This window comes from Prunus mume, linkage group LG1, assembly GCF_029339155.1.
Source record: "Prunus mume cultivar Tortuosa linkage group LG1, ASM2933915v1, whole genome shotgun sequence".
In the NCBI taxonomy this organism is placed as follows: Eukaryota; Viridiplantae; Streptophyta; class Magnoliopsida; order Rosales; family Rosaceae; genus Prunus; species Prunus mume.
Window position 1 is genome coordinate 20,546,269 of NC_142698.1, and position 66,959 is coordinate 20,613,227.

The window sequence follows — 66,959 nt, forward strand, 5'->3', positions numbered from 1 at the left end:
AATAGAAGAAAAAAGAGCATTTATAATAAGAGAACACTTTGAAAAGTGATTACGTACGCAACCCAAAAAGCGTGCTAAAGAGAGAGACTCAGAGAGAGGCAGAGGCAGAAAGCAAAGAACATATAACATGGATCATATAACTAAACAAGAATAAGAGCCATTCCATTCCCACATTCCCATTTTTCCATTCTTTTTTTATGAATTTTCTCTCATTTTTCCGTTTCCATGCATGAAAATGGCAATATGGGTTCGGAGTTGTTGGTTGGTGTGGGTCTCTCTCCTTCTCTCTGTGTGTAGGTGATGTGAGAGAGAGAGTGTGTATGTGAGCGAGTTTGCCAAATGCCATCTCTTTCTTTCTCTCATTGAAAACCTCTCCTTCTTCTTCACGCCGCCTCTCTCTCTCTCTCTCTCTCTCTCTCTCTCTCAACAACAACACTTATTAACACACCCGCACACTGTCACTCCCTTTGCACTCCCCTTTTGTTTTAATTTACCAAAAACACCCTCTTTCTCTTCTCCAATTCTCTCCCAAACACTCTCTCTTTGCTCCTCTCTCTGTATATGTCTCTGTTTTCTCTCTCACTCTGATACCACTGCCCCTCATTGCCTTTTTCTCACTCCCACGTACGTCTCTCTTCTTTCTTTCCTTTGTTTCAATCACTTATTGGGTTCTCTTTCTTCTGCATTGTTCTTTCTATTATGTTTGCTCTTGTTTTTTTTTTCTTTCCATATTTCCGATATATCGTTTTGTGAAGTTTTGATATTTTTGTGATTCTGAATTCTGAATTTGGCACTGGCTTCTTGATGATCAGGATCATCTGGGTTTTCTCACATTTGATCAACCATCGAATTTGGGTATGTTTTTCCTTACTTTTTGTTTAATGGGATTTTTCAAAGCAATCCGATTGATCAACCCTTTCTTTGCTTTGTACGTAAGAATCGAGGAAAATGTGTTTTTATATATTAATTGTTGAATTTCTGTGATGATCCTAATGGTTTTGATGCATTTTGTGGACTCTGTTTTCGGACTGGGGATTGGCATTAATTGATTTTGCGGTCTACAAATTATCTCATGCTTACATAAGTCTTTGCGTTGTCTATGCTGTGTTTTTTTTCCCTTTGCAACATTCACTTATGGGTAGGGAGATTTTGATGGCAAGAGCCTATTTTTCGGTTGCAACATTCATTAAAAATGTTACATTTTTATGATCATTTGCTCTAGTCAAAGTGATTTTTATTAGATTGCGGATTTTTGTATTTCATATTGAAATTCTGGGTGTTTATATTTGTAAACTGTGAGTTGTAATTTGCATAAATATTCTAGGATTATGTTTAGTATTGGATGGCTTTGAGTGACGTTGGTGTTGCATTTGCTGAATTTTGTACTTATGTCATGTGTGGTTCTTTTGAGGTATAAAGAAAATCTTGCTGAATTGAAGGGTTTATCTGTGGAGTTGGCTTGCCTGCTAGTGCTTGCTCTGTTTGCCAGAGGGCATTCTTAAACAGACTGTGAATACGATATGGAAGAAGGAAGAACTGAACTAGAGTTTGATGAATTTGAGAAGCTTCTTGGTGAGATACCAAATGCTACTTCTGTGAACCCACATTCTGAGGAATCTAGAACTAAAAGTGTGTCTCTGAATGGAAGCTTGTCTCCCATCTGTTGAACTCCTACAAACGGCCTTTAAGTGAGAAACTCCATAACAACGGCAGGCGGAATGAGGGAAAGAACTCAGTGAAGAAAATTCTGAAATCACCAGTGGAAAGGGGTCAACCAGAGGTGACAAATCTGCCTGATGACCGATCCTTAACATCTGCATTTGCAGGACTGAGCTTTGATGGTGGGGTCACTATGGAAGCTGGAAGTTACGAGGAAACTTGTAAATCCATGCAGAACTTATCCTTTTCATTGAATGGCCAAATCCCAAACAGCTTAAAGAGACATATTTCCGATTCAGATACTCCAGTCATGGTCGTTCCCTCATTCCAAGCACCAAATAACACACCTTGTGGCTTTTATGAGTTTGATGTGACAAACATAGGCCAAGAAAGTTCAAATATGTCAAAATTCAATTCTGAAGAGCTTAAGAAACCCCAGGTTGTCTATTCACAGCCTATGGAAAATTTATCTTCTGCTGTTCCTCTAGATCACACAGTGCAAGGTTTTCAGTTCCTCTCTAATGTGCCTGGCCCTGGTCTGCAGTTTCCTCTAACATCTGATCCGCAGCAATTCTTTCTGGACGCACAATCTCGTATTCCTTACCTACGTTCACAACAGTTGAACCAGAATCAAGTTAGTTGGAGGAATATGGAAGAGGAACAATATTATAGGATGCAGCAAAGATATGTGTACATGCAGCAGCTTCATGATCAGCGGTTCGAAGCTCAGCATCTGGTTCAAGGAAGTGGGAATATTGCAAGCAGGCTAACATGTCCAAACCCCAGGCATACACATTTTGAGGTGCCAATCTCCCATCGGCTCGAACAATCTAATCAAGAACGAGTTAGGAACAATTATGTGATTCCCAGGGGTCCACACCAATCAAATCCTGCCCTTTCTTACACAGATTTTAATGGGATTCAAGTTTTTGACAAGGTGGGGAAACAGAGTTTTCCTGAGAAGATTCTAACAAGATCACATGGAATGAACACACTTAAGGCTGTGAAGTTTGGTGCTGTTGGAGCAGATGAATCACTTGCTCATGTTCACAATGGCAAAGTTCTCTCAAATGGTCATTTCCGGCATACCTTATCTACTCAAAACACTGGATGTTTTCAGTTGGATAATTTGAGCACATGGGGTATGTTCCCTAGTTTGATGCACCTTAAGAATACAGATATGAAGGCACTGCCTCAGAAATATACCGACATGAAGGCATTGCCTCAGAAATATAACTCCATGGATGAAATTACTGGTAGAATTTATCTCATGGCTAAGGACCAGCATGGTTGTCGCTTCTTACAAAGAAAATTTTCTGAAGGCGCCAAAAGGATGGTTGAGAATATTTTCTTTGAAATAATAGATCACATTGTTGAGCTCATGACAGATCCTTTTGGGAATTACCTCATCCAGAAGCTGCTTGAAGTGTGTGGCGAGGTTCAGAAAATGCAAATTCTTCATTCAATCACTAAAAAGCCGGGGGAACTTGTTAGGATTTCATGTGATATGCATGGGTTTGCTCTCTCTCTCTCTCTCTCTCTCTCTCTCTATATATATATATATATATATACATGTGTGTGTGTGTGTGTGTGTTTTAATTTCTCCAGAGTCAATTTTTTCTTTATTACTATTTGATATGATAAAATTGGGAATTCTTCCCAACCACAGGACTCGGGCTGTTCAAAAGGTTATTGAAACCCTCAAAACTCCGGAGCAGTTTTCCATGGTCGTTTCCTCCCTAAAGCCAGGGATAGTGACTTTGATAAAAAACACAAATGGCAACCATGTTGCACAACGCTGCTTGCAGTATTTAACGCCTGAATATCGTGAGGTAAAAGATATCGATTTGTGCGTTGAATTATTTTTGAAGTTTACAAATACAAGGATGTTGCTGATATGATGATGTTTTCTTTTTCTGCGCAATGATGCAAGCAGGCTAATTTATCTGTACATCGTCTTATCTGGGTACAAGCACATAAAATATTAAGAGAAGGATAAGAAAACTTTTTAAGTACTCTTAGTTATCTTTACATACGATTGAGTTTAATTATATCATTACTCAAGTCAACTGCTTTGTATACTTAGCCATCACCCCGTGATTTTGCTCAAATTTCTTTTTGGTTTTACTTAGTCTCTCATTTAAGATTTTCATCTAGTGGAAGAGGCTTTTTCTCAGGGGTGGGGTGAGGGGATGCTCTTCACAACTTGGAATGGCTTTCATTAGGCTAATGAAGTGTAACAAAGCCAGGACTTCCTTTTACAATAAGATCACTTCTTCGTATCAGTAGTGGTGGTGGTGGTGGTAGTAGTAGTGGTAGTAGCAGCAGCAGCAGCAGCAGTAGCAATAAGATCACTTCTTCTTTGTATCAATAGTAGACCAGCGGTAGGAGTAGCAGCAGCAGCAGTAGTATGGGACTTTTCCTTTTCCTTGTACATAGAGCATTAGATGCTAAACTGATAAGACCAGATCACCGGCTCTTGATTTATCATCTGGAGTGGTCATTCTGCTTGGATGGGTTTTTGTCTCCTTTGCTTATATAATGTAGCAGCACAATGATTTGATGTTCCTATATTCTTGGTTTAAATCTTATTATCCTACAGTATTAGTCAATTTAGAATTTAAAGAAATATTATACCATGGAATGAAAGAATGACATTGGTTTCTTTTGCAGTTTCTTTTTGAAGCTGCAACTACTAATTGTGTAGAGCTTGCAACGGATCGCCATGGCTGTTGCGTGCTACAAAAATGCCTTAGCCATTCTGATGCTGAACAAAGAAACCGATTAATCTGCGAGATCACTTCGAATGCTCTAATCCTTTCCCAAGATCCATTTGGGTACTCTCTTTTTCTCATTTCTCTTCAATATCCTTGATATGATGTGTTCTTAGCATGGCAACAGATCTGTGCCATTATTTACTACACTTCATCAGGGAGATATTTGGATTTACTTCTTTCAATACGCCATCTCAAAGAAGTGTATTGACATGGCGATAAAAAAGCATAGATTAGCTTGTAGAGAGAGATGCATAATAACCAATCTCGGTGGATGCCATGACTAGTGATGAAAAAAAAATGTGTATGTGCTGCTTTTCCTTTTTCCTCTTTTCTGAGGAAAATAATATTGGCAATAACCAAGTAATGTAGATATTAAGTTTTAATGTTTGATTTATAAAGATCGATACTGATTTGGCTTAGCTCTGTGCAATGTAGTGAGTTTTGACCTGCGGCTGGTTTTCCAAACATGTCTTGCGTGTGGTTTTACTCTTGGAAACCAGTGCTCCGTGGAAGCATAGGCTTGTTTAGATTGTCTCTGAAAGATTGAATAGAGTAATAAACCCCACACAAAACAGCTTTTATTACACTAGAGTTCATTCAAATATGTTTAACAAGCATCAATTACTAGTTTTCAAATCCAAGTTTGGATGTACAACTTTGAGCAAAGAATGTCATTGTTTTTTTCATTTTGCAGGAACTATGTTGTGCAATTTGTCTTTGAACTTCAGCTTCCATGGGCAACTGTAGATATTCTTGACCAGTTGGAGGGTAATTATGGGGATTTGTCTGTGCAGAAGTATAGCAGTAATGTGGTTGAAAAAAGCCTGAAATATGCAGGTGAAGAGCGGCGCATACGCATTGTTCAGGAGCTGATAGAAAATCCGCGCTTGGATCAAATCATGCAAGACCCTTATGGCAATTATGTTATCCAAGCAGCACTCAGTCAATCAAAGGTTAGTAAATGCATTGGAGCTAGATTTTCTTGGCGATTATGCTAATCCTGTTTGTTTTTTGTTTTTTTTTTTGGTGGTTGTAGTGACATTTCTTTATAGTTGCCCTTCTGAAATTCTCTTCTATATGATTTATTAGGTGATATGGTTAAAGATTATAATTATTGCTCCTTGTAGAGGAAAATTGTAACAGTTAGTCATATTATTGCTCTTCTACTACAAAAAACTATCTGATGTTAACATGGTGGTTCCAAGTTTATTTTAGTGGAATGCATCTTTGTTGTGTTAAAATGATTAGGTGTTCTGTGCTTTATGAGCAGGGAACTTTTCATTCTAAACTGATGGATGCAATAAAACCTCATGTGCCTGTGCTTCGGACCAGTCCTTACGGGAAGAAAATCCTCTCTAGCAATATTTTGAAGAAATAATCTGTTGGTATTATCACAATATCTTCTCCTTTGACATATCATTCAAGCTTGTTCAATTTTCATTTCTTTGTTGGGTATTCACAACTGAAGCTTTTCTTTCTGCCACTGTAGGTTTTAATTCTTTGAAAGAATTCCTGTAAATCTGTAATAAGCAGGTGATCAAAAGTCTTAAGCTTAGCATTATTGCTTATGGTTTTTTTTAGATATGAAGACCAAAGATCCCTTTAAGTTCTTATGGTTTTTTTTTCTCTTAAGCTTAGCACTATTGCTTATGGTTTTTCTTTCAGCAGGTTTTGACTACGTCAGAGCAATCTCGCATTACACGAGATCCATATGTTTGTAGATAAGCGGCTTCTTTTTGTTCCTTTATTTTTGCATAGAATAAAAGCAGTGTGAAGATGTAGAGTTGTTTGAGCTATGGAGAAGTGTACCATGGTTGAGTGTCTTGGCTGAAGCCGTAGCTAGTTGGATGGTGTCAAGATGGAGCAATTGGAAGTTGTCTGTTTTTTCATGTGAGACATTTTAGCAATGTAAATCTAACATCTATAGATTACCATAATGAGCTTCATCTATAGATTGCCATAATGAGCTTCATCTATGATTGTGTGTGTGTAGATAATTATATATGAGTATTCAGGAACATAATGTTCTAATTTAAATGATAATGACTTAGCATGCAAGTGAAGCTTTGTTCTTTTCTTTTTTTAAAAGAAAAGAAAAGAAAAGAAAATTAAATTAAAAAGCTAACTGCTACAACTTAGCATGCAGTTTCCATTCCATCTGCTGCTGCCAGAACGTAAAAACCTTTCACTTCAGTATTTCGTGTGCTGAAATAAGGCAATTACGGTGGCAGAACGCGCAACACAACACACAACGTTACCATAAAGGGTCCATTTTGTCAGCCACCCATAAATGTGAAACGTGGCCTCACACCCTTGAATTGAAGACAACGGCCTATTAGAGCCACTAGTCATGCACTTGTAATCCAAACCTTTTTCTTTGAGACCAAACAAATGGAATTTTCATTCCAAATTTCAGCAGCTCCGACTCCAAGATCTTCTCCTTCAACATTCAGCTAAAACAAGCAAACTAGCTCCAAGGCAGAACAAAGACCATGTCTTTAGCTTCAACTAGTCACCTCTCTCTCTGTTCTTCACCACCCTTGCCAAGAACGGCTTCAACCAAGCAGAACCCACTTCTGTTTTCTCAAACCAAGCTTCTTTCATCCAAGAATTGGTCATGCCTGAGCACTTCAACCTGTTTTGTAAATACCCAATTGGTAAAGCTGTCAATTTTCGTCGTAAAAGCATCGGAAACTGAGTCTCAAACATCGAAACCAGCAGCAGAAAGTGGAAGTGAAGAAGGAGGAGAGGAAGCATTTGAAGAATATGAGGTAGAAGTGGTGCAGCCTTATGGGCTGAAATTTGCCAAGGGTCGAGATGGTGGAACTTACATTGATGCGATTGCAGCTGGTGGATCTGCTGATAAAACTGGCAAGTTCAGTGTTGGGGATAAAGTACTTGCAACCAGGTTTGCGCTTAGATTCGTCTTCCCCTTCGAATTTGTCCTAGCTTTGCAGCTTGTAGTAAACCATGCTTATTGCTTGACTTGTATGATATGCTTGCTGAATGAATACTTAAGCATGTGGCTTGGTTTGCATAAGGAGGATCCATATTTTTGTAGCGACTTTCTTTTTAAATGTCTAGACCTTTCATTTATCATGGTCTTGTCTTCAATGGTTCACCAATAAATTCATGGAACAAGATGTTGGGTAATCAGAGATATGAAGAGGCGCTCTGCTTCTTCCAATTAAGTTGGAAACAAATACTTCATGGGTTTTGCGATTAGTCTATACTATAGGTAACTCATTTGAAGTCCATATCATTGCTTCCACAGACTGTCAACACATTCCTGTGTATCTCAGTTTCTTGAGGGGTTAGATGTTGCTATACGATTAACTTAGTACTTTGGATTTGCTTAAATTTTTCTTCTTCTTCTGAGAATGTAATTAAGGAGTGGCTGTTTGGAAATGTGATCAAAGAGTTCTAAAATGCATGCAGTGCAGTTTTCGGGGATGAAATATGGGCTGCTGCTGAATATGGGAGGACAATGTACACCATTCGCCAGAGGGTCGGTCCACTTCTAATGAGAATGCAGAAGAGAAACGGTTAGTAGCTCATCCTCTACCACAATCTTACCTTCAAGTAAAATACGCAATTGTACACTCATGTACAACGAAAAACAAGGTTATTAGGGTGTTGAATCACACAAAAACTATAAAAACAATTTGTTCAAGTTCAAGGTTCATTTCCCTTAACTCAATATTTTGTAACATTGTCTGATGTCTTCAACAAATTTATTTATTTCCAGGCAAGATAGATAATTCAGGTGAATTAACAGAAAAGGAGATTATCAGAGCTGAAAGGAATTCTGGTGTAATTAGCAACAAAGTGAGGGAAATCCAAGTGAGTGAATCATTGTTCCAGTTGCCAATATAAACAATGCCGAATTGTTTCTTCCTTATACAAGAGAGATATAGAGATATTTCTAGAAATGACCTTTAATGTAGTCTCTATATGTTTGTAAATGACTTCAGATGCAAAACTACTTGAAGAAAAAGGAACAAAAAGCAAGGAGGGAAAGTGACCTTCGAGAAGGGCTGCAGCTTTACAAGTATGCAGCTTGATCTTATATTTCACTCTCTCCTCGTAGGAAGTCTAACTTTCAGATAAGTTTAATCTCACTGGCAAAAAAATTTCTTTGTTCTTTCATTGGTTGATAAAGGAAAGCCAAATATGAGGAAGCATTGGAGAAATTTGAGTCTGTACTAGGATTAAAACCAGAGTTAGATGAAGCTTCGGTGGCAAGTTACAATGTTGCTTGTTGTTATTCTAAGCTTAATCAGGTATTGCTCTTGTTTGAATGAACAAGGAACTATTATTACCATTGATCGTTTTGCTTCAGCATTTCTCTTGGTTTTGGCATTGGGAGGTTTAATCAACACACCAACTTGCCACTAGTTTTGAGGTCGATAGTCAATGATCAGTAACATCTATTTTACCATTTCTCAGTATGCTTATTTCTACTTGCAGTTAGCTCAACCTTGAAAAATATTTCCACCTGAGTTAACCTATATTTTTATTTATCTGTCTACAGCTAAACATCACAGGTTAAAGATTTAGTGAAGGATGTTCTCACTTTTCCTATTCATTTATGTCTTCAACTAACTGCTTTATTTACATTCCAATTCTTTAAACAGATACAAGCTGGTCTCTCTGCACTTGAGGATGCCCTGAAAGCTGGCTTTGAAGACTTCAAGGTAACATACCAATTTTTGAGAATACCATGGTTTGTTACATAGATCTTCTTATGAAATTATTATTATTGTTGACAGAGAATCCGGACTGATCCTGACCTAGCCAATGTAAGAGCATCTGAGGAATTTGATCCTCTATTGAAAAGATTTGACGAATCATTCATCAATGAGAATGCCATCAATGCCATAAAATCTCTATTTGGAATTTTCAACAAGAAATAGAGTCACGAGTTACTTCGGAAATTAAAGGACTTGAGCTGGTGTGCGTTTGAGCTTACTACAAAGTCAACAAAGGGATTGACTAAGCCATCAGCCATCTGATGCTTCAGACGGATCAGTTTCGCAAGTATCAATTTGTTCATGGCTTTAGTTTTGGATGAGTTTTGAATAGATTTTTGTTTACTGTATGTATTTCCATTTTTTTTAATCTCTGATGAGAGTCTTCTATTTGTAATTTGCAAGAATTGAAGATAGAAGGAAACTTAAGAGGGTTACGAAAAGTTTCGAATCAGCTTCCTCAATACTTGACATTTTGCCACTAACGACATGCATGCACAGAGTCAGACACATGCTAATCCTTGACATTAAACGTTTATTGGAGTTTTAGAACTATAAAAAATAAAATTGAGCCAGCAAATTCATCAGTACATTCCTTGCAATAGCATATCCATGCTTATGTTGTTCTATCACATCATACGTCTAGTTATGCTGTTGGCTGTAGCAACAAAGATGTTTACTGGCAGAAATTAGAATCACAAAAAAAAAATGGCTGTCATTACACCCTCTAGCTGTACATTTCCTCATGTGATATGAGTTTAAAGTTCACAGATTTTATGTGCATCTTGACCATTTTAAAGCATGACTCTGCCGGAACATTAAGCATCTAAATGACAAAACAACAACTTGATAAAGTTTCAGAACATGTGTGAAATTTCATAACCAGAGGAACACAATGTTGTTGTGTAAGATAAAATACACAGCTTAACATTCTTCTAAAGCAAGAGTGAATATCGACTCTATTGAATTCTCATAAAACAGTCTCTTGTGAGAGCTGGTAAGGCGAAATTGACTAAAACTGAATTTCAATCACTGTGGCTCTGTTCAAATTTTAGACTCATTGGGTGGATATATGTTTCTCCTTCTTTCTCTTGTAGTTCATGCAGTTGCTTTAGGAATTTGCAGAGTGGAAGCTGATTAAGAGGGTTATAAAATAACACAAAGGCAGCCTCTTTTGTTGTCTTCATTGTCAGTATCTTCTAGTTCACTGTTGAAGAAACAGAAGTTACATAGTAATTAGATGAGAAACCAAAACCACTCCGGGATATGAATATGTATTAGCAATAAAGATGACAGTGAACTAGAAGATACTGACAAGAAGACGACAACAGAAGTGTATTAGCAATAGAAAAGGCGCAAGCCTATCTCAGCGTGTTTCTTTAGTCCTATGGACAACATCATCTATAATCTGCTTAATTGAACTGCCTCCAATTGAGCCAAAGTAATGATAGGATCAAAGGTGCCTCCTTGTCTCCGGTTGACCCCATGTCTTTTGTCATCATGGAAGATCACTGCAATCTATCTAACCCCCAACATTGAACCATTTACCTATTGTAATCAAAGACTTCTCTCTCAATCTTCACCTTTGTTATTTCTCATGCTAGAAACCTCTTCACACTGATACATATTTCTTCATTTCACTGCCATATTTGTGTTACTCTTTCCAAAAGACAACTTTTTTTTTTATCAATGCAATCGATTTTGATGTGTAAACTGACAACTACCTTCACTCAATCAAAATGAAATTAAAAATGAAGAAGAAGAAGAAAAGCTCTTCTTAGCATGTCTATCAAGTCATAAGTACACCTAGAAATTACTTGTTATCTTTCTGAAATTCTGAAGAGAAAGTTTTTCCTCATAGTTTGCATTAAAACACATATAATGTATGAAATTTCCTCCATTTGTTACAAAAACATAAACTAATAGCAACCAATTTGTTCCTGCAACTCGAACTACAACCACCTAGGCGGCTCTTCCTCCAATTATAATATCTTAGGGATAAAATATGCATATATGTGGTTTCACATGAATGTTATGGTTGGATCAATCCAAACAAACTTAATAAAAGTTTCCTTTTCTCTTTTCAGATCCTGCAGCCGGGCTGTTATCTGATGTAATTCAATCTCTCTACTAAGAGTTCCACCCGAGGAAAAACTAAGCAAGACAACAGAATATGAATACAATAACGAAGTAGCATGAGAGAGAGAGAGAGAGAGAGAGAGAGAGAGAGAGAGTAAACACCTGCATTCAAATTCCCTGATCTCAACAAGTTCTTTCCCGAAAAAGTCCATCCATTGTACTCTCTTCTTGAGCTCCTGTTTTGGAGCACTGGAGTCCGAAATGCGCTTTCTGAGACTACTTTTGAGACAAGGCTCAGCTGGTTTTGGAATCCCATCTAAGTTCTCCTCCTTGATCTCATTGGTGTCATCAGATAACTGATCAGATGTTTCAGGAAATGACACAAGTTTTGAAGGCAAGGGCGGATGTGGGATATCCTCTAATTTCAGTGGTCCAGGAGTGTATATATGAGGGGAAGGTTTACAAAAGCAAATGAAGGGAGGACAATGAATCTTGCAAAACAAAAGCCTCATCAAAAATTGTGCCTGATGGAGATAGACTAACAACTTACCATTTTTGCCCTGCAACTAGCTCATTTCACAGTTCCAATCATACTATGTGTGAAGTATGACTTCAACTATTGGTTTTTTTTTTTTTTTTTAATCCCAAGTACCCACGAAGAGAATTTCAAATCCAAAATGTAAATTTAGTTGACACTCATCTGAAGGAGATAAAAACCATAAAGACAGTACATCTGATGATAAAAAAGGAGCCAGTTTTCAAAATCATACAACAGAATCAAATAAGAAAAATAAGTACTTATTGCATCCCTTCAAAGAATTTAAGCTGAACTATAATATCAATTCTGAGCTTCAAGGTTGATTTTTTCCCCAACAAAACCAAGTGAAACCCAGAAGGAATAATAGTTTTTAAAGCTTATGATGTTGGATTCCAGTTTCCAACCGCAGAAGAAGAAATGGGTTGCCCTCAAACAAACCTTGATTTCCCCTGTTTCAGGCAGCAGGGTTATGATGGTGGAATGGATTTCATTTCCCCTTTTATAATGTAGAGGAACAGGAAGAAAGCAATTTTGTCTATGGAAGGAGGATCCTGAAATTACAATGATGCCCTCTTTCAGGGTTTCACCTCCATTAACAGTGTTGAAACAAGGAAGAAATGTAATGAGAGAATTTAGAAAGAACAAAAAGAAAGAAAAGTAAAGGAGAGCTTAGCTGGAAAGCCAACAGAACAGTCAGCAGAAAGATAGACCAATTTGGAAATTTGGAAGACAGGGCCAACTGTCCAACATTCCATCATGTAACTGTTAATCCCTCCCTCCAAAACGAGCGTTTAGAACAGTAAACTGCCTGCATAAACTGCTTTGAAAGTTTCTTTCCCTACCAACCAACATGAAATACAATTATGCAGTGCAAGTGATGTTTTCTAAATCTACAGTTCAACTTCTTGTACACCCCGCACAACTACCGACCAACAGTCTTTTTGTGTTGTATTAGTTTATATATGCTCAAATCAACTGGCATACCAAATTGTATTTATTATAAGCGATTATTATTTATAGCCATCGAAAAAGCTACAAACCTTCTTTTGGTTTTAATTCCAAGTTGCCTGACATGCAAATTATGTGCATGTTTATTCTTGTTCTAGGATGGGAGGGGGGTTCCCTGCTTGAAGTTCTGAAGGAATTTCCTAAAGGATATCATTCAGCGCAAGCCAGCCAACCATGGATTGCTTTGGGGTCGGGGTGGGGGATAAGGATATTGACCTTTTCAATGCCAACTTTGCCTTTATGAATTTGGGCGCCTTTTTCCAGTTTTGGTCGAAAGAAATGCATATATGTACCGACAGTTGGTATAGGACTTGGAACTGTTGCTTTTCTTTACTCGCTTTTAGAAAGAGCCCAGAAAGAAAGACGCACCTTTTTCTCGATTTAACAATTGGTTAATGTGATCCTCCTTTTGGAAGCTAAGATATGTTATGCTATTCGTATTATATTATATTATATGCCTTAATTATAATTAGTTCCCTTCCCTTCCCTCTGTCTCTGCTTCTTTCTGCTAACTCAATTAATGGTTATGCTTTACTTCTTCTGTTGGACTTGTAAGTTGTAACCCCACTCCCCACGTAAACCCAACCCATGTATCCTCTTATGCCATCTCTATACACAAACAGTATTTTATTCATCGCCTTTGATAAGGTAATATACTTACTATATGCATCCTACCCAAAGGCACGATTAATTCTCATCATGCACGATTTGAGAGCTGATTTTTTGCATAAATAATCATTGAAAGAGAACCTAAAAACTAAACAATTTTGATCAGTGATTTACAGCCTAAATATATATACACGTTAAAGGGGATGTTGTTGCATGTTGGTGAGAAAGGTTAATAATTGAAAGGCATTGTAGAAATTGATATGGTAGCTACGTGGGCCTCCTCATGTTAACGCGGCATGGGTTGGGACTTGGGACCCAGTAGTAGGCCAATAGGCATGCAACATCTGTAAAAGCATATAATTTGAGAAGCCAAAAGAGGCAGGTGATGTGATGATTTGTCTCAGAAGTTCACAACCCAACACCACCCAGCCCAGGTAAAGATTATGAAAGGGGCAGAAGCCTACTGCACTCTACTCTACTCTACTCTACTCTCTAGCTTTTTCATTTCGTGTGTTACAACAACTTACCAGACAAGCGCATGCCCTCATGTATATCATTCTAGGGGCAAAGGCAGGCCCATCCCCTTGAAAGCAAATCTGTCTTGCATTGCATCATCAAAGCTAGCTACCAGATTAATAGTAAAAGAGATGCTACGCTTACCTGCCTGTTACAAGTTCTTACGCCCTCATCATTTCTTTGTCCTGGCGGCACTGTAACGATGGAGCTTCAAGATGCATCAACCACCAAAACTGAAAAAACTGTATGGTAATTGATTTTTGGTGCAGAAACCCAATTTTAATACACCTTTTGGAAAGGTATACAAGTAAATAACAGTCTCTCTCACAGCTTCAGCAAACCCCATATGTTTTTGAAAATCTTGAGATAACCACCTGACCTATAAAATATGTTTCCAAGGCTTCAAGCCTTCAGATACGTTCTAGGCACAAAGAAATACAGCAAGCACCAAAGGAAATACATCACATTGGTAGACAAACTTTCATGCTCTTGATGGTAATTCAGAGCATCAGAAATAGAAATGCATCGCGTTGATGATCTCAACTCTCCTTATATCATTGTAACAACAATGTTCTGTTATCAGTCATTTTTTCAAGAGCTAACATCATGTTGACGAAGCCCACCAAATGGCTCAAGGGGCCTTGGTTGATGAGTTAACACAGGACATGGCCAAAAGAGTATACGAAAGGCAACCAGGAAATGAAAAATGGGGAAGCCACAAAATTATGCCAGGCAGCTGGTCCAAGCGGTTAGCAGAGGTCTCGTTGCCCACTAAATTGGACATCAGTAAAAATGATAAGTAAATAAATAAGGCGGGTTCCAGCTTGGCCTCTATAATAACTGCTCCTAAAGCCTCTTGCCAGTCTCCTTATTGCTGAACTTTAAGCACCGGAAAAGCAATTACATCTCTGATACTGGCCGAGTTTGTTAAAAGCATGACAAGCCTGTCAATTCCAAGTCCCTGAATAAGTTCTTTCCATTAGTATTTTGCCTAGAGGAATGTATGAGATATATAAATTGAATAAAAAAATAGATGCAAACGGATGACCATACCATTCCGGAAGCTGGAGGCATCCCATATTCCAAAGCTGTAAGGAAATCATCATCAAGAGTCACTTCATAAGACTCATCATTTTCCTTTCCTTTATCTTCTGCACTCTCTGAATTTGAAATTGCTGCTGCTCTCTTCTCATTGTGCTGCCTCACTTGCTCTTCCAAGCGTCCTCTCTGCCAAAACCCATAACCAATGAAAAGTTTTTCTCTGATATGTAATAGAAGCCAACACAGTGATGTTTTCCTGGGCAACCCCAGAAAAACAACAATAACAGCCAGTCATGTTTTCTTCGTATTGCCCCCAAAAAAGAAACTAATAGAGGAAAAACACAAACTGGGAACAAAATTTCACCTTAACATCAACTTGGGTATTAGTGACTAGTACGTAACTGAACAAATTGATATAAAAATCTACATGGCTTCCTATATTCCATTTCTAAAATCTTAAATAGAAAAGACTTCTATACTGAAGTTTGTTGAGGAGGAATTAATCATGAATATTTTCATGAGGGGGTTTGTGTTAGCATGATTACCACAAGCAGTTCCCACCTATCCAAACCCTCATGAAAAATTTAGAATAATTGGCAGTGAAAATAGCCACCGATCAGTGTTCATGATTACCTGATCCGTGGGATCGGTCAATTCAGAGAAAGCATTGGCCAGCTCACGACCACAGATAAAAAGCTCAAATCTCTCAGTCAGCCCTGCAATTCTGATTTTGAAGAACTAAGGAGTAAAATGACACATAAAAATACCAAAATGCAAGTAATATGTCGTGTAATCAACACGGTATGATACCTTCGGTGTGGCTTGGCCAGAGGAGATATCTCAATAGGATAGTCTAAAACAAATGTGGGTTGCAGAAGCTTTGGTTCTACAACAATTTCAAAAACCTAGACAAATGAAAACTTAGGATCAGAATATAACAATTAAGATCCGCACTTCAAGAGTTTCTCCTTTTCATCATTGTAATCTATTTTGTTTATATGAACAGCCTCCCATCACAAGAAAAATCAAGCAAACTAACAAATAGATTTATGCACATAGAAAACCAAAATCAGAATTATGGATTGAGATTGTAGATTCAGATCAACCTCATTAAGAAGGTGGCCAATAGATGTGCATGCTTGAAGGGAAGATTTGTCTTTGTAATCAAGATCACCTCCAAGATTTTCCAGAGTAACTTCTTTAGCAACTTTAAGATCATTGCCCAACTCATCAAAATCAATCCCAGTGGATTCTTTTACAAGATTGTGCATGGATTCCCTCCTCCAAGGCCGCTCGAGATGTATCTCCACCCCCTGCACAGAATATGATAACAGATTAAAAGCAACTCAATTTCATATATAACTAAGGACATGTGGTTGCCAACTTGCTTTTATGGCAATGCCAACCAGTAAGAAATCCTGTCACTAGTTCAGTGAAGGTGCATTGACCTGGTAATCAATGGTAAGATTCCCATGAACTGCAAGCGCACATCGTGTAACAATTTCCTCTGCCATGTTAATCATGCTTTCATAGTCTGAATATGCTTCGTACATCTAAGATCAGACTAATACCAATAATGATCAGAGCTTCACTTGATAAAGACAGGAAAGTTAAATATCTAATAGCACGCAACTAATAATGCTAATTTGGTAACGTACATTAAGATTAACCACATTATCAAACAAAACTAAAAGTAAAATTAACTTACCTCTATAGTGGTAAATTCAGGATTATGACGAGTTGAAATGCCTTCGTTCCTGAATATTCGACCAATCTCATACACTTTTTCAAACCCCCCAACCTGTCATCCATATACAGATCCTATTCAATATGTAAATATACTGTACAATCATTCAGTTGTTATAGTATGAAACAGTATCACCTGTATGATTTTAGAACAAACAACATTCAAAATTAGCCATGGCACACATTGTTTTGGAGATCTAGTAATGTATTTTTCTTCATTTGAAAAAAAAAATTTAATAGATAACTAATACACAGTCTTATGAGCTTCATATAGGAAGAGGAGTAAGCAGATTAAAAGGTGAGAAATAACTTTCAAATCTTTATTACACTCAAGCTCAACCACAATATTTATAGTGCAACATAATAGTAATGATCATGATGACGAAGATGACAATATTAATATTTCATATTCCTGCAAGTATGAGTAGTTACAAGCTAACAACTTTTACAACAGTCTTTACATATGTTAGAAGGTACTCATAGAACAGGATTTGTAACTACAATACAATATTATATATCATGCCACCTTCACAGTTTAATGATGAACAGCAGGTATGCACTCGACGCAATAGACCAGGTATATTATGATATGTAAAACCTCACCAGCACTTATCCAAAAGAGCAGAGGAAAAAGAAAAAAAAAACCCTCACCAGCATTCTCTTTAGGTGGAGCTCAGTCGCTATTCTCAAATACAGGTCCCTTCCAAGTGAATTATGGTATGTAACAAATGGCCTAGCTTCCGCTCCACCAGCTGCTCCCTAGTTTATCAAATCAATTAAAACCCGAACTTCCAGGTATATGCAATCCTTGTGAAGTTCACGTATGACACTTGAATAAAATCATATTATGCAGAAATTAAATATTTCAGGAAATAGATAATGTTTTTTTAACTTGTAAAATTTCCAGACAACAATTTCTTGCATAAGCATCATCTACTGATAAGAACAGATGCAAACATGTTAATGAGCAAAAAAATTTCCGGATTTTCACTATTTCTTTATTTCTCTACACACACCCGGAAATAATTTCATTTTTCAATTAGTTCAGTTCCACCTCACCAGCAAATAATTTCAGCTAGGCTTTTAAATTGAATCAGTGTAAGCTTTGAGAAAGCACTATCGCAAAAATTACCAAACAGCATATCGAATCAAATAGCTAAAACTCCATGTAAATATGAAACTGTGAAGATATTGGCAAACCTGTAGAACTGGAGTTTCAACTTCAATGAAACCAAACGATTCCACTGCCCTTCGTATCTCTGATACAATCTACTCAGCAAAATAACCAAGTAAATCAATTTCAAGCATGGCAGTATAAATTTGAAAAGTAGCAAACACAAAAATGAAAATCTCAAATACCTAGAAGGTTTTAATTGTTTTCTGCTAAGAAGAGAAGAGGCGTGATTTACCTTTGCTCTTTTGCGGAATACATCAGCTACCTCAGGATTTGCAATCATATCTACATACCTAAATATTAAAAGGAAAATAAGATAAAACCAACTAAAGAAATTAGACAATTTGGAGGTAAACCAATATTTTATCTACACATAAACTATAGTATTGCAGGAAGAAGGAGAATAACAGTAATTGAGAAGAAATTTAAGGAACACAATATCATTATAAGATTTTCCAGGCTTTGTTAAAAATGAAGAAAAATAAGAGGAAAATTAGAAAAACAGAGGGACAATAAAAAACAAAGTAGGAGACCTTCACACAACACATACCAAAAAATATGTGCATCCATACTATTGAGGCTAATGATTCTCTTAGCACTAGGTCAAATCCATGTTTAAAATAAATTATTATGAAACAAGAAAACCAATAACTAAAATCCTTCATCTATGTTCACCTTCCACGAGCCTTACCATGAAAGCATTTCAATCTTCAATGTTATAGACATCTAAAACACAATACTCAAAATGAAAAGATCAACTCACCGTTGACGGTATCGTTTGTCCACATCTGTTAGGCCATGATATTTGTCTGGTAGTGGGAGTAGAGATTTTGTAAGAATTGCAAAAGAATCCACATAAACAGAAAGCTCCCCTGAGGAATTAACCAAGAGAAAGTCTTAGCTTTCTCTGCAAGACCTTGAAGCTAATTTAACCTCTTTTTGGACAACCATGAAACTTGTTGAATGGTTTTACATCATTAGCCAATGCAAATTCACAAAGTGCAAAATGATTTTACTTTTACTTAGCAAATGATCTATAATTCAGGAATTACTGAAATAGAATTCTTGTTCATTTTATTCTGGAAGCTCTTCTCCTATCAGAGAAGCTTAGCAACTAAATATGAATAAGAAACATTACAACACTTACCTTTCTCTGTCCGCTTGATGGATCCACTAACACCAACTATATCACCAATATCAACAAGTGCCTTTAACTGGTCAAATTGATCATTTGCAAGCCGTTCCTTTTCACAGTAAAGCTGAAACAAAATATTTATAATTATAACTTCACTCAGCGCCTCTCTATAATTTTTGTTTAGTTTTATTTGAAGGGTATAAAAATTTTTATTTCTTTCTAAGGAGACCAGCATGACAGGAAATAAACATAATGACAATGGAAAGTATACACAACCAACGAACTAAGATCGAGTAACAAGTACAACAAGTCTAACTGAGCGAGCAACCAACCTGAATTGTTCCTGAGTCGTCCCTTAATGTCAAAAATGCAAGCTTTCCGAAACGCTCTGCGAGCCACAATTCTTCCTGCCACGGATACAGCATCCTTTTCACTCTTTGACTCTTCACCATCCGCTAAATGCTTGTATATATCTTGCAGCTGATTAGCAGTGTGAGTCCTTTCCCACCCATAAGCATATGGCTCCAAACCTTTGCTCCTCAGTTCTTCTACCTATAAACCCATAAAGAAACTGTTTTCATATGAAGGAACTTTGAAACCCAGACTTTGAATTCCTTCATTTCCCAACATTCTGCCAGTAACCAAGCAGAGGATTATAAAGTTCCAGACTTTCAGTCAGAGCTTCATTTTATATAAAATGTTACTTACCTTCTTTAAGCGAATGGCTCGAACAGCATCTCTATCGGATGTGGAGGATGACGTCGATACCCGCCGGTTTCTGCCGCCGGCGTTGGTAGTGGTGGTGGTAGTGGTGGTGGAAGAGCAACAGCGGAGGACCACTCTAGAATATGAAGAAGAAGAATAAGAATAAGAATAGGGTCGTCTAAGAGTGGTGGTGGTGGTGGTGGAAGAGGCACACCGGAAGAGGTGCTTGAGTGGTTGCGAAGATAGGCTCCATAGCTTCAAGGCATCCATCTCTTGTTTTTGGTTTCGTAGCCACTGGCCACTGCTTGGTGGTTACTTCTTATTTCTTTTACCAAGCATCGAACTCCAATGGACCTCATGGACCAAAAAACCATCACATAGTGGGCTTCGTGAAATGGGCTTCAGGTTGCCCACCTTCATGTCATCACTCATGGAAGATGTGGAACAATTTTGGGGAACAATTTTTGCTCACTATTTTAATCTAAGATATATTCTCATCACTCTTCTTAATACTTGACACGTGTTCATAAGCATAACCATAATTAACTATTTGCTTTGTATTTGTGGAATCATAGTTATGTCTATAGACACGTCACACGTGTCAAGTATTGAAAAAGATGATAATGATACACCTTGAGTTAAAGCGGGGAGGAAAAATGTTCTCCAATTTTAGTGTATTGCATTATGCACTCACAGTATGAGGAGATAGATATAGGATGCCAGGCAACTGAGAAAGAGAAGAAACCATCCATTTCAGTTTTCAGGACAATTTCCGCCACTTAGTTTAGTTTTCTTTTCTCGGGTGTTTCAGAAATTTACCAGTGTTTAAAGAAAGCAGCATTCTGCACCCAAAAAAGTTTTGGTTATAAGGAAGCATCATAGGGTCAGGGTAGGTAAAATTATAATGTATAATTGATACAAAATACAACAGATACTCATTATTATCTGAACAATGTTTACAATACCTTAATTTTCCCCTGTTTTGATTGAACAAAAATGCATATTTTGCCTTTACAAAAACACCATTACAGTTATTCTGATTATTATTCTGGTTGCTGAACAGTAACATTAGTTTGATGTATCAGAAATATTAACGGGTTTTCCTTCCGTATACAAACGAACTCCGCGCGAAGGAGGCCCTTTACCTTGCAACTGCTTGCATCCCAGCTCACAAGCTTTGTCACAGGCTGCTTTTGTTACGTCTTTTATTTGCATGCATAGAGGCATACAGTCACGGATACATGTTACAAATCTAGCCTTTTGGCCACCTCCTTCTCCTGCTCCTGCACCTGCACCTGCTCCTCCTCCTGCAGAGGCTGTCATCAGCGTGGCAGAGATCAAAGTCACCACCACCATTGCTACACTTTTGTAAGCCATTTGCATTAACCTTTTTGTAAATTCTTAGCTTTTTGTTTTTACTTTACCATAGAAATTTCTGAATGAGAGGTAAGATTGAGTCTTTCACTCCAAGCTGTGGTACGTTTGGTTTGGAGAGATTTCCTTGCACATCGACAAATGGTAGAATACTGAGCACGAATAGATAGCTTCACCTTCTTTCCTCCTTTTCCTGCCCGCCCACCCACCCACCACATGTAAATGTCATTATTAATTAGTTCACATATATAAACCGCGTTGCTAGTCTCTTAAATACACAACAGACACAATGCAAAATGTCCAAGACTGATTTATCAAGTTATCATGTATTGATTGAGGTTATAGTGATTGATGTAATGTGCTAGCTTATGACATACAATACATAAGACATAAAATCAAAACCCTTTAATTATTTTGATTTTTATTAGAGAAATATCAAAGACATTACTTCTTTCCTTCCCGCATTAATCACAGATTAACACATATGAAAAAATCATTCATCAAACACACCCAAAAATAAATAAAAATTCTACATACATGTAAAATTGTAATTAACGAAAAAATAGAAGTTCTTCTTGCTTTGAGGAAGGAGGCAAGGCAAGTGTTTTCCATAAGGAAAATATCATGACTGATTAAAGTAAAATGGCTCAGATGCAGTGATTGACTCTCCAACAGTACAGTAGAAGTTAGAAGCAGTGGTCAAATTTAAGACGCATTCAATTTCAATCAAATCAAAAGTACCAGAGAAAATCAAACTCACCCCAATCACAAGAGAAACGAAGACAAGCAAAAACAGAAAGACGAACAGAAAAAATGGTGTTCAACAGCCTGATGGTGGTGTCAGTGGCGCACGCATCAACGGAGATGTGGCAATATTTGGCATGTTTACCTGAGCGTCTGAGCAGCCATCAGCTGTTAGATCTTGTGTTCTGCTTCCCTCTGCAGCAGTTGGGTCGTCTCGCTCTCTGCCTCTGGACCTTCCTCTGCGTCCCTCCTCCGGACTCTTACTATTCCTACTCCTACTCTGACTCTGATGCCTCCTCCTCCACCGTTGTTTACAATGATTATTACTACGACTCCCATTCTGATTGATCCCATTATGCTGCTTCGCTCCCCTTAACCTCCACGCGCGCCCTGTACAGTAACTTTCTTCTATCCTTTTTGCCTTGATTTGCTTGATCATCGACTTTTATTTATTTATTTATTTTGTAGAATCATGGATTAAGCGAATTGTTTGAACTGATGAATTGGGTTGTTCATGATTTTTCATTTTCTTCTTCTTTTCTGAATTTAATGGATGATTAGAGTGAAGCTTGAGGAAGATACATGTGGAGTGTGACAAAAGCACTTCGCTTTTAGAACAGATTCTGAGAATCAAGTGTTCTAAGAGTTGTTTGCCTTTAAGAAGGATGAATTTTTTTTGTTCTTGTGACATTGACTTCTTATATATTTGTCTCTCTGGCCATCTATCTTGCCACTAGTAACTTGTTTCACTAGTTATAGAAGGTTGACACCTAGTTTCTGTTGAGTAGTCCAGACTCAGAGGATATGAAATGATTGCATTCAAATTGGACTTCGTGGTTTAGGAGTGTCGAGTATAACATGAAGTAGATATATCAAATATCACTTTAGATATGCCCTAATCAATAGGGTGATGCTAAACTCAGGGTTGATAATTTGGTAACATTGCAATTCTTTAGAACGAATTGATGGGTGATATTACACTTATCATTGATGGTGATGAACATGAAACTGAGTTGAGATGATGGTTGTGAAAGTTATAATCTTTGTTTCTTAGCTGTTGTTTTGGCTGGAATCATAATAATCTTTGTTGGGAAGGTGAATTAATGCATGGAGTAGAATTATTCTGTTTCACTCGTGAGTTACGAAACATCAAGTCAAACATGATGGTTTGTCCAAATCGCTGATCAAGATCTGAGGTTTCCTATGATTTGGATTGCACAGATTCATCTGTCAGATATGAGACAATGATGAGTTCAATATTGAACAACCGAACAGTCACATGTAATGAATTTAATAAGCTTCTTCAATATTTTGCAATATGTGGAGAACAGATTATCACTGTTCTGATCTTTAACAAGTTGATGCACTTTAAGGTTTAGTAGTTGAAGAAACTTCGGGGAGCGCTCTAGTTGGCAAGTGAGCATAGTCTACCATACTTTAAATTGGAAATTAGAGAATAGGGACATGTGTTCACTGAATGTTGAGTTGTAAGGCATGCTCTTAGGTCGACCTGGCACACGTTTGATGGGCTACGAAGAGCTTTCGAAAAGATAATTCCTTGAATATCATTTCTAGCTTGGCATTGTTTAGAAAATGTCTCCTTCCTGTTGGTACTAGAAAACCCTACTAGTATTTGGGAGATGATGATCTGTCCTCGTTGACGTAATAAACTATGCAAGATGTCAGGCTATGTCAATGTAAGGGAAATCAAACCCATCTTCTTTCGTACAATGTATTTTGGATAGTCTGTAATTCATTGAAGGAAACCTTGGTCTTTTATTGAAGAGACCTTGCAAAATATCCCATTCTCATGTTTCGGAGTAACTTTAAAATGAGTACATATTTGTCAAGCACTAAGTATTTTTGTTTTTCCTTTTATTTTGAAACTGAAGTTCTAGGTTCGCACAAACATGACAGCATTCCGTGGAACCCCTTCAGACTCGTGTTTCTTTAGATGAATTGGGTTATTGGTGGAAGTTGGGATAGGAAGAAAATGTACAAATGTATTCAGTCTTGGAATTTATTGATTTTTTGAACATTTGTTGATACTCCACAGATTGCTTTTGTAAAACTTAACTGTGTTAAATACTTTGTACAATGGTCAACGCATTTCAGTAGTTATTGTAGGGAGTTACAGGATGGAAGATCCGAAGATAGATTCTTTGATAAACTCTTGCCTTGTGATACGTTGTAGGGTTTGACTTGGAGGTGACAGGATGTCATTGCAGAAGAGACTTAGCTTCATGTTAGTTACATTATTGGTCATTGCTGGATGACAAGGGAAATTACTTTCGGAATACAATTAAGTTGAGATCCCAGTTCTATGTTTGCTTTTCTTCTTTGTATGAAAGCTTTAAATAGTCTTAGATCCTTACAACTGATTATTGATTTCTATATATTTTATTTTATACTGGTCAACGCATTTCAATAGTTATTGTAGGGAGTTACAGGATGGAAGATCTGAAGATAGATTCTTTGATAAGCTCTTGCCCTGTGATTCGTTGTAGGGTTTGACTTGGAGGTGACAGGATGTCATTGCAGAAGAGACTTAGCTTCATGTTAGTTACATTATTGGTCATTGCTGGATGACAAGGAAAATTACTTTCGGATTACAATTAAGTTGAGATCCCAGTTCTATGTTTGCTTTTCTTCTTTGTATGAAAGCTTTAAATAGTCTTAGATCCTTACAACTGATTATTGATTTCTATATATTTGATTTTACCTGAAAGGATTGATATTTTCTGGTGATATCATATTTACAAATTGTATTGAAATAGTGGATGGTAAAGATAATAAATAGATAACACTCAACCTTGTATGACATCGCACTTTTTGTAGTCATGTACTTCATTTAAGGTTTCTTGGCTTGATTTGATTTGTATTCAAATTTGGGGTTATTAGAGTTAAGAAGAACTAAAGAGTCTAACACGAGGCAAGTACGTCAATGCAACTTTATCAAGATCCAAAATTAGGGTGATCATTAAATTATTAATTACATAATCTGAAATTGTTAAGTTGTAAATTACATAAATGATTTAAGCCAAATTACAACATATTGTCACTAATTGATGGAAATGCTTTTAGAAAATTAAAATTAAGTACCCTGTATTATTACTGGAAGGGTTTTGTCTCTGAGATTGTTCGTGGTGTTATAGTGATTAAGACAATGTAAATGCTCACATTAGTCTAATGTTTACAATACTACAGACACAGAGAATGCCTTATGAAGCAAGTCTTGATTGCTCTATTAACCGCGTTTCCAAGAGCCAAGAATAACGAACTCAAAAATAGGTGACATCCACACTGGAATTCTGCATTGGGAAAGTGTACGAAGACTTGCAACGTTTAAGAAAGAAAGAGTTGATTGTAATGTCTCAGATAGATTCAAATAGTGATACTAGTCCTAGTCAAATTTCTAGCTTGGGAATAGGAATATGATCAATCATCCAAGTCTTTAGGAAGTGCCATCATGCCCTAACTGTTACCTGTGTTATAAGTTGTAACTATTTGAAACCTTGTATATCTGTTTCATACAGTGGTTAACATGAAAGAAATGTTGCTATGGGTTTGAAATACTAAAATATATTGAAAGAATGCGTGTTTCATATATTTATTTCATGCTATTTTTTATCATTTAACCGAAAGGCACCATATGCTCACTTGCAATGAGGGTCCTAAAGAGTAGAACCAAATAGGTTTTACTTGCTTAATCTAGTCATATGAGTATTTGATCTGGCAAACCAACTGATTACAGCTTTGCTTGATGTTCCTTTTTCCTGCTGATGAAATATCTTCACATTAAGGTTATTTGAATGCAAGAAATCTAACCACCTTTCTGCTGACAATGTTGAAATTTACATAAATTGGAATGGATAGAACCCTTAAGAGTTCCCATCAGGATGACTACTTTTATTGGTTTCCAGATGGAAAGTGGGCAGTATGCCATGTTGTTAGAAAATATTTGGTCTTCAAATTCACCTTGGGCAATATGTGGATCTTTTGGCTGGTGTGGGAAATTATAGAATATTTCATAATTGTTTGACCACAGCATAGTTTTAGCCTACATGTGTGAGAGAGCGGTGCATAGCTTGTTCCTAGTTTGAATCAGTTATATGTTCGACAAATATATCTGGTTTAAGGTTCATTTGCAACATGCTCTTGAGTCTTAGCAGAGGTGCTTCTCTTTGCCATTTTTTTTAATGCGTTCTGCCATTGCTGAAGAGCACACTTGACCGTGTTAGGGTGTCAAGACTCACACAAGTGTCCATATTATGATGTCTCAGATACGCAATGTCAAATTTCAAGGTCTGGTAATGATTGTGAAGGTAGATTGGTGGGAAGAATGTGTGCTTCAGCTGGAAATTGGCCTTTGGTTTGGTAATCTGTAACCATAGTGATGATGCTCACCGCACAGGAAGTAGGTTTCTGTATGTTGGTTAGACGTTTTCAGGAGTTGTTTTGGGTGAGTTGAAAGCACTAACTCGACTGGGTCTGAAAATTGGTGATTATTATCTTGAAAAAGGTCTTTGGCAAATTTAAAAGTGAAATGATTAAGATGTTGTTTGATTTACCATATCATTAAACTTCACTACCCTGTGCAGTGTCAGTTTTTCTACGTATGATAGATTCCCTTTGAGTAATAAGCAAGCCGGTGGTTCCTTCATTCGTACTCCATTTAATGGGGCGATAGCGGCTGCACAGTCTACTTTGATCATGCTTCTGTTAATAGACTTCTAATCTCCTGGAGAAGGATTCAAATTGATTACAGCATTACCCGATAGATAGAGCTAAAAATTAGTTACATGCAGCGTGAGCTCGTGCAGGGATATTTTAAATTCAATTTCCTGGGGTCGTTTAAGTTCCTATTTGAAGGGCATAGTGAAATTTTTGGTGATTGTGAAACAATAAGAGAATGGAGAACTCAGTCTGGAGGCTGGGAGCGACTGGAAGGATATCATAGCCCAAACTGTAGTTGTTATTTCTTATGTGTGAGTTAAAAACAAGATTATTATAGGCCTCAAAGGCCACTGACATGCATATTTCAACTTGTACGCTTGCAATGCAACTGGCTCATCCTTTTTCTTGCAAAAACATGTCCAAGCCAACATGGGTGGGTATGTTGCAATCATATCAAGCTATTTGAATGCAAGAAGAAACCAGATGCTTTCCAGTTTCTATGCCATTACCTACAGGAGGCTGTTTATCTTTATCACGTGAGATACGGTGAGAGTCCATACATTTTATTCATTAGAGGATCTGGAACATGATTGGCGGTTGAGAGAGAGAGAGAGCGAGCTGGCATCATACACCAATCACGGTGTATATGTTGTTCCAATGCATGTGGGGTCTTGACCTTTGATTTTTCTTTTCTCCTGTCCATTATTAAGGTAGGTCGTCTTTGGTGCTCATTTAGCAAGCAAAGCTACATTTTCATAGCACAATGATGAAGGGGGAAAAGGGAAGAAAAGCAAAGCCTTTACTGCAATGGCCCCAATCTTGAGACCTATCAAAATATTCAATACCCCATTAGAAAGAAGAGGCAGTTGTATATACCCTGTTTTTTATTTGTTTGTAGACACAAGACATGGACTGATAATGGCCTTTTTCCTCCCCAACTTTCTAGCTTTTTCACTCCTTCCTGTTTGGGGTTGTGTTGTGCGGTGCCTAAGTTTTGCTGGCTTCTCTCCTTCCTGTTGCCAGACCAGAAATGGTCAAGCCTAAAATAATAGCCGTCATGTTTGGTTCATACTATAGCAAATATCTTTTGTCTTTATGGATACTTGGTATTTGCCCATTATTTTTTAATTGTCATCTTTAAATGATGAAACAAGACCTGCTCTAATCTAATGCATGGACTCAGAAATTAAACCATGTATGTCCGAATTATTATACAACCAAACTTCACATGTCCATGGACTTTTGTGTCTCATCTAGTCCCACTATTGTCTTTTCTTTTATAAAAAATAAAAATAAAAATAAAAATAAAAATAAAAATAAACCCTCTTGTTTGGTCAACTAGCCAAAACAAATTATGCGAAAATATAAAAAAGAAAAATAATATCTTGTCTATTATTGTAAGTTGGCCTGATAATTGTTGATTGGGGGTGGTGGTGGTGGTGGGAAAATTGCCCCACCACATTTGGCCGTAAGTGGAACAAACAATAAAAGCAATTTTGTAAGCTTACGCTTGATTACTTGCATTACATCTCATGTCACATGTGTATGTGTTTTTCTTTTCTTTGTTTCTTTTCCCAACCTAATTTCCTTTGTCTGTCCAAAACGAACGCATTTAACCGAAAATTGTTCTTTGTGTTTTCTATGGATCTCATCTGAAGCCGAAGCCAACCATTCATCTCTCTTTCAAGCATGGCTGGTCCAAAAAAACATGCATTTGCTACAACCCACTAGATTTTTTATTTTATTTGTTAAAATTTTGAAATTACATCCACAATTCAACTTTTTAAAAAAGCCACTAGCCATAAAATGTCAATACAAACTAGCTATAAAGGGCCATTATAATAACGGAGCGATCGAACATTAAATTAAGACAATTTGGTGCGTCTCTACTAACAATCACGCATGATCGAAGAAACTCTGGTATAGACATCTCAATTAAAATTGCAAACTCAGACCAACTAAATAGAGATAACACTTGAAAAAACCAAGTCATAACATACAAATTAAACTCTCACAAGAAAGAGGTGAAAAACTCTCACAAATGACAGGTGAAAACTATACAAAAAACTTAAAAAGTCTCTATGACTTAATCCAAATGTAAAGAAACCGCAAAAAGAATGGTGGTAGAGATTTGATACCGAAACACAACCACATGTGATGAGCGTAGGAAAATCATAATAAAACAAAGACAAATAGGGGAAACCTTATGTCTTTAAAAATGGGGGAAGAAAGTAGAAGGGAGGAAAAACAATGGCATCCTCTCCTCAAAATGAAAACGGCTAGAACCCACTAGACTAGACAGGTCATTTCTTTAACTAATTTCAATTTTGTGGATATTGACAAATAAAATGCAATCCCAAAGCAAAGCCTACTCCAATACTTGAAGTAGGATACTCATTCAATTTTTGTGAAAAAAGTTATCATTCATTTGATTGATAAGTGTATAATGCCACAATTTGCTAAGAACGTGAGGAAAAGCCAAAAGAAGAAAAATAAAAGAGTCCATTTTGATTGATTGAGCTTTAATAATTATGTTTGGCATAATCACCAAGGGATTGGTACGCTTTCTTTCCTGCAAGTGAGAACACAAATATGGTTGATGGTAACCTAAAAGTTTGCTTTGAGTTTTTTTTAAAAAAAATATATATTATTTCCTTACAGCTTTATAGAACAAATACAAATACAATTAGGCAGCAAGCAATTATAGTTATGAATGATGGCAGAGTTAGGGTTTAGGGTTAAAGACATTTTTGAAAGAAAACGAAAAGGCCTAGACCTAGTGATGGAATTGGGATATTAGAGGGCCATAGTCTAGATAACAAAATTTCCTCCATGTATATATTTTGAGTTTATATTATTTCTGAAAAGTAAAAGTCAGCATTGATAGCTACTTTTCTTTTGTTACATTGGGAAAAAGAAACCTAAGCAAGAAAAAAAGGAGAGAGTAGCAAGAAACCTAAGCAAGAAAAAAAGGGGAGAGTAGCAAGAAACCTAAGCAAGAAAAAAAGGGGAGAGTCGCAACCATTGTGGTAAACAAATCCGTATAAAGTCTAAAGTCATGCATGAGTGACTTGCGGTGAGATTAGTCAACAGTCCAGTTGGATGCTGTTGGTACCCAACAGATCATCAAACCCTTCACAAGTTTAATAGTTAACGCAATAAGGCATAAAGATTTAACATTTCATAAGTTAGCTTATTTAATAAAGAAGAAAGGGCAAAAAAAATATTATAAATAAAAGTACAATGAGATATGAAATCTGGGGAAAAGACAGTGGAAAGTTGTTGAAATTCTTTAAAAATTATGTAAACAACATGAATAAATAAAAAAATCATCATCAGGTTGCGTTGTTCTTGTTTTTTTTCTCTCAATTATTTGAAATGGAAAAAGAAATAAAATAATTTATGTATTATCTTCCATTCTTTTTAAAAAGTTAAATGTCACTAGGTTTCCAAACAATGCACTAGTCGTGGGACAAGACTAGTTATTTCGGACTCGTTTGATACGTCGGATTGTACTGACTGATTTATGTCAGAGAGTATTAATAAGTTGCGGATAATACTAAGTATTTATCTATAATATTATAAAGTGTTTTGTGTTATTTCGGATAAATAGAAGAGAACCATTATCATAATTATAGAAGAGAACCATAGGGAAAAGAAGATGAAAGTTTATGATGTTTCATGCGTGTTTGTTTTCCCTAGCCTAGCGTGTATTATTTAAACGAGGTGTGTGGATTGTATTAGTTAGTCAAGTAATGAGGATAGTATTAAAAGTCCAACCCGTTTAACATAGTCAGGTTATTAAATAAGGCTTATTTATGCATATGCCTTATGTGCTTTCAAAATAGTATCGGATTACACATGCTCTTTGAAATGTTTCAATATACCACATATACTTTTAATAAGTGTCTTACGTTATTATTCCACAAATTTGAAAGAAGTTTCGTTAGCTGATGTAGCCCTCACTTCTTTTCAATCTTTTAATAAGGGAGAGGAAGGGTTAGTCAGGTTGAAAAAATGGAGAATTTGGGAGAAGAAGGTTATGTTGAGGGAACTGCAAATTTGGGAATCTGAAAGTTCAGATTTGAGAGAAAATAGGGAATTTGATTAGGGATTTCAGATTTTGGAGAAGAAGGATGGTTCGAATGTTGTGGGAATTTAATTAAACAATTAGATTTAGTTAGTTTTCTTTCATTTTAATGTTTTTTGAATTTTTCTATTTTTTCATATTTATAGTTGCCCTACAAAAAATGTTATAAAAGTTGACCGAGTCCTAGATATATTTGAAACGACACGACGGGAATGAGACGCGTGCTTCAATCAAGGCAGAGAGAGAGAGAGAGAGAGTACTGGTTCTTAATCTTGATGGACCAAAATGTGCGCCTGCTGCCAGTGTACCAGCGAGCCCACACCCAAATTTCCACACGATGCATGCAACAACACAAGAGCTCTCGCTCTCTGTCTCTCTGTCCGTCTCTCTCTCTCTCTCTCTCTCTCTCTCATAATTCACAAGAAGAATAGAGAATCGCAACGACAAATCCCATGTGCTGGTGACACCATCAGATTCAGACACCACCACCACACACTCTACGTTATGTATACAGTACACAATTATAATTATATGTATACTTAAATAGCTACGTTCATCTTTAATTAATTGTGTCTTCTGTTCGATTTATCTATACATTTGTAATTAGCATATAGTGTAGCTTCGTTCAGGTGGTGTAGCTTTGTTTCTTGTGTATTTATCTGTATTGTATTTGTATTGTAAATAATTTATACGCACACTGTACACACGCACCCCTGGACGCAAAATTGACAGAGAGAGTCAGTGAGTGGGGGCCACAGTGGTACAATTTTGAATATCTAACTCAATTATGACTTTTTAACCCCGCTCTCACCACCACCCCCAAATCCGAGCCATATCCTTTTGGCTTTGGATTCTCTTTTATTCTTCTTCTTCTTCCCTCCCTCAGTTTTATACTCTTTTTTGTTCTTATGTTTTTACCGTTGCTCGTGATTCGTGCTCACGGGCGTGCTGGTGAATTGTATGTACACGTGTACGGTGGCTGATGCAACCACACGGGTGTCGAAATTCCATGGCATCATCACTTCTTCGTTTTCGTTCACGCCGCCCGTGCCTAGGTTATGGTTTTCAACTTTTCAGTAATCCCACGCAAAACCACCATTCACTTTCTGGATTAGCATTTCACTATTATCTTTATCTAACACAGAGTCCATAATTAACACATTATTTTATCACCTTTTAAGCTGTTAGTGAAAATTGCATGGTTTGGTGAAATAATCTTGATTTTAATACGAAAAATCTGTATATTTATTTATTAAGGACTCTTTTGATAACTATTTTCTTTTTTATTTTTGAGAAATTGAAAATAAAAAAACTTGTTTGGTACCCAATTCTTGTTTTCAACAAATCTGAAAACTAAAAATGTTTAACAATTGTTTGGTAACAAATTTCAATTTTATCTGGAACTTGGATATTGAATTTTGTTGGGGTCAAATTGTCAATTTGAGATCATTGAATGAAAGTGCATATTACAAATAGTTCGAAGTATCTTTTGGAGTTAGGATGATTTTTTTTTGGGTGAATTTTGGATATGGAGGTCCCAAGGCTTGAAATCGGTTTGTAGCCGAATGCAAGAGTTGAGCGTTCGGGTCCAAGTTGGGAGGTCCCAAATATTGACTTTTGTTAACTGCAACACAATACATGTGTGGTGATGTAAAATTGGTGAATAACAAAGGAGTGCAACAAAAGTGAAAACGAAAACTGAAAACACTTTCAAGTTGTTTTAAAAAAATAAGGGTAACTTTGAAAACTATATTTCAGTTTTTTGAAAACAGAAAATGAAATTTGTTATCAAACATGTTTTTAGTTTTGATTTTTTTTTAAATAAAGGAATTAAATGATTATCAAACAACCCCTAAGTTGTTTAGTAAGTTTTTCTTATTTTATACAAATGATATTAGAGGGAAAGGAGAATCGAATTTTGGATCTCAAGTACATGCCTCTTAACCACTACAAAGCCCCTTGCAAATAACTAATGTAGGTGTTTATATTAATATAGGTTATTGTGTCATTTATAATTATTTGTGAATAACCATGTGCCACATTTAATAAATAACTAATTTAAAATCACACAAAAAAAATTGTCTATGTAGAGTAGATTGTGATTTATATATGTGTAACATAATTTTTTTTAATAAAAAAATCTACGAATAAATTGGTGATGGGATAGTCACTGTGGTACTAGGCAGGTGAGGGAATTAACGGCGTTAAGCGAAAATAACTGCGAGCGGTCCCTTTGAGGCTATGTGCTTTGCTTTGGTAATTATGAAGGAGCTGATTTTATTGGGATTCTGAGAAGACCAATGTCAGAAGAAATGACTTAAACTACCATCACTTAAGTTTAACTTAAATTAAGTTAAAAAATTTCTAATGCAAATGCAGAGTTGTGGTGTTGAGTTGGAGGAGGCCCTTGAAACCTTCCATATTTGCCACAGTGCAGAGTGCAGGTTCAAAACTCATGGTCATGGCTCCTCTCCTCTCCTCTTCTCATGCAATATTCTATTACATTGTCAGATTATCTCTATGGCACTAGAATATCTTTTTATTTTATTTTAAATATTATTAATAACTTTGCCTTTAAAAAATATAACAAAAACAAATAATATTAAACTCATGAATAAAAGTCCAAAGCTTTTTATACAAAGGTTGGTCCATGACCATAGACATAGTGGTGGACCGAAGAAAAAGTTAGAAAGGAAGAAGGACGTGGCAATGGCGTAGCAAGCAAATAGTATAGCAAATGCTTTGCTTTGTTTCTTTCCACTATATTTCTTATTTATTTATTTATTTTATGTTGTGTATGAGAGGACAATAATTGTCATTTATGTGAACTGCAGAACTTACCCATATTGCACTTACACTCACTCATCAATCAACCATTAATTGGAGTTTGGATCTATAAATAAAACACATGCTATTGTTTGTAATGCACAAAATCATTACATTACAATTGGTCATAATTTAAATACATACACATTCGCTTCAAAATCCTCTTTCATATCATATGTTGAAATACAATGTGAATTGCGGATGGGTTTGCTGGCCAAGGCAATGAATATGCTATTTTGTTCTTAATTTAAATTATCCATCTCCCCGTAACTTAGACTATTTAAATTATCACTTGTATAAAAAAATATGAATTACTCACAAATTATAATTAGTCTCAATTTTTATTTATTTTTCAAATGTAGTCCACTAAAGTTTAATTAAGCAATGTCATCTTTTAATGGTTTGGGAAATTGTGCCTTTCCATCGTTGAACATATTAAATAGTTATTGTACTGGACCATTGTTCCCCACCCAGTATCCTAATTAATATATTTATCCTAATTAAGTCACTGCCATTGCTTGTTTAAAAAAAGTATTAAAAATTGTAGTGGCATTAGAAAAAGAATGCATAATGAGATTGGAACATAAGAATCTTTGTCCCGGAATAACAAAAAAACATGATCGTGGATGAGACGCCACGCTGTAAACGATTCGCTATATCCCTCGATCGCTCCACAATAAGTCTTTTTTTTTCTTTTTTTTTTGGGTTGGAGAAGTTTGGGTTCTGTAGTAGCTCCAATATAAGCAAATTTACATCGGATTCCATTAAATTGCGTTTAAAAAATATGCAATTATTTAGGACCCCACTAACACACCAAATTAAACTCATTCGATTCCAATTTCCAAATATGAAATCAACCATTCAAATGATAGGCCAAGCGCCAACTGTCTCGATTCTCATGAGTCATTGCCAGCCATTTAAAAATGCTCATATATTGGCTACACAAAATACTTGGAGGGGAAGGGGCTTTTATGTGTTTTTTTAATTTTATTTTTAATAAAAACGATATTAGGGAAGAAGGGATTCGAACACATAACATGACCTCGAGTGTATAAATATCTATTCTTAACCGCTTGAACTATAAATCCTTTCTAACTTCTATCTTTTTGTCAGAGCCTTTCAATCGGACAGCCCTTGCCAGGGCAACAGAGGGCCCATGGTCTGTTTCATGATTCCAGCGGCATTAAGCTGCCAGGGCAGCTGCTGGGGCCCACGAAACCAGGCCAGCCCTCAGACAAAATGAGCACGAGCTCAAGCCCGGGTTTGTTGACGTATGCAATGATGTTAGCAACAAATTTTTTTTTTTCAGATTAAAAAAAAACTTAGTCATATTTTTCACTTTCCACACCAAAATTCTATTCAAATTTCTTTCATCATATCTCATGTGAATTGTTGTTGCATGACAATAGATGGAAATACTAAAACTTTTAAGAGCTACCACTATCCATGAATAAGAACATCTATTGCTTTGCTCTTTCTATGACAAATGAATGAAAGTGCTCTTATATCTTTTAAGTTGTAATTGATTCAGGGTACAATTAGCAGAACCGAAAAAGTATCAGTTAGTATAACAAAGTGGGCATTTTGGTAAATAAGATGTGGGCCCATTTTTGAATGAGAAAGGGTAAAATGAGAAACTGGAAAGATGTTTCATGGACCTCCCAAATAGCAGCCTTCCCAAACGACAAACCAAGCCGTGGTCTGTGGGGTGACCTTTTCCTTAAAATAATCTGACGTATTATTTTGTCAAAATTACACACCTAAATTTAGTTTTTTTTTCCTTCTTATTAATTAAACATGAAAGATTTTAAGCCTTTGAGAACTCAAATCCAGAAATAAATGTATGAGTTTAAATCCAATATTTTCTTTTTTCAGCCTTCATTACCAATAACCAACTAAGAAACAAACTTTTTTATTTTCTTTACAATTTTATCACTTCCGAATTACATATTTAGTACCGTTCGTCGATGTGATTTCAAGTATGTAGATGAAAAGTTTAATGGTAGATATAAATCAACAAAATCTTAAATAATTTATTATAACAATTATATTGAATGGTTGAATATAATCTCGAACAAGTATTATGCAAATAAAAAAAAAATCACTGATATGCAATGCCTTCTTTTTATCTATCAAAAACTCATACGCAACATCTTTGGATCAAAGTAGGATCTCAAACAAAGTTCTATGTCTCAAGTTTTAGGTTTATTTATCTTAGTATGACTGGTTGGTCCTTTGGTCTCTTTCCTTTGCTTTACATTCCCCTATCCGAGTTATAGATATATTATTTACTGTTCTTTACTTCTTATTCAAGTATTTATTTATATTTAATCTAATTTCTTTAATTTATTTTTATCGTATTGATCCTTAAATTTCATTTTCTTTTCATCTTTGGCTGCTAGTCGTTAGCTCCCATCGTGCTCGTGCAAAAAAGCCTAAAAATTGAAAGAAAGTAGAGCGAGAAAGAGTGAGTTAATTTGAGAGAGAGAAAGTGAGGGGCATTGTTAGTGTAAGAAAAGTAGAGGGAAAATGACAAGAAAGGAAGAAATGTGCAGTTCTGTAAATGTGAAAGTAGAGAGAGAAAACGACAAAGTGCCAAAGTTGGTTCTTTTGTGAGAGAAAAGAGAGAGAAAGGGGTGAGCAGTTTTATTGGAATTTTGTGTTGAAGTTCAAGCAGAACCACCTCACCCTGCAAAGTTTGCTTGCTTCATTTGGGTTTTTGAGAGAGAGAGGGGGGAGAGAGAGAGGGAGAGAGAGAGAGAGAGAGGTCTTGTGTGGTGGTCATGATCAGTGTGCTTGAGCTCTAACCTACACTACTGGGTCTGTGTGTAGTGTAGCACTGTGAGAGTGAAAGAGAGAAAGCTCTGTTTTTTTAGTATTTTGGGTATTTTGTTTTGGTGGGTTTACCAAATGGGTTTTGCTCAGTTAAGCAGAGGGAGGTCAAGCAGAGCTCTAGCTCTGGCTCTTTGCGTATGGAGCTTGATCTCTCTGTCTTGTGCTGCTAGATTGACTGATTCCTCAAGGCAGAAGCTTGATGTCCAGAAGCACCTCAACCGCTTGAACAAGCCCGCCGTGAAAAGCATCAAGGTTTCTTTTTTCTCTCTCTCTCTCTTTTACTTTACATTATTCTTTCTCATTCAACTTTCTTGCGGTGTGTTTGATTTAAAATAAAAAAGGGCTTTCTTGCTTTTGTTGTTCTCCCTCTGTTAGATTGCTGGGAAAGTGGAAGAAAGTGAAGAAAAAAAAGTTTTTTCTGTTGTTCGTTGCATTTGGTATAAATGTTGATGTGTTTAATTCTGAGAAGGTGTTTATTCATCGTTTTCTTAGTAACCAAATGGGGGTGTAAATGCAAATGGGTTTCTTCTGTGCTTCACTCCGGTTCTAGGATTTTCAACTATTTTTTTATTGCGGAAGCTTGGTATTAATTTTTTTAAAAAACAAAGCAATGATTTCCTTATCGTTTCCTCTTTCCTCTCACTCTACAATGATTTCCTTTTAAAAGGAGTTAAAGAAAACCAGCAAAATGAAAAGAAAAAACTGAAGCAATATTGTAAAAATTAGGCCTCATTTGTTATCACCAAACATTGTTTCACTGAGCAGGCATAACATAAATGCAACTGACTACTTTGCTTTAATTTAGTTTTCTCAGCCTTAGAAAGTTTCTCTGTCATCATACATGTGCACTGCTTTTGTTTTAAGATCTAACATGCTACTCTTCTGATTTTTGATGGATATCAGAGCCCAGACGGGGACATAATAGACTGCGTTCATATCTCTCAGCAAGCTGCTTTCGATCATCCTTACCTCAAAGACCACAAAATCCAGGTCCATTTTCCTCAACCATGCATCTTTGTTGTCGACAATTTTTTCCTTTTATTTTATCTCTGGAATCTAACTTTACTGGGGTCTGTTTGGTTTATCAGATGAGGCCTAACTACCACCCAGAAGGGTTATTTAATGAGAACAAGGTAGCTGAAAAAACAAAAGAAAGATCAAACCCACAAGTCCAGCTATGGCACGCGAATGGTAGATGCCCTGAAGATACTATACCCGTTCGGAGAACAAGGGAGGATGATATTCTGAGAGCAAGCTCAGTCAAAGCATATGGAAGGAAGAAGCAGAGATCCATACCAAAGTCAGCAGATCCTGATCTTGCTAATGAGAGTGGTCATCAGGTAAACTTTTGTTTGCAATGAAAGAAAACAAGTGTCTGTATTCTTTAAACATTTTCTATTAGCTTTCTGAATTTTGTTTAACTGATCTCATTCTTTTGTGGTGATTAGCATGCAATAGTTTATGTCAATGGAGATAAATATTATGGAGCAAAAGCAACCATAAATGTCTGGGAACCCAAGATACAACAACCTAATGAGTTCAGCTTGTCTCAGCTGTGGATATTAGGAGGGTCTTTTGGTGAAGATCTGAACAGCATTGAAGCTGGTTGGCAGGTATTATAATTTATATCTTAATCAAGGGCAACAATAATGTTGCCCAAATTTACCGAGTTATTTATTTTCGTTTTTAGACATGAATTATTGATATTGATTCATGTTTGTGCGCTGCAACAGGTTAGCCCAGATCTCTACGGTGACAACAACACAAGACTGTTTACCTACTGGACTGTAAGTTTCTAAATCATCATTTTCTCATACTTTTTGGGTTTGCATTTTGGTTTCTCTAGTCTTCTTCGCTTATCTCATTGGTTTTTCCCCATTTTGATAGCTATGCTAATATGTTTTCCTTGCATGCTTCCTCTCTATGATTATATTGCAGAGTGATGCATATCAAGCCACTGGTTGCTATAACCTCCTCTGCTCAGGCTTTATTCAAATCAACAGTGAGATAGCAATGGGTGCAAGCATCTCTCCTGTGTCCGGTCTTCGAGGATCCCAATATGATATCAGTATACTCGTCTGGAAGGTAAAAGCCAAAGCCAATTTTGGATCAGACCACATAAGAGTATGAGGTAAAAGAAACCAAAAGAGAAGAAACGGAGCTAATAATAATCTGCTAAAGGAGGCATGTGAGGATGGATGAAAAAATATATATCCTCACATTTGCAATTTTTGAGGGTTGGGGGTCAGAAAATCATTGCGGTTTGGATGTATAGAATCTTTTGGCGTTTCCTTTTGATCACTGATTCCCATCACTGTGCTGACATTGACAAGTTCCAAACTTGTATTTACCTTTCACTGCATCTGCATTCTTCTCACGGGAAAGATAAGATAAAGAGCATTGTCTTGTCACTCAGTTGTTTTGCTTAAGCTATAGGAGACCCTTTAAATACAGTAGTAGATAACTTAATTACTTTTATTTACTATTCTTTATTCACTTGGGAAAACTTTATTTGTGTTTTGTAGGATCCAAAGGAGGGGCATTGGTGGATGCAGTTTGGCAATGACTATGTGTTGGGTTATTGGCCTTCTTTCCTCTTCTCATACTTGGCTGACAGTGCTTCCATGATTGAGTGGGGAGGTGAAGTTGTAAATTCAGAGCCTGATGGGCAGCACACCTCTACTCAAATGGGGAGTGGACGTTTTCCTGAGGAGGGATTTGGGAAGGCAAGTTATTTCAGGAATATTCAAGTTGTTGATAGCTCCAATAATCTCAAGGCCCCCAAAGGGTTGGGCACCTTCACTGAGCAATCAAACTGTTATGATGTTCAAACTGGCAGCAATGGGGATTGGGGGCATTACTTTTACTATGGAGGCCCAGGTAAAAACCCAAATTGCCCATGAAGTAAAAAAGAAAACCTATTTCACCCTCCCTCCCTCCCTCTACTTTTCCTATGTATCATTCAATCTTAGTGTAATACCTTTTCTTCTCCTTTGTATACCCTTTTTCACTCTTAGGTTGGGCAAGTAGCAGTAGTAATGTGACCCTTTCTGTAGTGGGAAGTTTTGACTCTTTGTTTTTTAGTAAAAGAAGAATCTCCATGTAAGTGGATATGTGAAGGTGGCCAAGTTTCTCAAAAGCCTAAAGAAACAAGGTCTTTTTATTGTATTCTCTTTTGTTTGTATACTCCTCTCTTGGAGTGGCTTGTTAAGTGAATGAAATGAATGAGTTTAGTTTCGGGTCCTAATCTTTCGAGCAAAGCAAAGCACTGTATACTATATATAATATTTGCAGATTCTGCTTCTGTTTGCGTTGAAATGCTCACTTTTATCTTTTAAATTTTTTCTTGTTTGTTCTTCCTTCCTTTCCTGCTATTTTATGCAGACTTGTTTTGGGTGGGGTGGGTTGGGGTTGGGGGGTGGTGCCGTAGAGAATATGCTGTTTGAAGAGAAAGGTGGTTGTGGATGAGATTTTGCATGTGAGTGGATGACAGTCCAATATTTAAATTTATATTTCATAGGCTTTTGTGGTGCATCCATCACCTTTCGTTATAAGATTTAGATTAGATGCCCCACCAGAGTCACACAGACACTTCTCTTGCACCACTCACCACCACCCCCACCCCCACCCCACCCAAGAAAGAACACCCATTTCCTTTTTCCTTTCTTCTTTTTAGCATTTAACAAATAAATAATGCGGTCCTCTTTGGAAATCCATTCAAGGTTCTTTCTTTATTTCATTCTAAACGTAAATGTTCATCTTCCATTCCAACTGAGATTCCTTGTTGTCCTTGACTAAAACTAAAAGGGTGTCTAAAGCTAAATGCATTTTTACACGACCATAAATGTATGGACAGGTTCGTTCGAGTCTTTTTCAGCCAACTAACTTATTTGTTATGTTATGTTATTTTAGAAGCAAAATGTTACCTACCACCTGGTTCCTGGTTTTGAACAGTGAGGACTTAATCTTGTGGTGGTGGGACTGGGTGAAGCTAATTCTTAACATCATCTTTGTTTGTATTGAACTTTGGCATATGGCTTTCTGATCCTATCTATGGATTACAATTTTCTGTTTGTTGTACAGTGCTCTACAAAACTTTGATTTTTTTATTTTATGTCATTCATATGCCACTAAATAAATGTTATGAAAAACATAAGGTGAGAGAGAGAGAGAGAGAGAGAGATTCAAAGAGGAGCTTCTTCAATCAAACATCTTGTGAGGCTCCATTTGGAATGTGAGATTTCAAATCAAGAGATAAACTAATTATTTTAATTTTTTTATTTATCAAAAGGTAAATTTCATTAGATAAACTTCAACAATATAATTAAAGATATCAACATGACATCTAAAGTACCAGTCCAAAACTAACATGTTAAAAATAAAATTAAAGCGGACAACAGCCGCACTAGTCTATATCACCACAATTAATCATAAGCTTAGACAAAGCCCACATATCCAACCTAACTGTAAAGCAACTCATGAGCCTAAACGCACCTTACCACCAACAACTAAATAAGCGTCATCATGGCCACACGCACCACCATATTCGTAACAGATATGGGGAAAACATGATTTTTAGGGATCTACATACGCATAAAAGCGAACAAATAAATTAAAACAACTACATTGACAAAGAACAATTGGGTGATTTGCAACAACCTCCATCGAAGACGATGTTGACCCAAATTTAGAGAACATGAGCAAGTGTTAGAGAGCAGGTTTTTGGAGAATTATTTGTTTGAGAACGCATAAAAGGAGTAAGGGGGAACTTCAATATGAGCATGGCAAAAAAATCACCATCACAAAGAGCTTCTTATTCAAAATGCCATAGTGGACTTATTCACTAACCAAAAAGAAAAATGTGAGTAGAGGAGGGGAGGAGGGCAACGACGTTTCTTCCTCCTCCCCATTTGTGAAGTTTTTCTTTGGGACTCACAGAAGGAGAGAGTGGCTAGAGTTTTTCGACATACAAACTATCTAGATGAAGCCACTTAATCTAAAAGAAAATTGGATGAAATCATATTGGACATGTGTCTCCTGTCTTCATTTTTCCTTTTAGATGCCTTATATATGGTCCTTAGGTGAAGTCATATCTCTTAACCGTTGGATCATACTAATTAATTTGATCAAATAATTAAGAGATGGAACCTCCCTATAGAATTATTTTGTAATGTATTGTATAATAATGTATGTGCTTATCGAAGTTTAGGATCAGCTTTGGGCCAAACCACTTCTGAAGCCCGCATTGCTCACATTAACAGAATGGGTTTTGGGTGCGCAAACGACTTCTGAAACAAAAGAAGAAAATAGTTGCAACGTGCAACTACTACACTTATATGCAAGCCGAAAGCAGAGCCCATATAATTGTTTTTTGATGTTCAATGCCGAAGCCCGTATCTTTGTTAAGTAGTTGAAGTTGGCAATTCTAAACTGGCAAAAACAGAAGAAAAAAAAAATGTTTATACTCCAACCAGCTTATAGATAGTCCTTGCAAGTTGCAACCACAAAGAAGATTGTTAAGCTAAACTTTGCTTGTTTCGCTTCCAACTTGGCAGCAGCAGGGGAGATCATTGTTGCTGCACTATGAGCTATGATATCTTCTATAGCTGTCACCTGCTTTATGTCCAGACAGATAGTGTAGACTCAGATGAGTGAAAATCCCTCTCTTTATTTATAGTAAAGCTCATGTTGTAGCTGTTAAATTAAACCATCTTTGCAGCAGCAGCAAGGAAATTGTGCAGCTCAGCTCACAGTTTGGTTGGGCTAACATTTTGATTTGACATAGCATACCATTGATCCCAAGCAAGACACCTCATTCCCACAACTACTGCTAAAACTGCTGAAGACAAAGTTTGCTCTGTCAAAGACCAATTTGGCTACAAGTCAATTTTATAAGAAAAAAAACTAAAAAAACCCACCTTCCTAATTCTTTACCTAATTAAACAAATACTCTAGTGGGAAAGACATTATTCTGTACCTACTAATTCAAGAAATCACTCCCCTGGGCATGGCAACAATCTTGACTCTTAAATTATTAAAAATATTAAAGGTTGCCCTCTTTTTTTTTTTTGTTTTGTTTTTTTGGTGGTAAAATTATTGAAATACTACTTTATTTTCTTGCCTGAACAACGGTGAGAGATTCATACACATTCACATATAAATATTCCACTCCCACTCTCATACCAAAGTACAAGCTCAATCCACCGCCCAATAGACGCCTACCAAGTACCCTCAACAAAATCTCTCCCCTCACACAATTGGAGCGTGAGATCCACGCGCATGTCCAAGTGTGGGTGTATGTGCACCAAAGGGCACAGGGATAGCTGTTATTTTATAGCCACTCTCCTCACTTTTTTCTTCAAAATGATTTTTTTAATTTTATTTTATCTCTTGTCTCTTTCTCTCTCTAAAAAGAGCTCCCTTTTTTCACTTCACAGTTCACACAAAGATATCTCAGTAGGGTTTTTAATCTTTACTCTTTCTCCCTCCTCCTCTGTGAACAATCTGAGAGAAACCCAAAGAAGGGCAAAACCAAAAATCTTTTAACCAAAACGAACCCTAATTTCCTATCATCTTCTTCCTGCTCTTGTTGACTCAAAAACCTTGGGTTTCACTCTTCTTCAGCTCCCCCTCACTTCCATCCCATGCCCAGCTCCAATTTCAGCTCCAAACCCTAGTCTTATACTACAAAGTCCATCTGCAAAATGACCCATTTTCCTTGAATTCACCGTCATGCTACTGCCATTGCAGCCTACTGGGTGCGGAACGCATTTAGGAAATTTGGTTTTTTACTGAATTTTGTTCAGTGTTGGTTCTTTCTTAGTTGGAATTTGGGAAATGGGTTTGGATGCATGTGTTGCGTAGGTGAGAGAGGAAGCCATGGAAGGAGATGAGCGTCACGTGCTGCTGGCATGCGTGATTTCAGGGACCCTTTTCTCGGTTTTGGGTTCAGCTTCATTTTCTATACTATGGCTTGTGAATTGGAGGCCGTGGAGGATCTATAGGTAATCTCATATAATTTTCAAAATTTTTGAAATTTTTTGTTACCATCTTTGCCAACACTAAAGAGTAATTTAAATACATTGTTTTAATTTAGGGTTGCATCAATGTACTTGTTAATATAGGGAGTTAAACTGTAGATAGTTAAAAGTTTCATGATTGCACACTGGTAATTAATGTCATTTGTGGGTTTATTGTTGTGCTTAACTCTTTTATAAAACACAGGCTAAGGGCTGCATTCAATATGCGATTTTGGGATTTTTGTTGTTGTTTTGGTTTCAGAAATTGAGAAAGGCAGCATTGACAGGGCATTGGAAAATCCTGTTTCCTTAAGAACATGCGAATTACTAACTGGCTTTTAAGAACACATGACTAACTTGGTGGCTTGAAAGTGCCAAAAGTTGTAGAACTTGGAGACATATGGGTACAAAGTGGAGAATTTTGTTAGTGAAATCTAGGAGATGCACAAATTTGTGGTTTTTTGTTATCGATTTCCCCTTGAAGTCTCTTTATCATACTGAAAAAGATACGTTTTAATTTTAGTCTTTATACTCTTGTTTAGGTTTCTATTTGGTAACTAAAGATTACAGTAAATCATGCTGGTGAGACCTGCATAAATTTATTTTCGTCCATTAATATAAACATGTACTGTTGGGAGATTTAAGGAGATAAGGATCAGGATTTTATTAACTTCATAGGAAAGATTTTCAGTAGGCCACTTTAGTATTAGTTATTATTGGACATCTGGTTGTCAAAATAGTTTCCTTTTGCAGACTGATATCATTCTCTATTTAGAAGTACCCTGCTTTTTAATTGTGTATGCATGGATGCTGATCTTCATCCATTTCTTGTGCATGCACGCGCCCCTGTTTCTATAAGCGTTTCTTGTGTTGATATACATTTGTGCAGTTATTGAGCATTTCTTCTAATCTTATTATTACTAAATAAGAGTCATGAGTAGCCCTTGTATTCCTGACGATGTAAACATAACATAGTTTCTTTAGAAGCCAGCATGTCCCTTAAATTAATAATTATTTTTTGATGTAATTAACTCCAAATGTAATACTGTCATCTCCATTTGTCTTTTCAGTTGGATCTTTGCCAGGAAATGGCCAGATATCTTCCATGGACCTCAGTTGGATATAGTATGTGGTTTCCTGTCTCTCTCCGCATGGATACTTGTCATTTCTCCAGTTCTAGTACTGATCATATGGGGAAGCTGGTTGGTTATAATATTGGATCGACATATAATTGGTCTGGCTGTAATAATGGCTGGTACTGCTCTTCTATTGGCTTTCTATTCAATCATGCTTTGGTGGCGAACACAATGGCAGAGTTCAAGTATGTATTTCCTGGAGCTCTCCTTTTAGTTGACAAATCATCTTTCTTTTTCCTTGTATGACTGCTTTATCTTTACGAATAGATAGTAAAACCTGATGGTTTTAAGATAAAGAGAATGAAGAATGAAGCCATGTAAGGTAATGAGTTGCTAACATGCTATTAGAGCTTGGGCAAAATCTGGTCCTTGGCTCCCTGCTAATCCGCTAAAGTGTAAATGATTAAAGAAATAGCTGGCAAAAAAGTTGTTGCTAAATCAATACAAGTTGTGACGAGAAATTGATGATGGGTGATAAATGGGTCCAGTGTATACATGTGGAATTTTCTTTCCACATATTTGGAAGGTCATGTTGGTGACCTAGTTCCATTGATCATTATGTTTTTTAGTTTTTATAAGATGAGCTTTCACTTTTTTGTATTTATGTTCTTAAAATAAATTTTTTGTTTGGTTTTATAATTTTTCTTCTACAGGAGCTGTTGCTATTCTTCTTCTTCTGGCTGTTGCCCTTCTCTGTGCATACGAACTTTGTGCTGTATATGTTACAGCTGGTTCGAAAGCTTCTCAGCGGTATTCGCCTTCGGGTTTCTTTTTGGTGTATCAGCAATTGCCTTGGCAATCAACATGCTCTTTATTTGTAGAATGGTGTTTAATGGTACACTTTGCAAATCCTATCCTGTTTAGTATGGTTTCCCTTGAATGCATTATGCTTCTCAATTTAAAGATCTCAATAAAGAAATAATTTGCAATTTCTGCCATCAATTATCCTTTACAGTTGGTTTTGCTTCTGTAAAAATGTTCTCTATCAATATGTGCAGGGAATGGCTTAGATGTCGATGAGTATGTGAGGAAGGCATACAAATTTGCTTATTCTGATTGTATAGAAGTGGGCCCTGTGGCCTGTTTACCAGAACCACCAGACCCTAATGAGTTGTATCCTCGACAATCTAGCAGGTAGCCCCTTAATGTTCATGTTTTATTTCATCAGTTATTGCTGGATGTTTTTTACTGTTATTGATTAGGAGTTACTAGTCCATGTTTGAAGTTATTGTAGTTCTTTTCCCTTTTCCTTCTCTTTATTAATAGATGCTTGTAAGTGAACAGTGTTGCCATATTCACAGCCTTTTATTGTCCACTCAGAAAAAAAACCTTGCTGAAATAGAGTATTATTTCAGAGAAAAGAGGGATGTTGAACAGATCTGTGTCCGAGGCAATAAATAGTCTAGATAATCCTTATAGAATTGTTACTTATCTTATTAAAAGTTTTGGACTTTGTTCAGGTTTTGTCCATCCCTTAGTTGGATAGGGTGCAGTTTGTTCAAGTTCTGATCGGTCTTGGGTTTTATGATATTTATACTTATTATTGGCAGTGCGTACTTACATCTGGTTTTAAACTAACCCAGAATTTTGTCGAATTATTATTTTCATTTTCTGATTATATTATGTGTATGTAGGGCTTCACATCTTGGGCTTCTTTACCTTGGCTCACTTGTGGTTCTTCTTGTGTACTCAATCTTATATGGTCTCACTGCGAAGGAGTCACGCTGGCTTGGGGCCATTACATCAGCTGCTGTCATCATTCTTGGTAAACTAAACCACTATGTTTTGTCGGTTTGTTTATTTGCATGCTTTCTAATTGATGAATTTAACTTGGCACATCCATAATGCTACAGATTGGAACATGGGCGCATGCTTGTATGGGTTCCAACTCCTTCAAAGTCGTGTTGCAGCGTTATTTGTTGCTGGCACATCTCGGATCTTTCTCATTTGCTTTGGTGTCCATTACTGGTTTGTGCATTAATTTGGCTATTATTTGTAATGCCACTGCTTTTTGGTTTCTCTTAGTTGTCACAAAAATTCCCATCTTTTGTCAGGTATTTGGGCCACTGCATTAGTTATGCAGTTGTAGCCTCTGTTTTATTGGGAGCTTCTGTTTCTCGCCATTTATCTGTAACGAACCCATTGGCTGCAAGGAGAGATGCCTTGCAGAGCACTGTGATTCGCCTGAGAGAGGGATTTCGCAAAAAAGAACAAAACAGTTCCTCAAGCTCATCTGACGGTTGTGGCTCAAGCATGAAACGCAGTAGTAGTGTTGAAGTTGGTTGCCTTGGTAATGTTGTTGAAGCAAGTACCAGGAGCACAGCACAGTGCACAGTTGATGCTAATAACTGGACTAATGTTCTGTTACGAACTGCAAGTTCTCATGAAGGGATTAATAGTGATAAGAGCATAGATAGTGGAAGGCCAAGTTTAGCATTGCGTAGCAGTTCTTGTCGTTCAGTGATCCAAGAGCCTGAAGTGGGAACCTCCTGTACTGACAAAATTTTTGATCACAATAACACATTGGCAGTTTGTTCTAGTAGTGGTCTTGAAAGCCAAGGTTGTGAATCTAGCACATCAAATTCTGCGAATCAACAAACTCTAGATTTGAATTTAGCTTTTGCATTGCAAGAAAGGTTGAATGACCCTAGGATTACATCTATGTTAAAGAAGAGGGCAAGACAAGGTGATCTTGAACTGGTTAATCTATTGCAGGATAAAGGATTGGATCCTAACTTTGCTATGATGTTGAAAGAGAAGAGCTTGGATCCAACTATTCTGGCATTACTTCAAAGAAGTAGTTTGGATGCTGATAGAGATCATCGTGACAATACAGATATCACCATAGTTGACTCAAATAGTGTTGATAATGCTTTACCCAATCAAATCTCTTTGTCAGAAGAACTGAGGCTTCATGGGCTTGAAAAATGGCTTCAATTATCTAGACTTCTTTTACATCATGTAGTAGGTACCCCAGAACGAGCATGGGTTCTCTTTAGCTTTGTTTTCATCCTAGAAACAATTGCTGTGGCAATTTTTCGTCCAAAGACAATTAAAATAATAAATGCCACTCATCAACAGGTGAGAAAGGGCACTTCTAACTTCACGTTATTATTTATTGGTTGGAACTTGTTTGTTATTTAAATAATCTTGATATTGATGATTAGAGATGAAAATTTAAATTTAATTTTGTTGGTGTTACATTGTTCCCGGTCATGCATAAAGTGTAATATTTTTTGTATGTAGTTTGAATTTGGCTTTGCTGTGCTGCTGTTATCTCCTGTTGTCTGTTCAATCATGGCTTTCCTCCAATCACTTAAAGCAGAAGAAATGACCATGACCTCAAAACCCCGCAAGGTATTTACTACATATTAAGCTGTACTGTTTTATTATATTAAAAAGTTTTTCTTGTCATTTCATCCCCTTCTTTCCCCACACTGAATTTGGATTTGTGATTTGGGTTTGGATTGAATAGAATAGTTGATGTGCCATTGCTTCAAGTCTTCATGATTGATTGACATGGTAGAAGTTTACATTTGCGAAACAAACATGTTTAGTGTAATTGTAATTGTGTAGATGTCTGTAGTGTAGGGATGAATTGGACTATATGATTGGTAGGAAAATGTCCTTCGGTTTGGGTACTTACATTGGACCTGTTTTACTGCAAATGAGCGTTTTCACTTTTTTTGTTACAATGCTGATGAAAGCTAGAGATTGCAGCTCGGGTGAGGGCTTTGTTTGTAGTGGGGAGGAATACACAAGTGTCTCATGTACAATTTGTAGATGACACTTTCTCCACTTGTATGGAAAAGGATATCCATTATAATCTTTTTAAGACTGTTTACCTCTCTTTGAGCTAGTCTCAGGTTTGCAGACAAACATGTCTAAGAGCCTGGTGCACATTAATGTTTAGGTCCTTCAAGATGGGAAAGCGATGTCCCTGCTAGGGAGCTGGGTTGTGAGAGAGGAGGGTGGTTTTTGAATTATTTGGGTCTTCCTTTAGGGGGGTAAGTTGTTTTCTCCATATTTTTGGGATATGGCGTTGGAAAGAATGAGAGGTTGGACAGCCAAAAGAAAGGTTGTTTCCCAGAGGGAAGCCTTATCTTGATTCAGTAGGTCTTGAATAGCATTCCTACCAATTGCATGCCATTTTTAGATTGGGAAGGTGGCTAGGAGGTTAGAAAATTTGAGAGATTTCCTTTGGGAGGTGAATGTTGAAGGGAGGATCTTTTATTGAGTTGGGATATTGTGCAGAGATTAAAAGATAGAGGAGGATTAGTGATCTAGCACCAGTGGAACTCGCAGAGAGAACAGTGAGGGAAAGAAAGGAAAAATGATAGGGGAAGAAGAAAGTTTGATGAGGGAGATGATTGTCAAGTAACCTTTTTCCCTTTGATCGTCGTCAGTTATGCTAGATGAATTTCTTGTCCAGGTTTCCTAGTACTCTTCCTTTCTTTCTATAAAGTCTCTTGTTTCCATAAAAAAATAGAAGAACTTTCCTAGCCTCTGGATACCTTGTTGGTGAAATACCAATATGATATCAAGATATGGTAAGCCTATCTTTATGAATAGCTACTTGCATTATGTTGAATGTCAGCTGGAGGAAATTTAGGAAGCTCTCTTGTGCTTTTGGCTCACGTTCAACTACCATTTTGGTAATTCTTTTATTAACGAAAAATTGCCACATCAGCCTCACTGTTCTTTGCCATTGATGTATACTGAACTTAAATGTATGTTTTTTCCTGTGCACCATGGGTACTTCTCATTCTATTGTTGCTTATGTTATCTTTTTACGGACATGTCATGTTTTTTCAGTATGGTTTTGTTGCTTGGCTGCTCAGCACTTCTGTTGGATTGTTGCTTTCCTTCTTGAGGTATGCTCTTTTGACTTATTTTAAAATTAAATTCTTCTTTTCTCATTTGTCCTACTAATTTTGTCAATTGTTTCTAAAATCTAACCAAGATGTAGTTTTTAAATATCTTTTGATTTCTTTTTCTTGACCTCTATATATTAAAGAATTATATCTGGTTGCTTTCCCAATTTTTTTCCCCAAGATTTTCTTCTTAACAAATAATTATAGTTAAAGTTTTGATTCTTGTTACATTTTACATAAGAATGACCTATTGTATTTATGCTATATCTTTTTCCGTTTGCAGCAAATCATCAGTTCTTCTTGGATTGTCTTTGACTGTCCCATTCATGGTGGCATGCCTTTCTGTTGCCATTCCTATATGGATCCGTAATGGCTACCAGTTTTGGGTTCCTCAATTACAATGTGCAGGTCCTGCAGGGAACCATCAAATCCGTGGAACTAAAGAGGTTTGTACTAAATGAATTCGCACCATGTTTTATGTGAGCACCTAAGCACTGTAAAACTTGTTACACTTTGAATAAGCTCTTAATGGGTTCTAGGCTTCTAGCACAGCTGCATGATATGACCACCACGTGTGGACATTTGTTGCTGCTTACATCTCACTACTTAATCTTGAATTTTAGGATTCTGTCATTGGATGGTTATGCATGTGGATGGATTCAGACATATTGACAAAGCTGATGTGATCCTTTTCATTTATGTATTTAATACAAAAAGAATTGCTTTTGTAATAACTTGACTGCAATGCATTGTACGTTTACTGTATTTGAGCATATGGATTACAGTAGACCAGATACTGGAAGTTTGATTTGACTTTAGTTTTGAATGATAGTAACAAAGGACAGTCCAATACTGGAAGTTTGATTTGACTTTAGTATCTTTAGGCAACGTATTATATTCGTAAAGTAAAAGAATTTGTTCTTCTAACTAGTCTTTTTGTATTGATGAGGTGAGGCGGGCTCTTTGTCCACTGTTTTGTGATTAACTAATAAGTTTCCTCTTTGTTTTGAAAAAAAAAGGCGATTCATTATATTTGCATAATGGTCGTACCTTCTGCATGCGAGGGTTGTAAGTTGCTTTGGAAACAACGATTTTAGTTCTAGAAATGGCATTTCCCAATGGCATTTCCCTATGTATGTGTACGAAATGAGGTCTGAAATACTAAGTATATATTTTGTTTTGTTAGGCTTTGCCTTTTGCATTCTTGTTGTAATAGCTAAAATGGCATGTATATAGCTGTAGTGTCAAAGATTTCGGGCACTCATGGTTTGGCAGTTATTTCCCTGGAGGTGTCTCACTTCATAGTAGCTATTATACTACCTTTTATTTTCACTTTTTACCCTTAACCAGAATTTGTTGTTGACCTCAAATTTTGGGTAATTCTGATTACATCTTGTGCCTTTTCAGGGTGTAATTCTTGTCTTAAGTACAACATTATTTGCTGGATCTGTGTTAGCTCTTGGTGCGATAGTATCTGCAAAGCCCTTGGATGACTTAGGATACAAAGGATGGACTGGTGAACAGAAAAGCTTTACCTCTCCTTATGCGTCATCTGTGTACATTGGCTGGGCTATGGCTTCTGCCATTGCTTTGATGGTTACTGGTATACTGCCGATCGTTTCATGGTTTGCAACATACCGGTTCTCCCTGTCTTCTGCTGTGTGTGTTGGGATATTCACAGGTAATTTGTATAGATTTTCTTTCTTTAAGGATTCTTTTATTTTCCTATTGGGACATCATTGGTACTCAAAGTCTTTCATAATTATCTTCTTCAAGTAATTTTTTTTTTTAAATTATCCTGTTTTTGTAGTTGTGCTTGTGACATTTTGTGGTGCATCCTACATGGAGGTTGTGAAATCTAGAGATGACCAAGTTCCAACAAGTGGTGACTTCCTTGCTGCTTTACTTCCTTTAATTTGCAGTCCTGCATTGCTGTCTCTTTGCTCTGGGTTACATAAATGGTGAGTGAAACATGTTGCTCTTTAGTAATTTGAGCTATGTGGAGTAATGGATGCTCACAAGATTCTAAAATTCTATGGATTTTGTTTTTCCAGGAAGGATGATGATTGGAGACTTTCTCGGGGTGTTTATATCTTTGTTACCATTGGTCTTCTTCTTCTTCTTGGGGCCATATCAGCTGTTATTGTTGTAGTTAAACCTTGGACGGTAAGAGAGGACTACTTTCTTGCCCTCGATTGTTCTAATATTTTAGAGGCAGCTCTCTAACATGCTTCTTTTGGTATTGCTACAGATTGGGGTGGCATTTCTTTTAGTTCTTCTCATGATTGTACTAGCTATTGGTGCTATCCATCATTGGGCCTCAAACAATTTCTATTTGACAAGGACCCAGATGTTCTTTGTTTGTTTCCTTGCTTTTCTTTTGGCATTGGCAGCGTTTCTTGTTGGATGGTTTGAAGGTGAAAACAATTTAGCGCAGCTCTTATTATTTGCATCACTATTAGTTTAGTAGTTATATATTGCAGAAAGCCTTTCTAGCTACCTTTCTAGCTACTAACCTTGTTACATTTATTTTCTTTGTTCAGATAAACCATTTGTTGGTGCTTCTGTTGGTTATTTTTTATTCTTGTTTCTTCTGGCTGGGAGAGCATTGACTGTGAGTTGAATACAATATATTTGAATCAAATTTTAGATGCTCAAACTAATATTTGATGCCTTCTTGTCTGTTCTAGTTCTGCAGCTTCTTGATTTTGTGTTATGTGATGGTTGGTGCAGGTTCTTCTTTCACCTCCTATTGTTGTTTATTCTCCGAGAGTTCTCCCTGTCTATGTTTATGATGCTCATGCAGATTGTGGAAAGAATGTCAGGTTTGTTAAATACTGTGTATTTCTTATCTCCTTGTTTCAGTTCGATATTTGATATGCATGCAGTTTAGTTTGACATGTGTTTGTGATTTGTATTACATAATAGTGCGGCATTTCTTGTGCTTTATGGGATTGCATTGGCAACTGAGGGCTGGGGCGTCGTTGCGAGTTTGAAAATTTTTCCACCATTTGCTGGTGCTTCTGTGTCAGCAATTACTCTTGTTGTAGCCTTCGGGTTTGCTTTCTCTCGCCCCTGCTTGACTCTCAAGGTTTGTGTACTGTTCTACAATATATCATTACTGAAGATGTATTAAGATCCTTACAGGATGACATATTTCTATATTCTATCCTATCTCTATCTGTTTCTCTCATGTGCTCTTTTGTCTGATTAGATGTTCATTTTTGTGTCCAGATGATGGAAGATGCAGTGCACTTTCTTAGTAAAGAAACTGTTGTTCAAGCTATTGCTAGATCTGCCACCAAGGTCGGTATAATAATGTTATGATCTGTTCTGCAACAGTGTCCTTCAATTTTCCCTATTTACATTCAAGCACACACAAGTATTTCGGGTCTGAATAAGCTGTGGAGAATAATACTACATATTATTCTACAATAATATACCTTTATACTCGCACAAACTTTTAACATGTTGACTTGTGTTCATTGATCTCTAAAGATGAATTTTCATTCTTGTTTGATTTGGAAAATGTTGTATTTGTATATAACGTGGAGTTATTCTCTTAACCATGCAGACCAGAAATGCTTTATCTGGAACTTATTCTGCTCCACAGAGGTCTGCCAGCTCCGCTGCTCTTTTGGTTGGAGATCCCACCGTTATGCGTGATAGGGCAGGAAATTTTGTGCTCCCCAGAGCAGATGTCATGAAATTGAGAGATCGCCTAAGAAATGAGGAGTTAGTTGCAGGCTCATTCTTCTGCAGAAAGAGATATGGAAGGACTTTCCGCCATGAACCAACTAATGATGTTGATCACAGAAGAGAGATGTGTGCTCATGCACGAATATTGGCTTTGGAAGAGGCAATTGATACTGAATGGGTGTATATGTGGGATAAATTTGGTGGTTATCTGCTTCTTTTGCTTGGTTTGACTGCTAAGGCTGAGCGAGTACAGGTAAATTTATACTGTTGCTGCTCGCAATCCATGATGTATTTGTTTTATTGTGGACGATGATAGCATTGTTTTTGTGCTGTGCTAGGATGAGGTACGCTTGAGACTCTTTCTTGATAGCATAGGGTTTGCAGATCTAAGTGCCAAGAAAATAAAAAAATGGATGCCAGAGGACCGCAGGCAGTTTGAGATTATTCAAGAGAGGTAGATTCCTATTCTTACATTTGGGTCTTTCTTTATGTGATTATTGAAATTCTTCCTCTGTTTCTAATTGTTGTAGTATCTTTATTTTTGTAGTTATATAAGAGAAAAAGAGATGGAAGAGGAACTCTTAATGCAAAGACGTGAAGAAGAGGGGAAAGGAAAAGAGAGAAGAAAGGCTCTCCTAGAGAAGGAAGAACGCAAGTGGAAAGAGATAGAGGCTTCTCTGATTTCTTCAATTCCTAATGCCGGCAGCAGGGAAGCAGCAGCTATGGCAGCTGCAGTGCGTGCAGTAGGAGGTGATTCAGTTCTTGATGATTCTTTTGCTCGAGAGAGAGTTTCAAGCATTGCACGTCGGATACGCACAGCTCAGTTGGCTCGTCGAGCACTTCAGGTGTTGTATATTATATCAAACTGTTTCAATTATGCACCATCATTTCCTTTCACATTAAAATGTAGGATAAAACTTCTCAGTTGCTCTTACGCTTTCAATCTCACATGTTTTCTGACATTTATTAAAATATTTTAGTGTTAATAGCATCCACATCTCTTTCCTTGCTGGGATGATGAGACATCTCCATCCTAACTTAATGATATGAGACATGTTTTCTCTGTTGTGGTGCTTGGTCTTCTTGTTGCCTGGATATGGGAATATTTCTAGATTGTAGTCCTTTAGAATATGATGTAATACTTTTGAGTTGAAATCCACGAGTGAGGGAGTCAACTTGGAAACAAATAGAGAGTGAGTGTTTGATATACTGTATAGATGGCATAGGTCAAGTCCTTTTGATTTTAAGTGGTCAAACCATGTAATCAATTCATCTCATGGGTTCAATAGATCCGATAAAATATTTAAATACCTTGTGATGTTGCTTTGTGTTTTATTTTATCTAATACCAATCTGTTATTTTTTACTGTGTCTATGTGTCCGTTTAGTTTGTACTTTACCTTTTCTTGATATATCCATGGAGGTCTAGGTTGTTTATATAACTAGTCAACCAACCTAATTACGCAAACTATGGTTAATGTTATTGGCAGACGGGAATTTCTGGTGCTGTATGTGTTCTAGATGATGAGCCAACAACAAGTGGCAGACACTGTGGCCAGATTGATCCCACCATCTGTCAAAGTCGGAAGATTAGCTTTTCTGTTGCAGTGATGATTCAACCTGTATCTGGGCCTGTTTGCCTATTTGGCACTGAGTTTCAAAAGCAAATTTGCTGGGAAATATTGGTAGCCGGTTCTGAGCAAGGTATTGAAGCTGGACAAGTTGGGCTTAGATTGATTACTAAAGGTGATAGACAAACTACTGTTGCAAAGGAGTGGAGTATTAGTGCTACTAGTATTGCAGATGGAAGGTTTGGGCCTTGTCCTTTTTCTAAACAATATTGTTGATACTTGTCCTGATTATTGGAGATGTCTTGGCAGTTCTCTGTTACCTTCTATTTGTTTTGGGCCTATTTGGTTTCTTTAATTTTTTTTTTCACTTATGTTTGTTGTGATGTGGGTTCTCTTTTTATTTTTATAATTATCTGGTCTTTTTTTAGTTCTCTTCAGCTGTTCTTGATTTTCTGTTTTTTTCCCCTGATGTATCTCTTGCCCTCGTTGTTTTGTGCCCTTTTTTCTTTCTTTAATAAATTTCCAGTTTCTTGTAATAAAAAGGATTTTTCAACCATGTATACTTTTTTGTTGATGGCTGCTGAATCTCACTGGAATCTGTACTTGCTTTTCAGGTGGCATTTGGTAACAATGACAATTGATGCTGATTTAGGCGAGGCAACTTGTTATCTGGATGGTGGTTTTGATGGCTACCAGACCGGTTTACCATTGCATGTGGGTAATACTATTTGGGAACAAGGAACAGAAGTTTGGGTTGGCGTTAGACCACCTACTGATATGGATGCATTTGGGAGGTCAGACAGTGAAGGGGCTGAGTCTAAGATGCATATTATGGATGTGTTCCTATGGGGAAGGTGCTTAACTGAAGATGATATTGCTGCTCTTCATTCAGCTATTGGCTCAACTGATTCTAACATGATAGATTTTCCTGAAGATAATTGGCAGTGGGCAGATTCACCTTCTAGAGTATGTGTTCGTTTTAATATATTATTTTGTATCAGTCCATGTTGGAATTTCAAGTAGTGTAATTTACTGTAGTTTCTGATATTAGGTTTCCATCAAACTGATCCTCGTTTTTTTCTTTGCTAGGTTGATGAATGGGATAGTGATCCTGCAGATGTGGATCTATATGACAGGGATGATGTTGATTGGGATGGTCAGTACTCTAGTGGGAGGAAACGAAGGTCAGAACGTGATGGAGTGCTGGTTGATGTGGATTCATTTGCCAGGAGGTTTCGGAAACCTAGGATGGAAACACGAGAAGAAATCAATCAACGAATGCTTTCAGTTGAATTGGCAGTCAAAGAAGCCCTCTCTGCTAGGGGAGAAATACATTTTACAGATCAGGAGTTTCCTCCAAATGATCAGTCATTATTTGTAGATCCAGAAAATCCCCCATCAAAGTTGCAGGTATGTTTTTCTGGTAAACTTTTTTAATCCGGAGGAATCTATGGTTTTAAATATCCTAAAATTTACTGGATTTTTGAATTTAGGTTGTCTCTGAATGGGTGAGGCCTGCTGAAATTGTAAAAGATAGCCGGCTGGATGCTCATCCGTGCTTATTTTCTGGCACTGCCAATCCTTCTGATGTTTGTCAGGTTGGGCCCTTTGCCAAGATGGCAATTATATTTATGATTATTTTGCACAGCATTATCCCTAATTGGTTTTGCATTCTGAATAGGGTCGACTGGGTGATTGCTGGTTTTTGAGTGCCGTTGCTGTTCTCACGGAGGTTTCACGAATATCAGAAGTGATTATTACTCCAGAGTATAATGAGGAAGGAATCTACACTGTTCGCTTCTGTATTCAGGTGACTTGTAATTTCAACAAAAAGATCATTCGATATAGGAGTTCATTTACAAATCTGGCTTGAATTGTCTGTCAAATCCATTTAGGCTGCGGTGACGGTGATGTTGCTTAATGTTTAACTAGGATAGTGACACAATTCTTTACTAGTGTACGGAATTGTTGGGGCCTTGTTTGTGGTATCTGTTGAGTTTGAGTGAACTCTTAGTGGACTTCTGGTACACTGTATTTGTCTTTTTGATTGTTCTTTTTTTTTTTTGGGATTTCTGTTTTTTCTGTGGAAAAATAATAATTTCCTTTTGGCTATCTTTATTAGTAGCATGCTAAAGCTTGTTCCTGGCCTTTCTTTAGGGTGAGTGGGTTCCTGTTGTTGTTGATGATTGGATTCCATGTGAATCGCCGGGGAAACCAGCATTTGCTACTAGTAGGAAAGGTAACGAGCTATGGGTCTCTTTATTGGAGAAGGCATATGCTAAATTGCATGGTTCCTATGAAGCATTGGAAGGTGGGCTTGTCCAAGATGCTCTGGTGGACCTTACTGGAGGTGCTGGTGAGGAGATTGACATGAGGAGTGCTCAAGCCCAAATTGATCTTGCAAGTGGTCGACTATGGTCTCAATTGCTGCGCTTCAAACAAGAGGGGTTTCTTCTTGGTGCTGGCAGTCCATCAGGTTCAGATGTACATGTTTCGTCAAGTGGCATTGTGCAAGGTCATGCCTACTCATTATTGCAGGTGCGTTGGAATGCCACCTTGTCTTAGTCATGCCTTATTATATGAAGCAAATGAAACTTGGCTTAAGGTGGTCACACTTAATAAATTTTGTAACCCAGGTGAGAGAGGTGGATGGTCACAAGCTTATTCAGATTCGGAATCCATGGGCAAATGAAGTTGAGTGGAATGGCCCTTGGTCTGACTCATCGCCTGAATGGACAGATAGGATGAAGCACAAGCTGAAGCATGTTCCTCAGGTTGTGTTCTGTATTTCACTTTCCAACATCATACATGTGAATCTACCTTTTCAAAATTTTTGGTGGAGTAGTGACCACCTCAGATTTGTTGCACCATGGATGGCCTATTTATTGCCATTCAATTAGATCTAATCAGGTTGTCCTGACTTTGTTTTTCATAATTCTCTCTCAACAGTCAAAGGATGGCATATTCTGGATGTCCTGGCAAGACTTTCAAATTCATTTTCGATCAATATATGTTTGTCGTATCTACCCACCAGAGATGCGCTATTCTGTCCATGGTCAATGGCGGGGTTATAGTGCTGGTGGCTGCCAAGATTATGAAACATGGCATCAAAATCCACAGTTCCGATTGAGGGCCACTGGACCAGATGCCGCACTTCCAATTCATGTATTCATTACATTGACACAGGTATCTTTAAAATTGGACCCTATATATATATATATATATATATATGCACAACGAACTATCTTTTATTAATGGATTTCATTGACTTTTTTTTATCACATGGTCTATGCTTAGGGCGTGAGCTTCTCAAGAACAGTTGCTGGTTTTAGAAACTATCAATCCAGTCATGATTCAATGATGTTCTACATTGGGATGAGGATACTTAAAACTCGAGGCCGTCGTGCTGCTTACAATATATACCTACATGAATCAGTTGGTGGGACAGATTATGTCAATTCTCGAGAAATATCTTGTGAAATGGTTTTGGATCCAGATCCAAAAGGTTACACAATAGTGCCTACAACTATACACCCGGGGGAAGAAGCACCATTTGTTCTTTCTGTTTTTACAAAAGCATCAATAACCTTGGAAGCCTTGTAGTATGCCGTGGTGGCTCTTCAGTTGTTCTTTTCTCTTTGGTCTGAGTGCACATATGCAAAAATGTTGAATTGCTTGGGCTGAACAGGGACTGTATGTCTGCTGGCAGGTTGCAGTGACCACAAATTAGAAAACAAGATGACAAGGTGAGTTTCTGTCTGTTTATAGTTATATGCAGTAGTCAGTCAATCCTCTTTCGTATATGTTTTCCTTTCCTTTTCTCCTAAATGGGATTATGGTATTGGTAGGGGAAATCGGTTATTTATAATTTTCCTATATGGATGGTGTAAATTTGCGTTAAATGATTGTATATTAATGCATACAAACTTCACTGACCACAAATGTGTAGCACTAACTTACGTTGTAATATGCCGAAACTCTTTTGCTTGAGGTGTTTAAAAGAAAAGGCCACTTCTTCAAAAAAAGCCTGGGTGGATAGATAGGATTTAGGAAGCTAGTGCTGAGTAGTCTCTGGCTCTATTTACAGTGTTCCACCGTTGTGTTATTGTAAGTAAACCTGCATTAATTTGAACTTAAGATTCTCCTATACGTTCTACTAGTGTTAATCTACAGAACCTGGCATTTTCTAGAATGAACATTGATTAGCATATCTAGCTTACGGTTCCGTATAATATTGTTTGGCATACCAAAATAACATTGTTAATGCATTTATCAATTAAATATCTTCTTGTAATTAATGCATCTATATTGGACATTGGTGACTAATTGATTAGGACTTGACCCTGAGCAGGGCGGGCATGGACATGTATGGTGTTGAGTTGATTCACTCACAGCTGCAAACGCAAAGATTAGTACAAGCTCATATGATTAGTACAAGCTCAATGCACCAAGAGTCGGATGAACTTTTCAGTGACCAAGAACTGAGTAAAGAAGTGCTTTTCAGAGACATGCACTGATGTGAGACGTTCCCCCCGTTGGCTTTTCTGTATATTGTTTGCATCTGCCAGCGTGGAAAAGGGCCTTCGAAGTTTTTGTAATTGTATTTGTACATACAATTGATAGTTTTGCATGGAATGAATATAGTTATGATCTTGTAAATGAGAAGGAAAATAGGAAAGAAATAGGAATATTTAGTTCGAGGGAGATATAAGGTAGCAAATGTAGCTAGGATTCTTTCTTGTTTCAGCTGCAGTTTTGAGGGGCCATGTAATTGGATTGGAACCATGGGTCAAGTGTACAAAATATTTAATTATTTCAACATGAACTACATTATCCAGCCAGCTTCAATTTCAATCCAATGTAATGCAAGTTATATTATTTCGTTTTGAGATATATATATATATATATATATTAGCATGCATATGGGAGAGGGAAAGAGACTCAACTCACAACTACTATTCAATCACACTCGAATATAGGCAAACGTATAGCCGCGCGGCTATACCATTTAAATGTATTCGAATATTTAAATGGTAAAGCCGAACGGCTATACTGTTTTAATATATTGGAATATTTAAAGAAGATAGCCGTGCGGCTATACGGTTAAAATATAATCGAATATATAGCCGAACGGTATATAAATATAATCCAATATTTAAAGAGTATAGCCACGCGCGGTAATACTGTTACAATATAATCGAAAGTATAGCCGTGCGGCTATACGGTTAAAATATGTTTGTCGTATCTACCCCCCGACAGAGATGCGCTATTCTGTTTCTGTCCATGGTCAATGGCTATGTGGAGTAATGGATGCTCACCAAGATTCTAAAATGCTATGGATTTTGTTTTTCCAGGAAGGTTGATTGGAGACTTTCTCGGGTTGTTTATATCTTTGGTCTTCTTCTTCTTCTTCTTCTTGGGGCCATATCAGCTGTTATTGTTGTAGTTGTTAAACCTTGGACGGTAAGAGAGGACTACTTTCTTGCCCTCGATTGTTTTATATTTCAGAGGCAGAGGCAGCTCTCTAAAATGCTTCTTTTGGCATTGCAACAGATTGGGGTGGCATTTCTTTTACATGAGCATGCATTACTGGGAGAACATTGACTCTGAGTTGAATACAATATATTTGAATCAAGATGCTCCAACTAATATTTGATTCCTTCTAGTCTGTACTAGTTCTGCAGCTTCTTGATTTTGTGTTACGTGATGTTTGGTGCAGGGTCTTCTTTCACCTCCTATTGTTGTTTATTTCCGAGAGTTCCCCCTGTCTATGTTTATGATGCTCATGCAGATTGTGGAAAGAATGTCAGGTTTGTTAAATACTGTGTATTTCTTATCTCCTTCTTTCAGTGTCGATATTTGATATGCATGCAGTTTAATTTGATGATTCATGTGTGTATATATCTCATATTTGGGATTTGTATTCCATATAGTGCGGCATTTCTTGTGCTTTATGGGATTGCATTGGCAACTGAGGGCTGGGGTGTCGTAGCGAGTTTGAAGTTTTTTCCACCATTTGCTGGTGCCTCTGTGTAAGCAATTACTCTTGTTGTAGCCTTTAGGTTTGCTTTATCTCGCCCCTGCTTGACTCTCAAGGTTTGTGTACTGTTCTACAATATATCATTACTGAAGATGTATTAAGCTCCGCGGCTGTTTTGGTTGGAGATCCCACCATTATGCGTGATAGGGCAGGAAATTTTGTGCTCCCCAGAGCAGATGTCATGACATTAAGATCACTTAAGAAATGAGGAGGTAGTTGCAGGCTCATTCTTCTGCAGAAAGAGATAGCGGCATGCCCTTTAAATATCCAATCCAAGGAACAAAAATCTTTATACGTATTATAAAGACCATGGAAGTTAGTACGTATTATATCTTATCACAAGGCAACTATGGAATCGTTGGAATCGAATGCGTGCATGGCAAAACAAATAGAATGGTTGCTTGGTAATATTTTAGCCAGAACGGTTTAAGCTTTCTGGGCATGTTTGGGTTTTGCATGTGTTTTAAGTGGCTTTGGTAACAATACAACCATTACTTATAGCAAACAGATCAACTGATTGCCAGAAGATAATGCGACCATGATAAGTTGTCAACTACGCAAGCTGCAATGCACTTTACAAGCTTGCAGTTCTCGGAAATGAATAGGATAAATAGATACATTTTTTTAAAAGGAAAAGAGGCGATCATGGAACTAGGGAAGATGATGAAATTTATTTTCCAACTCTCAAAAATGCCAAAGCAATTATACATAGACAACCAAGGGATTAGGGTACAGAGATTACACCATTTCTAACTTCTTCCTTTTCCCGGCTTCGATCTCCATCCCTAGTTGCCTACTCCAGTCCTATAACTATCCAAAAAAACTGTATCTTCTTGCCCTTGTTCTTATGTCTCTCTCTCAGTCTGAATCACTATCCATACTTCCCATGGCCTTCAATCCTCTGGGTCTCTGCATCATAATGGTAACCCAGTCACATACCCTTTTACAGATTTGCATAGTTAACGCAACAGAACTATGGCTCTCTTTGGCTGCTAGGAAACTAAATGGAAAAGGTAAAAGAACACATAACATTTCAATTTACACAATTTTGAGGACAGTTCTCAGGTCCCCAACATTTAAAGTCATTTGAGATTTCAAAACCAAATTTCTTCTCATCCCAGCAACCAAACAGAGCCAAGCCAAGCATTCAGGATAGAACAAAGAAGTCAGCAATTAACTAAATTTTGCATAAGAGAGACAGAATACCTTCTTTGAAGCCTTCTTCTCCCTCACTTCATACCTCTCCTGGCACAAATCTGATAACCATACACCTGGCATTACCAACTGCACACAAAAGTGAGAATAAGTCACACCCACATCACTAACTCTCTCTCTCTCTCTCTCTCTCTCATGAACAACTTACAAGTAAGCTTTTTTGGAGCAGCTTTGCTCTTTTCTTGGGCCTTTGAGGTAGCTTACACCCTTTCATAGCCATGAAGTCCTCTTCCTTTTCTTTACTAGACAATGATAGAAACAACCTTGGCCACACATGGCCTCCTTTGTCATCCCTTGCATGACCAGGATAATCTAATCCTAACACCTTCCCATTATCATCCAAGCCTATTGAACCCCTTGTTGTGTAATATCGATCTTCCTTCTCCGGTGAAGTAACAAATAACTTCCCACTATTCATCGGCGAAGCTGAATTCCTGCAATCAAAACATAACCACTTGGAACAATGTTGGCTCTATTCCCTTCACAAATAGTCTGTCTGGTTGAGAATTGTGTGAAAATAAAGTATTGAAACCCGGATCTAATAGTATCAGCAAAAACACCAACTACACAAGTCCCATATGATTCTAGGATTGATCAAGTTTTCTCATTTATTTATTTTTGGGAAGGGATCTTTCAAAGCATGAACTATTTTTTTCTTTTGCTAAACCTCATTAAATTTCTAAATTCAGATAAAAGAAAAATAGAAGATAACATACACGTTCTTAGTTCAACAAAAGCTGCTTCAAACCAATCCCAATCATCAATTTTCTTGCATAGTTCAAGCTTTGGAAAGTTAGCATATTTGTTTCTTATTTCAATTAAAGCATTAATGTTTCTTACTTGTCGATGCGCTGGGGAAGTGGAGCGGGAGACTCTTTCTCGGCACGAGAAGCGATTTTCTTCTTCCTCAAACAGTCTGACGATTTGGTGTTGCTCAAGCTTTGGTCTTTCTTCACCTTCGCACATCTAAGCCTCTTTCTGTTCCCCCATTGCAATACAAAGTCTGACTCTGTAGCTTTAGACTCTCTTTGGCTTTTCCCTTCTTTTTCCATTTCTGAAGAGATTACCCATTTGAAATTTTACTTAAAAAACAATAGAAAGCGCGAGAAAATAAAACAAAGTGGAAGAAAATTTCCCCAACATGTAGAGAACAGAAAACTGACCTCAAGATCTAAGGAGATAACTGTTGAAATGAATGCAATTTATCTCAGGCAACCCTGCATTTTCAGTGGATTTACGATGACCCAAAAACGAATTAGATCGACAACAATATCAGAGTAATCCTTTGCTCTGTTTGGTTGTTGATAAAGTACAAAAGAAAAGAAAGCAAGGAACCCAATTGGATTTAGGACTAGTTAATCTTAATTCCATTGAATCTCTGGGTTTGTTTCTCTTTTTCTTCGGAACCAAACAGACCATGAAAGTTAAACAATTAAAAAAAAAGGAGAGATTTGAAGGAGAAAACTCAATTACATAGTGATAGCAGTAGAGCAGTAGGCCAGCAGCAGAGACAGAAAAGAATGAAGAAATTTGCCCTCAAATTTTCTCCAGAATAACGAGAAGAAGAAAAACTGAACAAGAGTGTATGCTGGTTTTTGTCTCTGAAAGGCCAAGAAATCAAAAAAATCGGCGCTTTCTTTGTTATCTCCACACTCAAAGCTCTGAGAGTCTCTCAGTTTCTCTCTCTCTCTCAGAGGAGCCTCTGTTTCTTTTGGTTTCGCCCTACTTTATTTTGATTTGTTTTTGTTGCCCCTCCAATCACTCCAGACAGAGTATAGTATAGTCTCTATTCCCCATTAGTTGTTAGGCTTATTTACTGTAGTATCCTGAAACTTCGGTCACATATTACTTTATTCTCTCGAAGTTAAAATAACCCACTTAACTTCCTGGATTATGATTTTGTGTTCCATTTTACCCTCACTATTATCTACATTAATAACTTTATCAGTTTTGGTCATATATTACTTTATAAATCTCTCGAAGTTAAAATAACCCACATTAACCTCCTGAATTATGATTTTGTGTTCCACTTTACCCTCACTATTATCTACATTAATAACTTTATCAGTTTTGATGACATGACATGACTATTTTAGTCTTTTTACAACAAGTGTTGTGTGTGATGCTTGAGCCCACTTTTTTTTTTTCCTTAAGTGGAATAAAAAAAAAAATTGGTTAGAAAAAGTGGAATAAAATAATGTATTTTATTTTTTATTTTTTTATTTCTCTCTCCCCCGCATCCGAATCTATCTGGTTCTCTTTCAAATTCAATCCCCATCCTCAACAATAACAAAATCTTTTAGTTCTTCACACCCAAACCCAAAAACTCAATTCAACAATTTCCCCCATAAACAACTCCCAAAATAATGAAAAATCTGATTTTGGCCCTTTTGATCTGCCTCATGTTTGCTTTGTCAAATGGGTATGGAGGAACCAAGGTCGGAGGCAGTCGACATATCGAAGACATGAAGACGAACAAGGAGGTTTAGGAGTCGGTGAGGTTTTCGATGGCGCAAGACAACCGGAGCCAGCGAAAGAGCCACCAAAGCAACGTCAGCGAAGGGATTCAGTTCTTGGAGGTGGTGGAGGTGCATAGGTGGATGGTTTCTGGGATCAAGTACTATCTCAAGGTCTTTGTCGTGAAGATGGTGAAGCTTGGAATAGAGAAAGAAAAAGGGAGAGATGAAGAGATATAGGGAGGAGTTGTTGGGGAGGGGGTCAGGTACAGAGAAGAAAGAGGGAGAGAAAAGAGAGAGGGAGGGGAGAGATGTAATAATTTTCTGAACTTTTTCTTTCCTATTTGTTATATTTATTAAAATAAAGTATTTTATTATTTTTAACACATGACATACAAGAGTGGGTCCTATACTTGTGCCCCATCAGCGTTTTAATAGAACTTTTTAACAGAGTTAACGGTGGAGGGTAAAGTGGAACACAAAACCACGGTCAATGGGATCAAGGGAGTTAAGTGGATTATTTTAACTTTAGGAGGGTAAAGTGAAATTTGATGAAGTTTCAGGGGATACTACAGCAAATAAGCCTAATTATTATACACTTACCTATACATCTATAAAACGATCCTTACCGTCAGATACCAAATTGAGGGCCAGATAGGTTTCCTTCCAAGTGTCTGAACTATTTTATTTTATTGTATTTTACCCTATGATCCTTTATTTTATTCTGCTAACAAAATAATAAATAGGATAGGTAGGGGCTGAAGCTCTTGCCCTTAGGAGAGACTTTCATGTAAGGGGATAATATTTTTCGTTATCTTTAGCTAATAACGCAATGACATGCGAGATAATTTTTCCCCATGTTATTGCATTATTGACCGAAAATAACAAAACAATATCATCCCTGTTACAAGAAAAAATTTCTGCTTGACCTTGTTGCTTCATATTGTGGTCGTGGGGTTGTGTCTCATTGGCTCTATGCACTCATACTATATAATAGGGCACATTGATACTGAGTTATAGGCTTGTAATCAAATGACAGTGCTTATATCTTATCCGAGTTAGATCCTACCTCTCCTACTGTATATAGGCTTTAATCATATATATAAACGGCTTTTATTTTGGGTTTATAGTGTTTAAAAGAAGGCAAGGCATCAAACGTGGGTTAGATCCGTTCATCAGGGTGGTTTCGCTCCTCTTACACCTAAATTTGAGCCCCCCTCTGTAAAATAGGTTAATTTAGAATAATATAGACTCTTGCTTGTAAAAAAAAATAAAAATAAAATGAAGAAGGCGAGGCCATCACACTGTACTATATCTATATTAATCCTGTCACTTGTCTGAACGAATAAAATTGAAGGAACCGTAACTGGTAGTTGAAGCGAAAGAAGAGGAAGTACAAAGTACAGAAGAGTTGAACACCACAAAGCAAGAAGCTGTTACACTTAAATCAGCCCAACCCAACATGAATATGAATATGAATATGAAGAAGCCCCCAGCCCAATAATATTGATTCTAGAAAGAGGCTTGTTTGACAATTAATTTCGTCCCAAAAGTCCTACTACACAAATAAATAAATAAAATATGTGCAGTCGTCCATTGCACATCCCCAACGACGAGTGGTTCGAAAACTAATGGTATCAATGCTTTTTTATGATAAAACCTCATACATGTTGAGCTTTACATATGATTAAGGTGGAAATAATATCGTTAATCTCTTTAAATTTTAACAAAAATCTCGTGTTATTTAATATATTAATTACCTTGCAAGCCAAAGCAAAAGGAATTAGCTGCTACACACTCGATGTAAAGGGCAAATTAATCTCAATGTTACCAACCAATTGCAAGTTAACAACCGAAGAAAAACTCTCTCTCTCTAAATGGAAATGGTTGGTTTGTTTGTTTGTCCCAACCAAATAATCAATCCCATTAGTTCCATGTTCGTTTTCATGGTACAAAAAGTCTACATGTGTTTTGAACTCTTTCATATGTTAGGAGTTGGAGTTGGAGCCACCTAGCACAATACTCTTAATTACATATATATATATATATATATGCAAATAATTGTGTGTGATAATATAAATGATCATCATCAGAACTTAAATATCATTCCAATACTCAACCTTAGACTTGGTAACACTGCACATTCAAAAAAGAAACGAATGGAATGAAGCTGAAATAGACAACACACCAACTCAGCCGGTACAAATTAGGTGACCCATCTAAATTCTGAGCCAGCTATAGGCTATGGTTGCCCGCTGATATTGCAGGACCACAAGCAGTTCCAATTTCCCTTTCATTTGGATTTTAAGCTTAAATTTTACCTCTTGTATCACTTCACTTGACTTCCACACTCCAGCTCCTCCAGCCCATTAATGTCCATTTAAATTCCTTCCCTAATGTTAAGGGTTGCATGAATAGAGATGGGGAATGAGGTTGCTTTATATGTTATGTCTTTTCCTAATTCTATATCAAAAGCATCCACATTACTCTTACTAATAATAACAAGGAGCTTTACATCTCCCCATTAAAGACGATTCGTGATATTTAATATACACTCCCATATACACCTTCCCATTGTGAATGCTCTAATAATAACAAGGAGCTTTAGTTGCGGGATAGAAATAGCCGGACACAACACAACTAGTCATGATAGTTAATCGACCAGT

The 66,959-nt window shown here is 37.0% G+C and overlaps 8 protein-coding genes across 15 annotated transcripts; 5 read left to right on the forward strand and 3 right to left on the reverse strand.

The window, feature by feature from the left end:
* Positions 1 to 484: 484 nt before the first annotated feature.
* LOC103321855 (pumilio homolog 12) lies at positions 485 to 6,325 on the forward strand. Its single transcript, XM_089049020.1, is given in 10 exon segments — positions 485 to 624; positions 813 to 855; positions 1,420 to 1,662; positions 1,665 to 3,174; positions 3,329 to 3,491; positions 4,333 to 4,496; positions 5,131 to 5,389; positions 5,707 to 5,817; positions 5,926 to 5,969; positions 6,105 to 6,325. Coding segments are annotated over 6 exon segments (2,346 nt in total). The 5' UTR covers positions 485 to 624; positions 813 to 855; positions 1,420 to 1,520; the 3' UTR covers positions 5,815 to 5,817; positions 5,926 to 5,969; positions 6,105 to 6,325.
* A 431-nt stretch (positions 6,326 to 6,756) lies between these two features.
* On the forward strand, positions 6,757 to 9,630 carry ZKT (protein containing PDZ domain, a K-box domain, and a TPR region). Of its 2 annotated transcripts, none has more exons than XM_008223843.3 (7): positions 6,757 to 7,344; positions 7,875 to 7,981; positions 8,185 to 8,279; positions 8,411 to 8,487; positions 8,599 to 8,719; positions 9,074 to 9,133; positions 9,209 to 9,630. In XM_008223843.3, exons 1-7 carry the CDS (start codon positions 6,929 to 6,931, stop codon positions 9,350 to 9,352), a joined length of 1,020 nt encoding a protein of 339 aa, XP_008222065.2. In that variant the 5' UTR covers positions 6,757 to 6,928; the 3' UTR covers positions 9,353 to 9,630. The 2 variants fall into 2 exon arrangements, with proteins under 2 accessions (XP_008222065.2, XP_088905238.1); XM_089049112.1 differs by having other exon boundaries at positions 6,802 to 7,344; positions 7,880 to 7,981.
* A 552-nt stretch (positions 9,631 to 10,182) lies between these two features.
* On the reverse strand, positions 10,183 to 12,269 carry LOC103322044 (uncharacterized). The gene is made up of 2 exons (XM_089049167.1): positions 11,429 to 12,269; positions 10,183 to 10,394 (listed from the first exon to the last, which is right to left on the reverse strand). The coding sequence occupies exons 1-2, from the start codon at positions 11,776 to 11,778 to the stop codon at positions 10,334 to 10,336; spliced, it is 411 nt and encodes a 136-aa protein (XP_088905293.1). The 5' UTR covers positions 11,779 to 12,269; the 3' UTR covers positions 10,183 to 10,333.
* A 2,181-nt stretch (positions 12,270 to 14,450) lies between these two features.
* OVA5 (Lysyl-tRNA synthetase, class II) lies at positions 14,451 to 20,044 on the reverse strand. Its single transcript, XM_008224055.3, is given in 15 exon segments — positions 14,451 to 14,898; positions 14,991 to 15,164; positions 15,612 to 15,702; positions 15,789 to 15,883; positions 16,085 to 16,291; positions 16,427 to 16,531; positions 16,687 to 16,779; positions 17,376 to 17,483; positions 17,925 to 17,993; positions 18,134 to 18,191; positions 18,662 to 18,770; positions 19,046 to 19,157; positions 19,366 to 19,416; positions 19,418 to 19,585; positions 19,742 to 20,044. Coding segments are annotated over 15 exon segments (1,800 nt in total). The 5' UTR covers positions 20,009 to 20,044; the 3' UTR covers positions 14,451 to 14,805.
* Positions 20,045 to 21,698: 1,654 nt separating this feature from the next.
* On the forward strand, positions 21,699 to 26,442 carry LOC103322378 (uncharacterized). 7 transcript variants are annotated; one of them, XM_089043727.1, is made up of 2 exons: positions 21,699 to 22,253; positions 26,140 to 26,442. In XM_089043727.1, exon 1 carries the CDS (start codon positions 21,926 to 21,928, stop codon positions 22,202 to 22,204), a length of 279 nt encoding a protein of 92 aa, XP_088899853.1. In that variant the 5' UTR covers positions 21,699 to 21,925; the 3' UTR covers positions 22,205 to 22,253; positions 26,140 to 26,442. The 7 variants fall into 7 exon arrangements, 6 of the variants coding, with proteins under 6 accessions (XP_088899853.1, XP_088899854.1, XP_008222604.1 ...); XM_089043728.1 differs by having other exon boundaries at positions 21,699 to 22,248; XM_008224382.3 differs by lacking the exon at positions 26,140 to 26,442 and adding an exon at positions 24,051 to 24,677.
* A 9,500-nt stretch (positions 26,443 to 35,942) lies between these two features.
* LOC103322637 (tRNA-splicing ligase (DUF239)) lies at positions 35,943 to 39,531 on the forward strand. The gene is made up of 7 exons (XM_008224598.2): positions 35,943 to 36,536; positions 37,188 to 37,274; positions 37,373 to 37,624; positions 37,733 to 37,897; positions 38,018 to 38,071; positions 38,223 to 38,369; positions 38,810 to 39,531. Exons 1-7 carry the CDS (start codon positions 36,360 to 36,362, stop codon positions 39,185 to 39,187), a joined length of 1,260 nt encoding a protein of 419 aa, XP_008222820.1. The 5' UTR covers positions 35,943 to 36,359; the 3' UTR covers positions 39,188 to 39,531.
* A 3,493-nt stretch (positions 39,532 to 43,024) lies between these two features.
* DEK1 (calpain-type cysteine protease family) lies at positions 43,025 to 59,460 on the forward strand. Its single transcript, XM_008224688.3, is given in 32 exon segments — positions 43,025 to 43,288; positions 44,374 to 44,624; positions 45,093 to 45,206; positions 45,209 to 45,274; positions 45,438 to 45,573; positions 46,074 to 46,204; positions 46,293 to 46,407; positions 46,494 to 47,520; positions 47,686 to 47,796; positions 49,255 to 49,313; positions 49,597 to 49,759; positions 50,721 to 50,994; positions 51,124 to 51,274; positions 51,368 to 51,479; positions 51,565 to 51,730; positions 51,857 to 51,927; positions 52,047 to 52,138; positions 52,242 to 52,404; positions 52,548 to 52,619; positions 52,888 to 53,265; positions 53,351 to 53,466; positions 53,560 to 53,857; positions 54,502 to 54,821; positions 55,197 to 55,548; positions 55,672 to 55,992; positions 56,076 to 56,180; positions 56,264 to 56,392; positions 56,740 to 57,120; positions 57,219 to 57,356; positions 57,532 to 57,768; positions 57,880 to 58,328; positions 58,934 to 59,460. Coding segments are annotated over 31 exon segments (6,480 nt in total). The 5' UTR covers positions 43,025 to 43,163; the 3' UTR covers positions 58,186 to 58,328; positions 58,934 to 59,460.
* A 1,810-nt stretch (positions 59,461 to 61,270) lies between these two features.
* LOC103322820 (uncharacterized) lies at positions 61,271 to 63,540 on the reverse strand. Its single transcript, XM_008224794.2, has 6 exons — positions 63,311 to 63,540; positions 63,001 to 63,054; positions 62,678 to 62,891; positions 61,986 to 62,271; positions 61,829 to 61,906; positions 61,271 to 61,531 (listed from the first exon to the last, which is right to left on the reverse strand). The coding sequence occupies exons 3-6, from the start codon at positions 62,887 to 62,889 to the stop codon at positions 61,481 to 61,483; spliced, it is 627 nt and encodes a 208-aa protein (XP_008223016.1). The 5' UTR covers positions 62,890 to 62,891; positions 63,001 to 63,054; positions 63,311 to 63,540; the 3' UTR covers positions 61,271 to 61,480.
* Positions 63,541 to 66,959: the final 3,419 nt, after the last annotated feature.

Bases quoted from the DNA above. Each gene is read 5' to 3' on its own strand.
- LOC103322637 (XM_008224598.2), top strand. From the start codon at position 36,360: ATGGGTTTTGCTCAGTTAAGCAGAGGGAGGTCAAGCAGAGCTCTAGCT. The intron at 37,898-38,017 runs GTATTATAATTT...GCGCTGCAACAG, and splicing joins GCATTGAAGCTGGTTGGCAG to GTTAGCCCAGATCTCTACGG. The intron at 38,370-38,809 runs GTAAAAGCCAAA...TGTGTTTTGTAG, and splicing joins TCAGTATACTCGTCTGGAAG to GATCCAAAGGAGGGGCATTG.
- LOC103322378 (XM_089043727.1), top strand. From the start codon at position 21,926: ATGGTGTTCAACAGCCTGATGGTGGTGTCAGTGGCGCACGCATCAACG.
- LOC103322820 (XM_008224794.2), bottom strand. From the start codon at position 62,889: ATGGAAAAAGAAGGGAAAAGCCAAAGAGAGTCTAAAGCTACAGAGTCA. The intron at 62,272-62,677 runs GTAAGAAACATT...TTTTGATTGCAG, and splicing joins CTTCCCCAGCGCATCGACAA to GAATTCAGCTTCGCCGATGA. The intron at 61,532-61,828 runs GTATTCTGTCTC...ATTATGATGCAG, and splicing joins AGAAGAAGGCTTCAAAGAAG to AGACCCAGAGGATTGAAGGC.
- ZKT (XM_008223843.3), top strand. From the start codon at position 6,929: ATGTCTTTAGCTTCAACTAGTCACCTCTCTCTCTGTTCTTCACCACCC. The intron at 7,345-7,874 runs GTTTGCGCTTAG...AAATGCATGCAG, and splicing joins GATAAAGTACTTGCAACCAG to TGCAGTTTTCGGGGATGAAA. The intron at 8,488-8,598 runs GTATGCAGCTTG...TGGTTGATAAAG, and splicing joins GAAGGGCTGCAGCTTTACAA to GAAAGCCAAATATGAGGAAG.
- LOC103322044 (XM_089049167.1), bottom strand. From the start codon at position 11,778: ATGAGGCTTTTGTTTTGCAAGATTCATTGTCCTCCCTTCATTTGCTTT. The intron at 10,395-11,428 runs GTGTTTACTCTC...TTTCTTCAACAG, and splicing joins ATCAGGGAATTTGAATGCAG to TGAACTAGAAGATACTGACA.